General features: G+C 48.3%; 1 protein-coding gene across 2 annotated transcripts; it reads right to left on the reverse strand.

The window, feature by feature from the left end:
- Nucleotides 1-10,385: 10,385 nt before the first annotated feature.
- On the reverse strand, nucleotides 10,386-55,537 carry Ptgs1 (prostaglandin-endoperoxide synthase 1). 2 transcript variants are annotated; one of them, XM_029563687.1, is made up of 12 exons: nucleotides 54,953-55,537; nucleotides 32,377-32,481; nucleotides 31,641-31,733; nucleotides 25,203-25,319; nucleotides 24,720-24,860; nucleotides 24,374-24,517; nucleotides 21,976-22,157; nucleotides 21,797-21,880; nucleotides 19,736-19,982; nucleotides 17,374-17,660; nucleotides 12,940-13,087; nucleotides 10,386-11,621 (listed from the first exon to the last, which is right to left on the reverse strand). In XM_029563687.1, exons 5-12 carry the CDS (start codon nucleotides 24,736-24,738, stop codon nucleotides 11,266-11,268), a joined length of 1,467 nt encoding a protein of 488 aa, XP_029419547.1. In that variant the 5' UTR covers nucleotides 24,739-24,860; nucleotides 25,203-25,319; nucleotides 31,641-31,733; nucleotides 32,377-32,481; nucleotides 54,953-55,537; the 3' UTR covers nucleotides 10,386-11,265. The 2 variants fall into 2 exon arrangements, with proteins under 2 accessions (XP_029419547.1, XP_008831657.2); XM_008833435.3 differs by lacking the exons at nucleotides 32,377-32,481; nucleotides 54,953-55,537 and adding an exon at nucleotides 31,823-31,974.
- Nucleotides 55,538-71,790: the final 16,253 nt, after the last annotated feature.

Below are 71,790 nucleotides of genomic sequence, written 5' to 3' on the forward strand. Positions count from 1 at the left end.
GTATGGCCATTTCCTGATCCATTTCATGAGACCAGTATTATTCTGATTCAGAAACCAAAGACACTTCAGAGACCGATATCTACAGAAATTTACAAACCAATGTCCGTCCTGAACATACACACAGAGGCCATTTAAAAGAATCTTAGATTGGATCTGACAATATAGGAAAAGGTTAAGACCACATTTCCAAGGATAATTTATCTCAGTATGCAAAGTTGGTTCAAAGTCGGGTGAAAGGCCAGCTCTGTAGTTCTCCTTATTCACAGAGTACGAAAGAAATAAAACAGCCAGGCACATGCTTAGAGGTTGAAGCCTGAAGATTGCAAATTTAAGGCCAGTCTGGGCTATGAAGTAAGTTAAGGAGAGCAAGGGGGAGAGGAAGGGGGAGGAATGGGGAGCACTGGACCTTATTTGAATGTCTTATGTTTTTTAAAGTTATGTTGAAAAAATCAAAAGTTAGGCAATGGTAGCATATGACTATAATCTCAGCATTTGGGAGAGGGGGTTGGGAGGATCATGAGTTTGAGGCTAGTCTAGACTATAAAGCAAGATCTTGCCTCAGCAAGAGAGGGTGGGGGTGTTCAACAGGTAAAGGTACTTGCCACAGACTTTGAAAACCTCACTTTGACCCCAGAGCCCAAATAGTGGAAGAAGAGAACCAATTCCTTCAAGTTGTCCTCTGACCTCTACACACATACAACACACACACACACGCACGCGCACACACACACACACACACACACACACACACACACACAAACACACACAAAGCAAATATAATTTTCTCATGCTTATAATCCCAGCATGTAGGATGCTGAGACAGGAGGATTGCATGATGAGTTTGAGGCCAGCCTGAACAATAGAGTAAGTTTCAGATCAGTATGGGCTACAAAGATCCTGTCTCAAAAAAACAAAAACAAAACAAAATAAAAACCCACTAATGACATAAGAAAAGATACTCAATATTGTTAGTTGTCAGAGAAATGAAGGTTAAAGCTACAGGGAAATACTACTTGCCACCCTATGAGAGAATGTCTATACTAAAAAGGCTTTATACTAACCAAGTTTTGCCATGACGAGGAACAGCCAAAATTCTCAGGCACTTTTGAGGGGACCACAGCATAGTGCAACCACTTGGGGAAACTACTTAGCAGTTTCTATGTAATCCATCAGTTCTACTCCAAATATTTATTCACCAGAAACTAAGACATATATCTGAAAAGGCCTTGAATCAAATGTTCATAGTAGTTGTGTATATAATAGGCCAAACAAGAAACAATCTAAATGTCCATCAACAAGTATAGGGATAAACAAATTACTGTATATTTACACAATGGAACACTGCCCAGGTTTTAAAAAGGACAAACTGCTGATAAACACAGCATGGATAATTTCACAAGACATGACGTTGGGCAAGAGAGGCAAGAGACAAAAGACTGTACAGAGTGGCATGTCATTAGTACAAAGGTCAAGCACAGCCTAATTTGTCTATTTGCCTAGAACACTAATAGATTAGTAGTTACCTTTGTGGGTTAAGAATAATTTAAGCTGAGCACTTCAGATTTGTACAGTTTCATGTATATAAAATAGACCTCAATTGTTGTGATGGTTAGTTTAAGGCAACTTGACCCAATCTAGAATCACCTAGGAAGAAAATCTCAGCGAGGGACCGTCTACATAAGGCTAACCTATGGGCACATCTGTGGGGGATTATCTTGATTGCCTTAATTTGGGAAAACCCAATTTGAAAATAGGTAGCACTGCTCCCTTGTGTGGAACCCGGGTCTGTATAGGAGTAAAGAAAGTTAGCTGAGCACTCAGCATGTATGCATGTATTTCTGTCTGTATGCATGCATTCATGTTCTACCTGGCTTGACTGTGAATAAGACATGACCAGCTATCTCAAACTCCTGCCACTATGACTTCCCAGTAGAGATGAGCTGCAACCTGAAATTCTGAGCTAAAATAAACCCTTTCTCTCCTAAATGGCTTTTCATCAGGGTATGTTACCAGAGCAACAAAAATGACTTACATACTGTAAATCTTTGACAACTGTCTGTTGTCTGTTATAGCAAAGTCAGGCTGACAAATAGCTCTGAACCTTGCAGGATTTGTGCTGTTTGAAGCCCATTTGACAGTGAGACTCTTTGCCTCCTCCCTCACTGTTGGCAATTTGGTATCCAGATCTCATTTTGAATGGCAGCTACAAGTTCTGCTGTGTTTATAAAGTAGAATATGTTTTTAAAAATGTTCCATTGGTACACTTAATTGGAGAAGGTAGGTTAGTATTTTTCCAAGTCTTCAGGGCCCTTGCCTCTGAGCTTTCATCTGTCAGTGTGATACGGATGGTTACTTTCTGACCAATAAACAAAATGCTGCCCATCAATGATGATCATCCAGAAAGACCCACAGGCAGGTTATCCCAGAAGCCAACGGGCTCAGTGTCTGATCCATGGAGCTTTTCGAGGGCTAGTGAAAGTATTTGACAGTTGGAAGAAAGGATGTGTTTTCCAAAATACTAAAATAAAATGACATCAAAATTCTAAATGTCTACAAAATGTAATGTTAACACACTAAAAACCTCATATATGTAAATTATACATATAGGTGTAAATTATACACATTTGTATGTGTAAATAATGCTAAATTGGTCCATGGTACATTTTACTATGCTTGGTGTGATGAAAGATAGAGCATCCAAAAGAGATTTGTTTTAATAGTATGAAGTCAGGAAAATATTACCTTGATTATGTCATGAGACTTTCTGTTCAGTCAAATATCTCCCTGCATCCTCTTTTTCTTTCTTTTTAAAAGTAGTTTATTTATTATTCTGGTGGGGGTGGGAATGGTTATGACTTTCATTTCTGCAGTCACAAAGGAAGTCAGCCTTCATGGCCAGGAGAATCAAAAGTCCAAGCTCTTGATCAGAGAATCTTCAATGCACAGCACAAAACCAGGCATCTGGCACTTGCCAGAGCCTCTCTCTTCATGAGGCCTCTCAGTCTATGGCACAGAAGTCCCTCCATTTCCTAGCCTGCTGCCCTGCATGCCATCCCAACATTTGCCAAGGCAACCCACGGTGCCTTAGGCCACGTTATCTGGGACTGTGCCATCGAGCTGCTTCCTTCGACACAACATCCCAGATCCTGGAAAATTCCTAGGGCGTAAGTCACTTAAATCTGCGTTCCATTTTTTTGTTCCCACTTGACCTTCAGGGTGGACTGGAAGGAATATTCTTTCAGAGTGGAATAAAATGAGCTTAGAAGTCACTCAGACCTGCGTCATTCGTGTTTATCCGGGAAAGGTCTCAGAGTGTAGTCACTTAGACTGGAAACAGCACTGAGCCTGGAGTTCTGGTCCAGGTTCTGCCAGTCACAGGCTTTGTGACCTCACATACATCTTTTCTCTCTGAGCCTTGCTTATTTCATCTGTGAGTGGAAGAACCCCAATTCATACAGCTGCGTTCATGTGCATTAATGAAGTGCGTGTACAATACGATTAGCAGAATGCTTGGCAGGCAGGGACTGCTCAGCACACAGTCAAGCAGAACGATCAGTGGTCACCTGGGGCTAGAGGGACAGAAAACAGGGAGTGACTGTTTAATGGATACTGGTTTCCTTGCGGAATGATGAAAATGTTCTGGACCTAGTTATCACTGATTGCACAATATTGCTAATGTACTGAATGACAATTACACACTTGAAAGCGGTTATAATGGAGGTAGGCATATGGCTCAGGGGTACAGCATTGGCCTAGCATACATGAGGCCCTGGGTTTGATCCTCGGCACTTCAAAAACAAGATTCAAAAGGTCAATTTTATATTGCATATGTTTTATCATAATAAAAGATCAACAACTACCACATCCACATTTCCACCCTGTGAGGTAATAGGGAGAAGAAAAAAACTAGGCTCACTCATGAGTGCCTCCCTCCGGGACAAAAATGGAGCAGCAGGACAAGAACGTCGACACCTGAGTCCACCATAGTGGGGACAGCAGAGCTTGGGTCAGTGTCACTGATGGTGGCCAGAGGGGAGGGAGGCAGAGCAGGGGACATGGCAATAACTGGCACCACTTTTCAGACTCCAGGGAACCAGCTCTGCTCGGTGAATGTCACCATGGTGTCCCAGAGTGCAAGTCACAGATCGGGAAGGAGATAGCAAGCCTGGAAGGAGTGAGTCATGGGAAAGGAAAGAAACGTCACTCACCCACTGAGGAAAGGATGACCGCAAGGCAGCATGATATGGAGCCTAAACGTCATCTGAAGCTTTCGGACAGTCATCTAGAAGTGGGTATCTCCAATGCCTGTTACATCTCAGGTCTGTCCATTCCCCCATCTCTACTATGATTCTGCTTCTAGAATGATGTGGGTGAGGCTCAGGTGGGAAAAGTCCACGCTTTGGAGTTTAACTGCTGCACCTAATCCTCACCACTTCAAAGCTGTCTGACTTTAGACAAGTTCCCTGGTATTTGTTCTTTTTTTTAGCTTGTGTGTGGACAATATGTGTATATGTGTATGTGTGTGCATATATGTGCAGTTCATGTGTGTTTCGTGCTGTGTGTGTGTGTGTATGTGTGTGCGTGTGTATGTGTGTGTGTGTGTGTACGTGTGTGCGTGTGTGGTGGAGGTCAGGGTCAGTCCTCATCTTCCTCCTTGTGTGAGACAGGGTCTCTTGCTACTCACCACTGACACCAGGATAGGCAGCCCTCGACTTCTGAGGAGTCTCCTGTCTCCACCCTCAACTCACCTTAGGAGCGCTGGGATGTCTACCATGCCTGGCTTTATGTGGGTTCTGGGGGCCTGAACTCAGGTCCTCATGCTTGTGTGGCAAGCACCTCAAGTACCAAACCATCTCTTCAGTCCCAACTTGTATGATGTTTTTGAATTTCCACTTACTCCTTTATGAAAGAGAAAAACCCTGCTCATAGCGCCATTATGAAGCAGCGCTAATAAGGCAGGCAGAGATGTACCACTGCAGAGCAGACTCCCAAGAAACACCATCTCTGTCCCCTCCTCTAATAATGCCTGTGCCCTCAGGAATCCATTTTCTCTTTCCATCAGGCCAGACAGAGAAGTGAGCGTTGAATAGAAGATCCATTTCACGCAATAAATGAATGTAAAAGGCAATGTCTCCAAGAAACAGCTTTATTTATAACAGTCATAAGATGGAGACAGCTTCAGTGTCCATCAGCAGGTGACTAGGTTCATATACACTAAATATTGACACAGCCAAGCAGACACCCATGACAAAAGAAGCCAGACACAAAAGAGACCATATTGCGACTCTGTCCTCCTTCTAGCCTGCGGCCTGGGCCGGCCTCTGTTCTTCTGCCTCAGATCTCTGGATTATCCTATTAGTCCAGACCCACCCACTGTATCCTGATTCCCTGCACCCAGACTAGCTCAATTCTCCAGTTTAGTTTGTTAGACCCTCTGTCAGCTATCTCCACCCGCATCTTGCCCTTGCTGCCCCCTCCTGAACTGCTTGCCACAGACCTGCCTACTACCCAGACAAGTATACCATACATCATTCATCAAAGAAGCTTCTTTTTGCAACAGATAGAGACTATTACAGAGCTGGTCACACACAGAGAATATAGGTCTGAGAGATGACCAGCCCTAAGTGACACATCTACAGGGGAACCTCTACACCTAAGGCTCATGGAACGTAGTGGAACAGGGAGTAGAGAGAATATTAATATATTCCTCAACTCTCACCTGCGAAGCTTCCTCATACAACAGAGTGTGAGGCACACAGAAGGCCACAACTGGCTAATTTTTAGAGAATAAGAGACTTCAGAGTGTGTGTCCCTGGATAGGACTCCTATATTAAACCTCACCCATCCCCTGGCTCAGGACCATAGTGGACAAGGGATTGGTGCACGAACATAAGGAAACAGAGGCTTTCAGGTCTCTGGAAACTTGCTCGTATGAACTTACAACAATGGTGACAGCATGTACAAGACCCATGCTGACTCAATCAGACAAAAACCAGCATAGATCTGGGGAAACAGGCAGCAGACCCCAACCTCAGCTGAGGAACTATTGGCAACTGATTACTGCGGGGTGAGGGAGAGTTAATCTTCTTTAAGGGAGTGACTGTAGATAGGTTGACTAGAGGGTGGATGAACTTGCACCAGGGGATATCTGTGTACAAATGCTTGACCAGATAGGCCTTAATATATATGACAGAATGCCTGAAATCCAGGGGAGAAGGAGGTGTGGGAGGTGTGGACAGGGGAGGGGGCCTTAATTTGATTAAGATCTCTTATATGAAATGCACAAAAACTCAAAAAAAAATATACAGAAAAAGAACATATTGTGTGGCTATATTCAAATGAAGTTCATAAATAGATCAAACTAGTGATAGCAATCAGAATAGTAGTTAGTGGGATTCTTTACCAGAAAGGAACATAATAGAGAGTTCTAGAGTGCTGGGAATGTTCTATATCTTGATTTTATTGGTGGTTGGTTACTTGGGTTTTTCCAAATGTAAAAATTTGTCAAGGTATGTGTGTAAGCTCAGCACCCTTTATTGTATGTTATAATGCAAAGTCTTAGGGGGGGAACCTAACAGAAATCTGCTAGGACTGCCCCCCAAACCCCAAATACCCAGCCTGCAGTTATGCAAATGACTCACATATACTTTTATCTAAGAATAAAGAATGAGAACCAAGGAAATATTGACCAAGCCTGAGGGGGTAGAACCAACTTCAAAACAAGAGGACACAGTGAGCAGGTATAGAGGAAAGCAGCTCATCGTGGTCCCTTAACAGTGCTCAATTAAAGTAATTTTTAAGTTAGTTTTTCTTTAAAATAATTGTTTAGGGGTGGGGAGATGGTGCAATAGGTAGAAGCACTTGCTGCAAAAGGCTAATGCTCTGGGTTCCATTTCCAGATCCATGGTGGAAGGAGAACTCTGGCTCCCAAAAGTCGCCCTCTAACTTCCATGTGAACGATATGGTATATATACATACACACACACACACACACACACAATAATAATAATAAATTTTCAATATATATTTGTGTATGTTGTGTGATAGATATGTATGTATGTGATTGTGTGTAAGAGCACATACATATGCCAGGGTGGCATGTAGAGGTTAAAAGATAACTTCAGGGGTCAGTCCATACCTTCCACCTTGTTTTTGAGGCAGAGTCTCTTCTGTTTGCTGTTGATGCGTGGAGTGCTCCAAGATAGCCAGCCCTAAGCTTCCAGGGAGATTTTCTACTTCCTAGGAGTGCTGGGAATATAGATATGCACCACATGTCTGACTTTCACATAGACTCTGGGAATCTGAACTCAGGTCTGTATAGCAGGCACTTTAACCTGCTGAGCCATCTCTCCAGTCCCAAAGTTTGGATTTTCTTACTGTCATCCACACAGCTGTTTTAACCGACTCTTCTAGTAGGAGAAGCATGGTTGAGTAGAAAAGTGGTACATCCAGTGTTCTGACAATTTCCTCAAACATTATTAGAATATGGACTGTGAGAACTTCACAGTCTCTGCTATGCTGTACTTGCAGCTCCACTGAGCTGTTGCCAGGTCAATGGTGGTATCACTTGATTGAGTTCTGTAGTGTTCTAAGGATGGGACCCAGAGGCAAAAAGATCTAAGAAAAACAAAGATCCAGAAAGGCAGAGTTGGCTTGTGTCCAGCTCTTTGAACACTTTTCCCATTAGGAACCATGTTCCACATTATGAGTTCCTCCTTGCTACTTTCCCACTCTCTCTCGTAGCTAGACTACACACACCTGAGCCTGTCTCTAACAATCAAGTAGGAAACAAACAGAACAGGATGTAGAGGAAGTGAGAAGCAGGCGCTGTACAGAATTCATTTTCTGACAAAGGTGGGTACACAGATACAACCTAAGATGCCTTCGTCCTGTGGGGGTCTCCAAAGTGTCCTCTAGACCAGAAGCCACTGTTCCTAGGCCTGCAGCCTCCAGGCCTGTTTCTCTGGCCCTGCCAATGGTGCCATGAATTATGCAATCCTATAATAAATCCCTTCCTGCGCTCAAGGGCTGGAGAGAGTTGTGTTGTTTGTAGTGAGTCCCAAATGAACGGAAAAGTGTAAGAGGGTTCCCCAGAAAAACAAGACCAACAGAGAACAAGTGTATGTATAGTATATGCACAGGGGGGAAATATCTTTATTTGGAGATGTTGGCTCACACCACTGTTGGCACTGGCAAGCCTGAAATCAGGATGCAGGCCAGGAGGTTGGAAGTTCACCGAGAGTTTATGGTTGCAGGTCATGAAGAATTTCTTCTTTTTCACAAAAAAACCCTCAGGTTTTGTTCTTGCAGCCTTATAATTGATTAGAACAGGTCCACCTACATTATCTAGAGTAATCTTTATTAAAATAAACTTATTTTAGATACAAATTGTGTCTACAGAATGCTTTTACAGATACACCCAGATTAAAGATCTCTGCAGCCCAGCCAAACTAACACATACCAGCACATCCACCAAACCAAAACTCCAGGAATGACTGCTCAGTGCCAGCTTTGCTCTGATTTGAACTTCATGCTTCCAACATGCTTGGACTGGGAAAAAAAAATTATGTAAGCTGGCAAGATGGATCAGGCTATCAAATCTGACTACCTGAGTTCAACCCTGGAACCAACATTATGGGAAAGAGACAACTGATTCCCACAAGTTGTCCTCTGACCTTCACACATGTGCACACAAACACACAAACATACATACACAAAATAAATAAATATAATTATTTTAATTTACACGCAGTTCAATACTAAGCAAATCTAGGCAATTACACTCTCTCTTGGCCCACCCCATTCACCATCACCACAGCCCTTCACATGGTCCCAGCAGCCACTGTCTCTCAGTTATATTGTAGCTACTAAGTCCTTCTGTTCCCCTCTGCTGCCCATCCCATCAGAGACTATTTCCAGAACACTGATCTGATCATGTCTCTCCTGATCAAAAGTCTCTCTAGAGCCACTATAGTCCTGTAGCCATCAAGGTGGTTGTAAGCAACAGATACCAACTCTGATAGAAGCAAAAGAGAAATCCTGGAACAGCCCACAGCATGAAAGGAAAAGTTGAAGTTTTGACGTCAGGAATCCAAACTGCCTAGAGATCATCAAAGCAGGAGCTAATAGAGTCTTCTCAGAGCCCAGCTGCAGGGATGAGTCAGTCAGAATCTTAATCTCCATGGGACTCACTCAGGGGCCGATTTTAAAGGGCAGGAAGTCTGATTGCCTGAGATAGAGTACAGCCCCACCCTTGGCCAGGATACAGATAGAACTACTGAAATTGATATGATGTTGAGCATGCTGACACACATCATGAATCCTAGTATTTGGGATACAGAAGCAGGTGGATCTCTGTGAGTTCCAGGCCAGCCTGATGTGCATAGTGAGATCCTGTCTCAAAAAAAAAAACCCTGATATTAATCAGAAATAACAACAAAGGAAATATTGGAAAGGAGAAAATAGAGAGTAGGTAAACAAAAATAAGACACGACCACTCTTTGGCCATGTTCAGCACCCAAAGGGTCCTTCTGTATCAGACTAAGTCAAGAAGCAGCCAAGGATCACATTCTGTGTCCAGCAGAGCCAGGGAAGAATGGTGGGGGTGGCCCCTAACCAATCAGCTAGGAATAAGGTTTCCTGGACCTCAAGACACTTCCAAGACAGGCCCACCGCTGATGAAGTCCAGCCTGAACCCCAAGTCCCCTGTTGCTTCTTGGCCACAGTCCTTCTGGAGAAATGCTAAGTTCGGAGTCTGGAGCACAAAACTTTTTTCCCAGTCTCTCAACTTAGCCCTCTGTCCTTGCCTCCCTCTTCACTGACCACAGGATGTGTGTGGCAGAGGAAAGACCATCAGGCTGGGATCTGGAGAGAAAGGGAGCCAACTTCAGGATCACAGCTCCAGCCGCTGGCCTCAGGAGTGAAACAGGCAGAACAGAGCTGGCTGGTGAGAAGGGAAGTCACAGTCGCCCTGTGCTTCACTGTTGGGTTTGTCATCCGTTCTACCCCCGTATGAATGAGAGCTCTGGGAAGCAGAGGCCTCATCAGTACTGTCCATTCACTGCTGCCACAGTATGAAAATACATAAGAATTAAGTGGCACTGAGTCATAGAACTCTCCTTCCCAGGTGCTCTGTTGTCTATTCTTTAAAAGAGGATGTTATTTGAACCAGCTAGTAGAAACGGAATGGACTTGGAGTTGGGTATTTTAGGAGAGTCAACTGACAAAGCAGAGATGAAGCAGAGCCAGGCTCCCAGGGATCCCCCGCCAACACCCGGAAAGTCTTATATTGAGCCTCTGGTACACCTGGCCTTTGGGCAAGAGAAAGGCCTCTCTTCGTTGCTTCTGCGCTTGAAGATGGGACCAAAGGAGATACATAGACAAGCCACTTTGGAAAAAGAATTTTATTAGCTTCATGAGAAACAGCTGCCCTGAGTAAAGGGGTTGGCGCTCTGGTAGCTTCCAGCCAAGGTCATGGAAAAGCCCACCTGCTCTTTCCACATCCTTGGCCCAAGATCAAAGTGGGATTTCAAGAACACTACTCCACATCCTTGCCCCCTCAGTGCAAGCAGAGTCCAGCAATGCAATCTTGTTGGGCACTGGGTTCTTCTGCTCTGTCCTTCACTGAACAGGAAAATGAATTCAACATTCTAGACATTCTGGTCAGGACTGGTCTGACTCGTGTTCTGGATCATCAACCAGGAACATGACATTTTGTGTCACCAATCAGACAGACAACATTCTGGAGCCTACCTACCCGCATTCTAGAATGAAAATTAAGAATCACTTAACTTTTCAAGGAGCTTTGGTCAGGAGCTCTGTATTCTGTTTGTTTGTTTATTTGTTTATTTGTTTTGAGACAGGGTCTTACTATGTAGACCAGGCTGGCCTCAAACTCACAGAAATCCACCTGCCTGGGGCCTCCCAAGTGTTGAGACTAAATCACCATGCCAGGCCCTATGTTCTAAAGTTTTATGCCAAATCAACCAGAAATCTGATTTTTTAGACTGCCAACCAGGAGTCAAGTTCTGGGAAGTCAGATGAAAACCACTCCTAACATTCTGAAGGGTTAACAAGGAATTCAGCATTCTAGAATGGCAAATGTCACAATATTCCAGACAAACGTGAGACCCAAAGTTCTAAATGTCAGTGCCAACCCTCACACTGCCAAGCCAGAAAATCGATGTTAAAGGCTATCTTCTTCAGCCTGTGTCCTAGAAGGACAAGCACAAAGCTCTTCCCTCCAAAATGCTGCTTGCTGCATCCTCAGAGCTCTGTGGATGGTCGCTCTACATCAGGCCCATTGTCTGCACTCAAGTCTGGCACTTGGAAGGAAACATAGGGGCAGGTCTTGGTGTTGAGACAGATCAGTTTCTTCAGCGAGGCTGTGTTGACAAGATTGAATCCCATCTCACCACCGAAAGTGCTGGGCTTCCAGTACTCTGGAGAGCAGATGGGATTCCCTAGGAGACCCTTGAGGGAAAAGGGAGCCCCAATCTCTATCATACTCTCCCCAAAGATGGAGTTAGGCTGGCACTTTTCAAGAAGCAACCCAGGATAGAACTCCAATGCGTCGATGTCTCCATACAGCTCCTCCAACTCAGCAGCCATCTCCTTCTCTCCTGCAAAGGAAGACACCACAGTGAGAGCCATGGTTTCCTCAAGGTCATTCTAGGGAAGGAACCTTCTAGATGCAGGTTTTTCTAGGGATAATAGGAACTCCAAAAGAACAATGTGGACAACTGAACATTGAGAAAAGGATCAGGAAGGAAAGCACAATCTGGACTGAGTCCAAAGAGAGACTGTGGTACTGATAGAAAAAAAGTTCAAGGGTCTAGATCTGTCCCAGACAACTTATGAGCTCCAGCTACTCATCTTGGTCTTGGCCTAATTCCAAGACCATCACAATACTGAGAAGGCTGCCTATCTTGCTTCCCTCAAGACAGATTTCAAGACCTTATCTTCATTCCAGCCCCTTTATTACCATAGAGCCAAGGATGTGCATGTCCAAGTTCACACAGGTATTTAATGGCAGTTTACACTATCCCTCTGGACCATTTTCATAAGAGATTAAGGGATGACAAAGATTACTTTGTAGTGCCCCACCAGGCACTACACAGGGGTCTGCCATACCAGTGATGGAAAGGCTCCAACCTGGTTGCCTAATAGCTGAGAGTCTTGGAGGGAAAAGTGTGTGTGTGTGTGTGTGTGTGTGTGTGTGTGTGTGTGTGTGTGTGTAGAGACTCTTGAGCACCACACAGATGTACTGAATCATGATCTCCAGGAGAGGTATCTAAGAATTGAGAGATTTTTGTATGTGTGGAGTGTTGTTTTGTGTTGTTTTTTGTTTTATCTTGTCAAGGGGATTAAAGTCAGGGCCTCAAGCATACTAAGCATGTTCTTTACCACTGGGCTACATCCCAACTAGACTTGGTATCTTAATCATCTTTCTAAGGGAAAGATGCAGCCAGCCCAAAAATGAGTATTTATGAATGACTAGACCCAAAAGGGGATTCAAAGCCCAGGATATAACCCAAAACATTCAGCATTCAGCATGAAATTCAAGATTCTACCCAATAATTTGGTGCCAATCTCCCTCCACTACCTAAGACATCTCCAAGACAAGCAAGCCCTTCCTCCAGCCACATATGTGACTGATCTCCCAAATGGGCATCTACTACTCAGCTCTGTGCCTTTGTGTCCTTCCTTGCCCTACCTAAAGTGTTCCTCTGATTCTCTGCCTGGAAAACTGTCAGCCCTCCTGGAAGGCGTCACCTTCTCTCCTCAAGTGGATTGTTGTCACATTCACCCCTTCCCTTATGATGCTCACGGTCACTGTGATGGCCACCTGTATTGTCCCATTCTCTCCCCTTGGTCTCTCCCTCGATTTACTGTGCATCCCTCCAGGGCAGAGACTATGTCTAGGAAGCAGCTGCCCACCTGTGAGCTCCTGGAAAGAGGTGTAGGGCTTCATGCCAAACCTCTTGCGGTACTCATTGAAGGGCTGTAACCGCATCTCTCGGGCCTCTTTGATGATCTCTATGGCCACGTGCAGCACATGGTGATCAAAGTTCCTGCCACCACCAATCTGCCAAGAAATAAGCACAGCTGTCAAGCTGGGAGCCAGTTACAGACTGCCTTGGAGCCTGTATAAAGTCCTAAGAGAGCTTCAAGCCATGAGTCCTATCTGAACCAGAAGAAGAGAATGTAGTACAGCCCAGCAGTCATGATGATGGGGTCTGTCCCTAGGTCTGCCACACCATGGTCACCCAGAGGCCCAGCTTCCTCAACACTGAAGGGTGCAGTGATCTGAAAGGACATCTCTGGTGGCTTGAAATCCTTTGAGTCACACCAACCAGTAGTGTCATCCTGAGTGAAAAGAGGGTTCAAGCCAGGGGTGGTGGTACACACCTTTAATCCCAGCACTTGGGAGGCAGAAGCAGGCAGATCTCAGGGTTCCAGGCCAGCCTGGTCTACATAGCGAGTTCCAGGCCAGCTGGGGCTACAGAGAGACTCTGTCTCAAAAATATAAAAAGAAAAAAGAAAAGAGGGTTCAAAGCCCAGGTAACCTGGTAAGGGGAAGAAAAAAAAAGACTCCAGATTCCTGGGAATTCCTGGCCAGCCAGCTTAGCCTACTTGGCAAGCTACAAACCAAAGAGAAAGACCCTGTCTCAAAAGCAAAGTGGATAGTTCCTGAGAAACAACACCCATATGCAAAGCTACACACACACACACACACACACACACACACACACACTCCACAAAAATATTTCAATTCATAAAAATTAAGGAGCATTAGTATAAAAGAAGTGCTATTTCTCTTGAAATAATAAAGTTAATGCTTAAGACAGAAATCTGTTTTGACAGAACATGTATAATTGGGTAGGAAAAAAACAGCTGAATGAAATCAGACAGCTTGGAGCAAAGCAAACTTGGAACAACAAGCAGAGACTGGTTCCAACCCTGGCTCTACCCACTACAAGCTGTGGTGTTGTTTGGGTTGAAGTGTCTCCCCAAAAAGATGCACTGAAGTTTTAACCTGCAAATACGACCTCAGTTAGAAATATAGTAGCCTTACCTTAGTTTAGTTTCCCATGGTTTCAGTTACCCGCAGGCAATGACAGTCTGATAATATTTAATGGAAAATTCCAGAAATAAACAATTTGTAACTTTTAAATTACATGCTGTTCATTGTAGCATGATGAAATCTAATGAGGTCCTACTGAATCCTGCCCGGGATGTGAATCATCCCTTTGTCCAGAATGTCCACATTGTCAGTCACTTGGCATCTGTCTTGGTTATCAGATCAACTGTCATGATATCAGAGTGCTATGTTCAAGTTAGGTTACTACATAACCTTTATGTAGTAAACTAACCTTTATCATACACTTGTGTCACTCATCTCACCCCAACCACTCACACAGACATGGTATCAACCCACATGATCCCATCCAAGAAGTATGAGAACAGTACAAAAGCATTTTGAGAGAGAGAGAGAGAGAGAGAGAGAGAGAGAGACCACATTCATATACTTTCATTACAAAATATTGTTAAACATATTCAATTTTACTATCATTATGTCTCTTACTGTGCCTAATTTATAAGTTAAACTTTACCATGGGTGTGTATCTATAGAAAAAACTTTGGTACTTTCTACCATTTCAGACATCCATTGAGAAGTCTTAGAATGTGTTCCCTATGGATAAGAGAACTATACAGTCTTCATTGGTATAGTCAAAAGGAAGTCATAGTCAATTAGGGAAGATCCTAATCCAATAAATGATGTTCTTTTTGTTTGTTTTTGTTTTGAGACAGGATCTCACGTAACCCACTCTGGCCTGAAACTAGCTATGTAGCTGATGATGACCTTGAACTCCTGATTCTCCTGCCTCTACCTCACAAGTGCTGGATTACAGGAATGTGCCACCATGCCCAGTTTAGCTGGTGCCCTTTTAAATGAGACTAGAGACACAGGGAAGACACCATGTGACAAGACAATAGAGACAGAATGCAGTGGCATCTACAAGCCAAGGAATACCAAGACCTGTCAACCCCTAGCAGAACCTTAGAGAAAAGCATGGAACAAGAGGCTGTCCAGAGCCCTCAGAGAAAGTATGGTCGTTGGTACCTTCATTTCGGACTTCTAGCCTCCAGTACAGTAGAAAAAGAAGTCTCTATTATCTTAAGCCACCCACTTTGTAGTACTTGGTTAAGGCAACCCTAGTAAATAAACACAAGGCCATTGAGAAGATAATGGGACTATTTGTATTTCCTCCCATGCAAAAATGGAGAAGGCGTCTACCTGATACTTTTGTGATAAAACAAATGAAGGATGCAAAACGGTTGTCACTGGGCTTGTCACATGGCAACAAGCCCAGACAGTAGCCATAGAAGGTGATTACCAGAGAAAGCCCTTCTATGTCCCTTCTCGTGGTCTTTTTTAAAGATTTTTTTAAATATTTTATTTTTATTTTATGTGTTTGAGTATATTGCCTGCATGTGTGTAAGTGTACCCATGTCATGCAATGCCCGAGAAGGTCAGAAGAGGACATCAGATCCCCTTGGAACTGGAGTTACAAATGGTTGTTAGCCACCATGTGGGCACTGGAAATCGAACCCAGGTCTCTGCAAGAGCAGTCAGTGTTCTTAACTGCTGAACCATCTCTCCAGCCCTCGGATTGATTTTTACTATCCTAAGAGTCAACACACTTCTGTGGCCTTTCTAGCTTCTGCCAGATTCAACACCCAGGCCTTCCACACATCATCACAGACATTTGAAAAATACTCATACAGCTGCACAAAAAGGCTGCTACCTCTGCTCATGCCTGTGCCCCCACAGAGCAGAAGTGGCATGAATCTACCAGCAGATGCTGGTGGCAGCAAATGCTAATGGCTGTCAAGTTATCAGAAGGAAATCTAAATCTGTTAAGTGTCACAACATCCTAGCAGGGCTGCAGGACAAGGATTACAGAAGAGTGGGTTGAAGTGGCGATGAGGGGTCCAGAGAGCTGGAACTTGCAACTCTAGGGAATGAGAGAGTTCAGAGGGAGTTTGGTAAGAGCTCTAAGAAAATGTATTCAGGGCTACTACAACAAAATGCTACAAACTAGGTGCCTTAAACAACAGAAACTTACTCCTTCATAGTATGTAGGCTAGGGTATCAGTAAGCTTAGTTTCTTCTAAGATCTCTCTCAGCTTATACATGGTGATGTTCTCCCTGTGTCTTCATGTGGTCTTCTGGGTGAGTCCGTCTTAATCTCTTCTTCTTATAAGGACACCAATCAGATTGGCTGGTTCTAATTTCTTATTTAGTCTTAAATATCTCTTTAAAGATATTGTCTCCAAATGCAGTTATATTCTGAGGTACTGGGGGTTAGGGGTGTAGCATATAAATTTGAAGGAAGACACAATTCAGATGAAATCAAAAAACATACCATATAAGCATTCCATGTATATTACCATACCCTAGGGGCCCCATGCCCCTCAAATGCTATCCCCTCCAACACCCCAGGCCTTTACCCAGACTGTCCTCTCCATCTAGAACGCAATCATGACCTGTCACCAACAACTACCTCTCTTTATGAGAAATGCCTGTCCCTCTCTTCCATCTCCACTCAGTCACTTCCTTACCCCTAACACCCACCTCCGGGCCACCACTGTGGTTTTTGTACTGTGGTTCCCAACATGCTCTTAGAATTCTGAGAACATCAGAAAATCACTTGTCACAGTCCTACATACACAGTAAGTGCTAGATGATGCTAGCTGTCATGTGACTGTTACCCTTCCATGGTGTGAGTGCCAAGAACCACGTCAATCTTGCTCACCACCATATCTCAAGCTCCTGGAGTGATGCCTGTGTTACAGTTTGAATATGAAATGTACCCCATATGTTTGTGTTTTAAACACTTTCTGCACAGATGGTGGCATTGTTTGGAGAGGTGGGGCCCAGCTAGAGGAAACAGGTCACTAGAAGCCAGTCTTTGAAGGCGATAGCTCAGCCTCCAGTTCCAGTCTCACTTTATTTCTTGCCGTATGATGCAAACAGCCTCTGCCTCATACTCTGACACCACAAACAGAGCCATTCTGTCATGGCTTCCTTACTATGATACACTGAAATCCTTCTGAAACTGTAAGCCAAAATTGATCCTTCCTCTCATGGGTCCCCCCACCCAGGTTTTTTAATTACTATAACATGAGAGAAACTGATGGGACCTGCTATTATCACATAAACAAGAGAACTCACAAAGGGATATTTACAACCACCCTGTGGAAGTGACATTATGCCCATTCCACAAATGAAAAAACCAGGGTTTGAACCAAGTCTGCTGGATCCCGGAGCCCACCCCTGCTGACCTCCACTCCTCTGAAGCTTACCCGGCCAGCCCTCTGGCGAGAGAAAGCATCCACCAGGGCCTCAACACCATAGTCCACCAACATGGAGGTGTTGAACAAGAACTGCTCATAGCTGTACTCTCGTGAGCCCACTTTGAAGGAGTCAGGCATGAGCGGGTGCCAGTGGTAAAGATGGTTGAACTCAATGGCAATGCGATTGCGGTACTGGAACTGGACTCTGAACAGCAGCTCTGGGTCAAACTTGAGCTGCAAGAAGTAGCCACTCAAATGCTGCACATACTCCTCAATGATGATCTTGATGGTCTCCCCTGTGTGGGGAAGATTGGAAATGGCATCAGCACAGTGCAGTGACATGGCCATCAAGCGTGGGAAGCAGGCTAGCTCGTTTGCTTTTGTCTCCTTGGTGTTACTTGGCCACTTCCACTTTGTCTCCTTGTAACGGGATGTGAAAACAGAACTGACAGATTTGACTGAGGTCCGCAAACAAGAGGACCACTGCTCCAAAGGACAACCTCTCTCCTACAGACCATGAAAAGAGACTGGAGAAGCGACACAAGCCTGTAATTCTAGCACTTAGGAGGCTAAGGCAGGAGGACTGCATATTAGATGCCAGATGAGCCTACATGGAAAGACTTTGTCTCTATAACAAAAAGGCTGGAGAAACCCTGAAAGATAGAAAAACAGGAGGGTGACTTAGTGAGGGCTGCGATTTCTCTGAAACCTCAGTGGGGGGGGGGGGGCTTCAAAGAGACCATCTGAGAGTTTCTGCTATAGCCAAAAGAAGTGGAGGACAGCAGGTGAGCCCAGCACTAAGTATTTTTTTTTAAAGCATGTTTCTCGGGTGTTGTCATACATAAGAATGTCATGGGCAGAGTTTTCCTTTGGTCCCTCAGAAACCAGATATATACAAAGCAAACAATCAGGAAGCAAATTGAACACTACATAACGATTTGAAAAGTGGCCAACAGGATAGTTAAAGGAAACTGATTTCTGGATCAATAAGCCATAAGACAAATTGCCTGTTCAGTAAACTGACCTGCAACTGCATAATTTGGAACTAGCAGATCTGGGCACAAATCCTAGCTTCTCAGTTTGTAGGCCTCTGAGTTTGAGCTGAGTTAATCTCCCTGAGGCTCACTTTCCTGAACTGTAAACTGTGTTCTATTAATATCCGTGTAACAAAAATGCATCGGGCCACGTGAACAGTAGACAGCAGACACATCCACATGTTGGCACAGAGCTGGCAGTGTCAACACAGGCTGGCTAGAAGTAGGAGCTCCAAGTATAGGCATAATAGCTGGTCAATGCCCCCACGTACTCCTACATCACAAAAGATCAGGTGCCCACTCAGGAAAGAGCCCCTGACGATGGGATGGCAGCAGAATGAGCTTTGGTGGTATCTAGACACAATCCAAGCCTCCCTCTGCTGAGTCTCCCTGGAAAATTCACTTAACTTCTCTGAATCTTAACTTGCACAGCGTAATTATACTCAGTCCACAAAGCTGCAGAGTTCAATAAAGGGCTGGATGTCCTCTGCTCTAGGATTCCTCATTTTTGTCACAGCTTTGTCTCCAGCTAGTGTGCTGGGCAGCCTCTAGCCACAGACTGGGCCTCTCTGATCGAGGTCTGTGCAATGCTCAGATAAGAATCAGAACCAGGCTCAGCCTCTCCACCTCCTTCAGGCTATTCTCATCCCTGGTGCCTGGCTCTCCCAAGCTCCAGTGAATTAGACACTATAATTGAGACCAGCTGTACCCAGTGGTGCCCAGAGGTGATGAGTCACACAGAACACGGTCTGGACAGAGGTGTCAGGGTTCAAGCTCCCAGGCAGGAAACCATCTGACATTTTAGGTTGCAGACCCACCCCTGTAGGGGACTCAAAAATATCTTGTCCCTGAGTCACCTGAAAGCTACCAAACTCCATGAAGGCAGATGGCCAACGAGAGGGGAAATGGGAGGGTTCTTGAGGGTGGGGCAGGCTGGGACTTGACCCCAGTGTACTGGGGACCTTAGTGCCAAACCTGTGCAACACAAGAGGGAAATGGGAATTCAAGGCAGCCAATCAAATGTGCTGTGAGTCATAAGCTAGTAATGAACCATCTCCATCTCCCCTTTTCTGAAGGCCTACTATGTGCCTGGAGTCTTCCCACTAGGCGTCTCAAGGTTTGAAGCTCTGCCTGAGGTCAAGCCCCAGCAGAGTCCCTCTTTCAATGTGGCCACATTGAATAAATCCCCTTCTTCTGCTTTCCACTATTAATTTGTCTGAATTGGCTTATTGAGAACAGGAAGCCAAACCTGGCTTGGGGCACAGGCTGTGACCCCCTAAGTGTAGCAACACCGGGGTCCTAACCCAGCCTTCCTGGGTCTCGAGATGTGGGCTCACCTATGAGAATGAGGCGAGTGGTCTGGAAGAGCTGTTCATCGTCCCAGGTGGGGTGCTCTGCCTTCAGCAGGTCACACACCCGGTTGTGCTCTCGGACCCATACAGTGGACATGAGGACCAGCCCCGGAAGCAGCCCGAACACTTCCTGGCCCATGGCCATCTGCTTCTCACGAGGGACACCCGGTGGGTAGCGCATCAACACCGGCGCCTGCAGCACTGACGGTGGGTACACCTCTCCGTCCAGCACCTGTGGAATGGAGCCGCCGGGCAACTGAGGAGTGGGCACGGCACCCGCGTCTGACTCCCGCCACCTTCCTCCAGAGATCCCTCTGGCCCAGTCCACCACCTCTTGCTCCCCAAGCGCCTCCCTAATCCAACTCTTGCCCACAGACATCCTTTTGGGTACACAGCAACAAGCACACCCCTTTGGATGGGCTGACTATATGACAGTGGACATATTTACACTGAAGGACATTTGGGTACAAACACCTGAATGAACAGGACTCAGCATGTATGGCAGAGTGCATAGGGTTTGGTCTGGGGGAATGGGGGCATGAATGGGGAGGGGTCTGGATTTGAGTGGGAAATGTATGAAATTTTAAAAGTTCAATTAAACTATTTTTTAAAAAACACTCAAATCTAGTATCCACATACTAGTTTGTCTAGCTTGAAATTCTTCCTTCCCTGCTCTTAGCAGAAATCAAGTCTTACACTCCCCCTGCAAGAGGCCTCCACCCTCACCTGGAACCACTCTTACCTTCACTAACTAGGCCCTGGGGGCCCACAGTCATTGTTACCCTCTCCTCAAGACACCCCAACTGCTTCCTGCCTCAAAGCCTTTGCACACCCCCCTATTCCCAGCCCCCAACCCCAGACAGACACCCTCCTCCCCCATGGCACTAGCAAGCCTTTTTCCTTCTGACCAGCCCTAACTGTTCCTTTTTCATGCAACTCTGCTGCTTCCTGAGGAAGAAGACTAAAGCCTCAAGTCACTTTAATGGCTCCAACAGCTCCTGCTTGGTTATCACAAAAAAGCCACTAGGTATGTGGTGGTTTCTTCAGCCATTCATTAAATACACTCAAACTATATGCAGAGTCCTGTTCTTAGCCCTTTCATAATTCAGCCACAAACTTGCCATTTCGTTTGTTCAGATTTGTGCAAACCAGTATATGATAGCCACTAGCCACATGTAGCCACCAAGCGCTAGAAATTTAACTAGTGTGAAGACCTCCATTTAATTTCATTTAGATTTTACTTACATTTAAATTTTAAAGCTGATGTTTCAGCTATTGGGAAAATATTCAGAACTCGAGTGTATGAATCTGCTCATCCAATTATAAATTTTATGAAATTTAAATATAGCCTAGCAACCTCCAATGAAAACCTTTAAACCTTTGCATTTATTTATTGGGGGGGGATACACTCATGCCACAGTACGTGTGTGGAGGTCAGAAGACAACTTGCAGGAGTATGTTTTCTCCTTCCACCAGTGGGTCCCAGGCTTGACATAAGTGCCTTTACTGGCTAAGCCTTCTCACTAGCCTAAATAAAGTATATTATTAAAACCCATCCCATCTGTTTCTTTTTTCCTTTGTTAACATGACCACTAGAAAATGGGAATTGCATACGTGGCTCACATTATATTTCTGTTGTACAGAGCAGGTTTAATCAAGAAGTCCTCATGGAGTCCACATCCTGGCATTTAGGTCTGTGGGCCCTGACGGACAGTGGTTCCTTGAGGGCAGGGCCCACAGCTCTGATGGATACTGCTCAATCCACCTGTACAAGTTGCATCATGGTGCCCAACCCACAATGTGGAAACAAATAAACCAATGACAGCAGCTTGGGAGTGGGAATGTCCCTCCTGTGGCGCTCCAGAGCCACCTCCCAGGAGGACATGGAGGCCTTGCCGGCTCCTCATTCGTCTCTTGTGCTGCCACCTTCTGTCCTCCTGGGTACATCCCCACTCCTGTGGCTGTTCCATTCCCCTACCCAGCCACCTTTGACAGAAAGAACAAGGAAGGACCCTTCCACTGCCCCACCCCCAGGTCCAGCACTACCTGGTACTTGAGTTTCCCATCCTTAAAGAGCCTTAGGTGGTATTGACGTTCCAGATTATCGCCATAAATGTGACCAAGATCTACCTGAGGACAGAGAGAAGCCCACTCAGATCACCTGGACTCTGTTCCACTGGTGACTGTCTGCATGTGGCCCATGAGGTCCTCTTCTAGGTACTTACCCCATGGCCCAAGGCCTTGGTAAAGCCAGGACCCATCTTTCCAGAAGTTTTAAAGAACTGGTGTGTGAAGTGTTGTGCAAAGAAGGCAAACAAGAGGTTGGTCCCCTGGGGGGCAGGGATGAACTTCCTCCTAAGCAGTAATCGTTGGGCCAGGAGCTGGACATCTGGCAGCTGCTTCTTCCCTGGCGGGGGGTGGGGGGGTAGAAAAGAGCAGTAGAGGCCTAGATCCTGTCTGTCTCTCTGCTCTGGGGACAGACAAACTAGCCCAAGCAAGAAGCCCAGAGCATCCTCCTCAGGGCCACCCTTCTACCCCACAGAGAGCCCCTGTAACCTACTCTACCAAAAGACCTTGAAGGATTTGCCATGAAAATCACATAATATTTGGAATTTGCTTTAAAATACTCCACTAAAATCAGGCGTGGTAGTACACACCTATTATCCCAGCACTGAAAAGGACACGGGCTACATAGAGGGACCACATCTCAAAATGATAATAGGTCAGTGAGATGGCTCAGTGGGTAAAAGTGCTTACCACAAAAGTCTGACAGCCTGAAATCAAACCCCAGAACCCAGATAAACATGGAAGGATAGAACAGACTCCATAAAGCTGTCCTTGGACCTCTACACACAGGCTGGGTGTAGCATGTGCATACCCATATACATATTCTCTCTCTCTCCCTCTCTCTCTCTCTCTCTCTCTCTCTCTCTCTCTGACACACACACACACACACACACACAATCAATTTTTAATAACAACAAGAATCCTCCATTAGAAAATAAAACAGGATAGACAAAGAAGTAAATAAGGTTGGCAAATTGTGTGCATGTTGAAACTGGAACATGGGAACATGGTTCTCTATTCCTTCCTCTCAATTTTTATGTACATTTGCAACTTTTCCATAATAAAAAGAAAAAAATGTTAGTATTATAGACCCAGGGACTGAAGAGATGGCTTAGCAGTTGAGCACTGACTGCTCTTCCAGCACCCACATGGCAGTTAACAACCATCCATAACTCTAGTTCCAGAGAATCTGACACCCTCTTCTGGCCTCTGTGGGCATGTGTGCACTTGGGTGCATTTATATACATGCAGACAAAACACTAATACACACAAAAATAAATAAATGAATTTTTTAAGTGGTGGAACATCTCCCTTAATTATGTCTTAATTTGGTGTCCAGTACCCTCCCAGAGAGGGGAAATAGGACTTTCTGTGTTCTGATAAAGGTTTCCTTTCATCACATCTCATGTGAGGCCCAATGTTGAACACTCAAGGTCAATGGAAACTACTTGGATTGACATGGCCAAGTGGATTCCTCTGGAAGAAAGTAACATCAAGCACCCCAAAAGAAAGTAGAGGGAGCAGTCTGTACCCTACAATGTGGAATCATTGCTCAGTGACATTGGGGAAGGGTTGATTCCTGCAGTATTGGAGAGAATCAGCTATGATGGCAGTGATGGCCATGCTTTGGGAATAATAGCTAACCATGTGAGCTCAGACCATCACTATAGCACTGGAGATCCAAGCAGGGACATCACAAGCTTCAGAACCTGCAGGGGCACAACCACTAGACTGCACAGGAACAATGTCCAACAGCAATACCATGAGGCAGGAACTAAAGTGGCAACCGGTAAGCCTCTCTTGTTCTTTTTGAAGATGAGTGGATTTATGAACCCCACAGGTTTCTGGGCACTTACAGGTAGAGTAAGAAGTAGGCTTTAGCAGGAATGCCTATATCCAGGAGGCCAAAGGGGTTTTGGGCAACTGGAGAAAAAAATGTGACCTTTATACCCTACCAGAATGGAACATGGGAAACTGTAGTAGTCAAGAACCAGACACCAAGTTAGCACCCAATACACAGCACGCTATTCCTTCCAATAGTTTCAAGTCACTTCTGCCCAGCAGAATCCCCCTCATCAGCAGACAGGGATCAAATAGAGAGGCACCCTGGAAATTCCATGGGAACACTAGTCAGCCTCTGCCTCTCTGCCCCTCCCTCCTGGCCTCCCTTGCTTCCCTTCTTCCTTCCCTCCCTCCCTTTCCTCCTTCACTCCCTTCCTTCCATTCCCTCTCTTCCTTCTCGTCTTGGTTTTGTTTTAGAGACACTGTCTCCTTATACAGCCCAAGTGGGCCTCAAACTTGAGATCCTCCTGCCTCAGCCTCAGTACTGGGAATACAGGCATTTACCACCACACTCAGCTCTGTCTCTGACTTTCCCTGTGACCTTAGACAAGATCTTTCACTGTCCTTTCTTTGGACCTAGACATGTCAGCTGTCCTGCCTTGGTCCACCCATCTGTGAAATGGATCTGTAATTGCTCTTCTGCCTGCTTTTTGCCTGAAGAGAACAAAGCATCTCAGGTGATCCCCAGGCCAGCTCTTCACCCAAGCTCCTTACCTTTGGTCCCCATGGGCGTGGGACAGTCTTTGGGAACCGAGGGCAGAACACGAGTATAATAGCTCACATTGGAGAAGGACTCCCAACTGACGTAGTCGTGTGCTAAGTTGTAGGTCGGGGGGCTGGGGATAAGGTTGGATCGCACTGCAGAGCAAAGTAATAGTGACACAGCTGTTCCCACCCCGGTTACACTGCCGTCCCCTGCCTCCTCCTGAGTTGGGGTTTGTTTCATCTGGGATGGAGTCTCCCCACCCACCGCCTTTATCAGATGCCAAGAATCCCAAGAACTGGCAGCATTTCTTGCCGCCCCCATTTCAGGATTAGAGGGGGCCTGCCCCACACCCACCTGTGAGTACCAGGCGCATGAGTGTTTCTCTGATGAAGGTGGCATTCACAAACTCCCAGAACCAGCTCCCGTGTGTTAGCAGGAAGTGGACAAAGGAGGGGCTGGGCCGCAGGGAATTCCGGAGCCAGGTCCAGAGATCAGCTGCAGAGATGGCAGGAGCCACTCAGTCTGGCCCTCCTAGCAAGACCAGCGCTCCCAAGGTGGGAAGATTGGGACCAGGCAGAGGTCCACAGGAGGCACCCTTGGGAGTGATGACATGTCAAAAAGCCAGGACCCAAAATAAGGACAGGGGATGGGGAGCATGGGAAGAAGAGTGGGGGTGGACCTGGAGAAAAAGCTCAGATGAGCCAGGTCAAGGTGTGGTCAGAGCCAGACAAGGCGGGAAAAGGGGCCATGGCCAGAGAGGAGGGCAGGAGGTAGGGTCTGGAGGAGGATCCAAGGGATCAGGAGGGCCCCAGAGAAGACACAGGAGGCAAGGCTCACGGATGGTACAGTTGGGGCCGGAGTAGCCCGTGCGGGTACAATCACACTGGTAGCGGTCAAGGCCAAAGCGGACACAGATGCCCTGGTTCTGACACGGATAGTAACAACAGGGATTGACTGTGGGTGAGAAACAGGTATCAGAGACAGCCCCCCTCAAGCCGCCTTCTGACCCTACCCAGTTCCTGAGGATGGAGAGAGGGGCCAGAGGCTGGGGACCTCTCTCAAGCCAACCCTAGCCCTGCATCCATAGGCATAAATCTCACCCCTGCCATTTCCTGGCCCTGCCCTGGACCTCAAGCCTGGCCTACACTGAGCCCCAAGGGAAAGTCCCTGTTGCTCCCTGCTGCCACCAAAAGCAGGGACAGGGGGAAAAGTGCAGGCCCAAGCTGTTGACACCGAAGCTAGGAACCAGCCAATAAGACACTGAGCTATGGGCTATGGGCTTCCTAAAGTCAAAGCCCAGCTTCAAAGGCAGGTTTGTGGGCTTCAGAAGTAGGGGAAGCAGTCCAGGGGAGGAGGTGATCCCAGTTCAACTCCATAGCTCCATGTTCTAAGCACTTGGACACTAGGCAAATAGGATCTGCCAACACTCTCCATTTCTGCAGGAGGGAAGGACTATACGATCTCATCAGTCCTTTGCAGATTGGAAAACTGAGGCAGAAAAGGGGAGAACAGATAGGTCACCAGGCAATGATAACATCAGACCAAGTGTCCATCCCTCTACTTCCCCTATACCCCTCCTCCCCAGGCTCAACAATCTATGCTAGGAAAAAGGTTTTCCAGAACCCTGGAGATAATGTGCAAGTGGCAAGAAGGAAGGGGAGCACCAAGGGTCTCAGCTGCCCTGAAAGGCCAGACTTGCCCCAAATGAGTGTGGGGTCTCTAAGATCCTTAAGAAAGTAATGTGCTAAGCAAACAAGAGAAGCCTGGCTCAAAAAATATCCTAAGATGGTATGTAATTTCTGTCCTCTCTCCCCATGTGGAGCCCCCAACAAGGAAGTCCCTCTGTGTCTGACCCCCACCCCTCCGACCGCTACCCTCTTGCTCAATATCCATGGCCTTCAGCATCTGGTTAGACATTCAGTTCATCCAAGTCCAGTCCCTCCTTCACACACTACTCAACAAGGGAAACTGAGGCTCATGGAGAGGTGGGGACTTGGCCAAGAACACAGAGCAAAGCTAGGCAGATCCAGGACTCCTAGCTCTTGGCTGGAAGCACTTGGGTCTTCCACAGAAAATGCCAGAATCTATTACAAATGCTTCTTTTCCCAGCATGGAGCCAACATCACAGGCAGCTTTTACATTGTATGTAATATGATTTAGGGGTCAAGAGGGTGACCAAACATCAGAGCAGCCTGGCATAAACCAGTCAGTCATCACAAAGGCCAACACTGGAGGGCCTGACCCTGAGCAAGTCCTGCCTCTCCAGTCATTCTTCACCTCACTGTGGAGGTGAAGCAGCATTTTCTTACCCATCTCCAGAGGCCCCAGAACCACCACATAAACAAAGGTCATAAGGATCATGCAAATAGTTTTGCTTAAGCCCTGATGAGGCCCCACAACCTCACAATGACATCTGTGTGGTTTCTGGCAGGGATATAGAGGAGCCCAAGGGGAAGAAGGCTGGACAAAAAGGCCTTATCAAACTGCCACAGGCAGACCTGGAAGACAAGCCACAGGGAGAGGACCTAACAGGACCCTAGCCACCCCTCCCCCTCCACCATCCTCCTCCAGCCAGCCACAATCCTAGAAAGACCAAAGTGGTTCAGGATCCACCCTCCAGCCTCCAGAGATCAGGCTATTCTGTTCATCCATCTCTCAAGACCAATTCACCTACCACAACCCCAGCCCCCAATTCTGGTCCAAGACCCTATCACAGCAGTGGTTCAAGCCTACCACTCAGTGGGCACAAAGGGAAGACCCAGGCCTCCTCTGGGCTCCAGTTCCCCATCTCTACCTCAGCAGGAGTCTCATGAGGTACTAGATGCTTAAAGAGGCTGTGGCACCCCTTCCCTCACCCACAAAGTTCAAAGTACAGCTAGACTATGCTGTTCCTTCATACATTGCCCAACACTCCTGACCCCCCCCCACAAGGAATCCAGTTCTGTACCCCCCCAAGGCTCCCCACAAGTCCTCACTCTTAAATCCTCCTACTCTCCCTCCTGCTGTCCAGTCTCCCCCCTGAGAAAGGGCCACACCTTCCCTCACATGGACTGGGCTCACAGCCTGGGCTCAGCCCAGGTCCTAGGGAGACCCAGGCACTCAGGGAGCTATGTGGTGGCCAGAACTTAACAAATATCTGTGGAACAAATAAAATGATGTGAGGAGGCTGGTCACTCACATCCTCCCAGATGCCCTCTGAGGCTAGCTGCAAAGTCTCCTTGTAGGAGTCCTGCCCCAAATGACCAGAGCTGCTGCCTGCCCATGCCCCATCCCTGCCAAAAGAGGGCCCTCCCTCCCAACCAGACCACAGCCAGCTTTCCCTCCCGCCTCCCTCACTCTCTTTCCATAAACACCAGCTGCCCCAAGACAGGAAAAATCTCTTAGGCAAGGACAACAGCCAAAGAAGCCCCAGGGTGTCAGGGTGGGCAGAGAGGAGACTGGGTGCCTCTTGACCATGCTGACTGTGGTGGTCAGACTGAAGGAGCTGCGGCTGTTGCTGACCTTGTCTGTGACCTCACATCCCTAGGGCTCACTTGTCTTCTCAGCACTCCTTAGGAGGGTGGCTGAGCCTCCCATTGCAAGGTGAGGACTCAAGCTTAGAAAAGGCAGGAGGGTTTGCCCAAGCTGCAGAAGGGAAACTTGAACCCCCTTCATCTTTCCCTACCTGCCTCCTCCTGGAGGGATCCTGACTTGGATCTAGGGCAGGGATGGTAAAGGGGTCATTCTGATCCAAACGCTAAGAATGACCCCCAGTGTCACAATTTTGCTGCTCTTTCTTCAAGATGAACTTGGAAAACCCCAAGGGAATGAAATTCCCACCATGATATGAGATCACCATCTCTTACCACAACCAGGCCTCCAGAAGCTATTCCTATAGGAAGGTCTCCCTTCAGTCTAACTTCAATTCTGCGTGATTTCATGCCAACCCCATTCTGTGCTCAGCAAAGGACACCCCTCTACTGATACCATGCAGAATGAGGGATCCTCAAGAAAAGTACAGGCACCAGTCTCATTTACTTTGAGTGACCCACACTCAGCACAGGTCAGCCACCATGGAGAAGCACAGGAAAGATGAATTCGGAAGTGGTATTCTCTCTCCCCTGGCTGTGCCCTTGAGCAAGCCCCTTCCACTCTAAGGACCTTGCTTTCCTGTCTATCCCAGGTAGAGCAGCAGCTCAAAGGATGCCTTGCATCCAACTCCCTGCTCCCTACTTCTCTACTCTGGAGGAAGCCAAGCTAGCCCTCTCAGTTCTTCCCATCATTGAGATTCCCCAGCCCTCAGCAGAGAACTCTGCAACTGCTCTCACTGGGTGCTTGGGGCCCATGAGGCAGGGCAATGAACACCCACAGTGCTTTCAAGACACATAGACCCGAAGGCCAAAGCCAGCCTACATTCCCACGGATAACCACTACCTAGCATCTCCTCGATCTAGAACTTGTCCGTGGATTTGAATAGGATGTCCCCCAGGCCAAAAGCTAGGGCTCTGGGCTCAAAGCTGAGCATGACAGGGAACAGGTACAGCCAGAGAACACCAAGTCCTCCAGGATGTGGAGGCAGCTGCGGCAGGCAGAAGAGAAGAGGCTGCACCCAAATCCCCTAAGAATAATATTTAGAGAAGCTCTGGGGGCCTGGCAATCAGAGGAAAGCAAGTTTGAGCAGCCAGGCCGGGGCCTGGCTCTGACACCACACCTGTAGGTGGATCCATGCCAGGCCCAAGCGGCAGCCTACAGCAAAAAAGCCCCCTCATGGCCCACAGACCCAACTGGGGCTGGAGATACAAGGCAGTCAGGGAAGGAAAAGGGAGGTCTTGGCATGTGCTCAGGTCTCACCCCACATGCAGGGGTTAGCTGGCCTCAGGCTTTTAGCCTAGCATACAGGCCAGCTTGCCAGGTCATGCCCTCTCTCTTGTCAGGGGCACCCAGCCAAACACAGGATGGAAGGAAAGCACTTGAGTACTACAGATACATGGCATAGCCTTGTATTCCAAACTGGACTCCATCTCCTCCCCCTCAGGAGGCAGAGGCCATGTTCCCTCCTGCTACGTGCTCTCAAAGCAGGCTGTAGCCTTTTCATCACCTTTGAGTCCCCTCTGGAGGTAAAACATAGGCTTTAGATTCTAGGCAGTTGCCTAGGCCTCAGTTAACTCATAGCTCAAAGCCCTGCATCCACCTGTCCTCTGTCCTTTCCTTGGCCTGTTTGCATGAGCCTCCCAACTCCCAGCTTCCAGTCTCACCCCCAGGTCATCTACTCATCCTCAATCTCATGCTCCCCAGGACCCTGGCCTTGCATTCACAAGCCTTGCTCCTCCACTCCTGTCTGGCTCTCCTGCTCCTTGTGTTCCCAGTGACTGGCCTCTGGCTGCTCAGACCCTTACACCTCAGTTCAACCACTGCTTCCTGGAAGAAAGATCCTCCTGCAGAAAGTCAGTTTCTCCTTCCCACCGCCTTCATAGTCCAGCTGAAAGAAATGCTACCTCCTGCAAAAAACCTCCCGAATGCTCACGCTGAGAGGGAGCTGCTGAGCCCTTGACACCCTTGGGATTCACTTGCCCTTAGCTATGGCCCTCCCCACCCTGTGTGACAATCTGTTGGCATCTGTCTCCACCATCAGACTGAGCTCCTCTAGGCTCTGTGTCCCTCTAGCCATAGAATGGCATAAAAAAAGACTGGGAATGCAAAACAGAAAAACTCCTCCACAACACATGTAATCAGCACAAAGCTCAGGCCATGGCTCGCAGTGTAGCACCACGTCATGCCCTCTCCCTGGCTATGGAGAGGACATCATGCCAAACCCAAGGACTGGGAAGGATGAGCTTGAGCTCTGTGGATTTCCCCTGCAGAGCTTTGCCCTCCAAGCTGGACCCCACCCTTTCCCCCACAGGAGCCACAAGCCAGGAAGACAGGTGGGCAGACCTTATGTACCCAGGGGCCTGGGTAGGGTCAGACAAGGCCTCAGAAGAGTGCTGGGCTTATCTTGGGACTGGCAGCATAGGCCAGTGATCAGCATGGTCAGTGGTGGCTCTGCCACCAGCTTACTGTAGGGTCCCCAACAAGTGGACTCATCTCCTCAGAGCCTCCACGTCCCCTTATATAAAATGGGTCTAACACATCTCCCTGGCAGGGCTGTTGTGAGCGCCAACATTGCTGACCTTGGTAAACTATAACATAAGGACCACAGAAGTTTTCCTCCATTTCTTCCCCAAACCAGGCTTTTGCTGAACCCCATCATTCTACAGTACCCCCTTCTTACCTAGGCTTCCCCAAATTCTTCTCACTCACACTCTCTCCTCAAGAAAAGCTACTCTGATTCTCTCTCTTCATCCCAAGCCCCTGGAGGTCTCCCCTCTCCCCTCTGCCAACCTTTCTTGGCTCCATTTTACAGATAGGAAATAGGGATTCAGAGAGGAATGGGTTGCACAGCTGCCCAGGCTGGAGAACAGGGGAGCTGGGGGAGGAGTGAATTCTTTCCTGGAATCTGGTACCTGGTACCCGCGTGAGTGAGGGAAGGAGGGCTGAACTGTAGGGGGCCTGATTTTCCCCAGTAGCTGGGTGGGGAAATACTTTGCAGAATGCCTGTAGTTGGACAGTCCTGAAGGCGTCAAATCCTGAGCTCACCATGCACTATGCACTGGGGAAGGCAGGAGTAGGGGGTATCATTCCACCTACTAAGCCTTGGTTTCCTCATCTGCGCAATGGAGACCTCAGAGATGAAATTTAAACCCTGAGAAAAGCAGTACCTCCGCCCCTTATAAATGTGATGCCACCTCTCACTTCCCATATGGGCTGGTGTCCCCCATCTCTACCAACGGGATGGGGGGCAGAAGGAGACCTCCTCTACTAGGGCTGGGAGTCAGAATTGGTCCACCAGAAGTTAGAGGCACAGAAAGGGAACTCGTTGGCCTGCCGGTCTTCTAGGCGCCTGCGGCTTCCTCCCCCAAGAAGCCCCCACAGGAAATGGCGGGGTTCCTGGGGGAGGAGGCTGCTTGGAAGGCTCAGGGCAGACAGGTGAGAGACCTGAAGAACCGTCCCTGCGGCCCCTGCAGACTCGGGATCTCAATCTGCTGTCTGCCAGAGAGGCCCTAGCAGGCCCGCAGGCACGACCACGCCCTCGAGGGTCTCCAGGGAGCCCCCATCCCATCCACAGACTCAACACCCCACTCCCAGTCATCGCGTGTAGAAAGGGGAAGCCCTGCCCTCTGGAGGAGAGAGCTCGGCGATGGACCAGGCCAACAGCGCCGGATCCCGGGTCCTCGTGGGCACCCAGGAGTCGCCTACCCGGTGCGGGCACCCCAGGGTCCGCGGGTAGGGCGGGGAGCGGAGACAGCAGCAGCAGCAGGAGCAGCGGGAACCGGAGCGAGAGACTCCTTCCTGCAGAGGAAAGAGACGAGGGGCTGAGCCTGGCGTGCAAGGCCCTGACTGAATTCCCCGGCGCGTGGGGACAGTGGGGTCGGACTCACGGTTCATGACGCTGGGCGGCGATGGGCATGCAGTGCCGACGGCCGGCTTCTCCTGTACAACTCCAGCACTGCCCGGAGCGCTGGCCCGCCCCGTCTCACCCATCCCAAGGCTCCACCCCCTTCCCTCCCTCCAGCTGTCACCTAGACGCCGCCAGCTGACTTCCTCTGCTCCAGCCCTGGCCAAAACATCTTTTAATTACTGCATGGTGGCCTCTTAAGGCTATTTGAGGCACTTAACCTTTAAACGTGTCAGTAATGCGTCCATTTCATAGGTAGAAAACTGAGGCTCACAGAGAATGAGCACAGCTGAGGACACCCGGGGCTTGGGGACAAAACTGTGCTTCAGACCAGACCAAGGTCTGAAACAGCCTGAAAACACAGAGAGCAAAAGAGTTAGGGTTAGGGTTAGGGTCAGGGTCAGGGTCAGGGGAGAGAACCAGAACAGCCCAGTCTGGCCTGTACGTGGGGTCCTTCCTCCGTGGAAAATGCACTACCCCTCAGGCAGACCAACAAGGAGGACTTTGTTCCCATGCCTGGACTCTGCATCCTCTCACCTTGCCTCTGTCAGAGATGAAAGGCCTGGGTTGAGAGCCTGACTCCACGGCCTGCCAGCTGGGTCACCTTGGACAAGGTCCTGGTCCATCCTCTCTGGTCCTCATCTATAAAGTGGGCATAGTAACCAAATCACTCCAAGATTCAAAGAGGCCATACACATAGAGTGGATGCTCCATTGTCCAAGCTCTCCTAACTCAGATTCTGGGGCTGGCCAGGTTCCATGCTCCAGCTGGGTGGCCACTTGCCAGCCTTATGGGATCTAAGCATCTGGCTCTTTTTTTTTATTTTATTTATTTATTTATTTATTTATTTATTTATTTATTTTTTTTGTCTTTTTGAGACAGGGTCTCCCTGTGGCCCCGTCTCTCTGTAGCCCCAGCTCTCCTGGAACTCACTATGTAGACCAGGTTGGCCTTGAACTCACAGAGATCCGCCTGCCTCTGCCTCCCAAGTTCTGGGCCTACAGGTGTGCGCCACCACACCCGGCTTTATTTATTTTATTTTTTTCTCTAATGTGTATGAGTGTATTGCCTGTGTGCATACAAGTGCACCTGTGCAATGCCTGTGACGATCAGAAGAGGGTGTCGGATTCCCTGGAACTGGAGTTATGGATGGTTGTTAGCTGCCATGTGGGTGCTGGGATTCGAACCCTGGTCCTCTGCAAGAGCAGCCGCTGTTCTTAACCAACAAACCATCTCTCCAGCCCCCTAGTTCTTCTTTTTCAGAGCTGGGGAAACAATCTAGGAGTACCAGACAATAGGACCAACGTCACACAGTCTCAGAGTCTCCTGGTCCCCTCACCAGCAAGTTCTCTCCCCCTCTTTCCCCAGCACATTCAGCTACCATGTATCATCTCTCTCTCTCTCTCTCTCTCTCTCTCTCTCTCTCTCTCACACACACACACACACACACACACACACACACACACACCCTCAGGTGGAAAGGCTTGACACAAGGGCCTATACATTTATACATCCTTGTATCTGTTCTAGGCATCTCTGGGCCCAGGGAAGGCAGGTGGGAGAGGCAAGAACTTTCAAGATGCCCCTCCTGCTTCCACACCAGAGCTGTTCCCATGCTCCACTGGGACAAAAGCCAGCTGCCCTAGGGAGACAGAACAAGCCAGGGCAGACCAGGGGAGGGACCAGGACCCTGGGATCCTGACTTCAGACTTCTCTGCATCCCCAGATCCAGGACCCCCTGGTACCCACCCAGCAGGTTAAGAAGTCACAAGTCAAATGGTTGTCAGTAAAAAAGGATGGAGTCAGAGAGGAAAGTTAGGGGTTCAATTGTTCAGAGGAAAGGGGACTTTCTGACAATAAAGAAACCAGAGAAGAGCTGGCATGAGGTTCCACCCTCCACTTCTAGGCCCGCCCTCGCCTTAGGCCTAGGTCCAGGGAGCTACCACACCTGTACCTCACTCCCAGATCTCCTATCTGTACCCAAAACAACAAACACTAGCTTGACTTTGGTGTTGGAGGGAGGATCTTTAGCCTGGGAATCAGGAGAACTGAGTTCAAATCTCACTTTTCCTTTACTGTGACCATAGACAAGTCTCTAGGACATATCTGGGTGTCTGCTTCCTATTTGAACATCAGGATGATAGGATCAGGTGGTTCTCAGATTAGATGAGGGCAAGTGGGATGCCACCAGACAACAAATGAGCCCTCATGTGGCCAGGCTCTATGACCAACAATGCAGTTTGAAGATGGATGCAATGAGAGTATGGAGTTGATGAAGCATGCATGCAGCAGAAGAGAGGCCAGGGAGCCAGAGCAGGCCTCCGGGGACCAGGCTGGACCATGAGGGTGGAGCAAGAAAAGAGACTGACAAAAGACATGATGGCTGAAGTGCCAGCGCTCAACGAGCAGTTGGCACTGGAGCTCAGGGTAGAGAGGTGTTGAGGACACCCGGGTTCTGGGGTGCTGCTGGAGATAATGCCAGGAAACAGGGATTCATCTGGACCAAGTAGAGTTTAGATTTGGTCCACCTCAAAGGAATGGTCCAACACACAGCTGGATATACAGGGGAGAAGTCCAAGCTAGCCCTCGTCCTGGTTCTGTGAAAGGAGCCACAGTCCAGGTTTACCTTTCCCTGCTCTTCTGCTTCAAAGTCAATAACCTGAATGTGTAGAGGGCAACCAGCCCTCAAGGTGGAGAACATCTCCCCATCTGCTCCAGGTCCCCCGACATGCCTCCCCTTTGCTCTCTCCTATAGGCAGCTCTTGTACTGTCCCTGGTCACAGCAGTGACAGACTGTGGTATAATTGTCAGTGTCTCGGTCACTCTGAACTCCTTCCTGTGTCCAAGCATAGGCTGACTGAAGACATCCCAAGAGGCTATTTGCTTGGACAAAGAAAGGAATGAGTGTCTGTGTGAGTGAAGGCCTGCCTCATTGAGCTGACTGCCAATGTGTGCGTCTGCTTCAGCAACCCCCCAAAGTGTCATTGTCTGCCTCTGTTTCCCCATCGAGCCTATTGGTTTAATACTCCTGACAGTCATACCGGTTCAGTTGCACCCCAGGGCCTGAACACTTCACAGTCAAGACAGCAAGGCCCCTCTTCCCTATACCCCACTAGTGACAAGGTTTCCTCTCTCTGAGGCCCTCACCCCCTGCTCCCCACCAGTCATATGCCCTCCTGCCTACCTAGGGCCCACATCTGCATGCCCATGGGGAGGTCTCACCCAGCTGGGCCCCACCCAGTATTTGGAAATCCAGAGCTGACTCTCACCTGAATCACTCATGGGCCCAGCCCCACCCCACCCCACCTCTGTAAGCAGATTTATAACCAGACAGGAAAGCACTCTGGAATCAGCCCAAAATCTCTTCAAATCTCAGTCTTAAACCCCTGTCTTCAACTCTCACTATAGCCTTAAGCAGCCAAGAGCCTTTTGTGGGCCTCAATTTCTCCATACATAAAGTAGGCTTGATAATTCCACAATCATGCAAGAGTGATTATGAGGACAGCATGAAATGGTCCACGTGTGCATTCAGCCTCCATCGGAGCTCAACATTTGTTCTCTACTGCCCCTCCTTTCTCTTCCCTTACCTGAGCAGGAAGGTTCCATGGAAAGTTCTCTTCCTCCTCCTCTGTTCCTGCTTAGTGTCAGGTTTCCATTAAGTAATGGAGGGACTAAAAATATGAATAATATTTCTTGTGTATCTGCTATGTGCTGAACAATGTGCTGTGTGTTTTACATATACTACACAGACATATATGTATATATGGATGTATACATATATGTTCTTTCTCAACAGCCCTGTGAAGTCAGTATTATGGCCTCTATTTACATAAAATGAAGACTGAGGCCCAGAATTGAAATGGTTTGCTCAAGAAGAAACAGAAAACCCTGTTATGGCAGTGGTGAGTAGGTGGGTGGTAAGGTCTAATAAACACAACTCAGTCCAGCTGAGAACCTAAGGGTTAAGAGTCACCAAATCCCTTTATATGTTTTTCTTGTTGAAATTCTCAAACAGCTCCAAGAGGAAGGTACCATGGTATCCCTTACTCAAAAGAAGAAGCTGAGGCCCAAAGAGTCCTCCAGATCGTGTGTGTGGTGAGGAAGGGAGGGAGGAATTGCAGCCACAGCTGGCACACTTTGAAAGCCACAGGCAGGATGCTGAGGCCTTTGGTGCATCATCCCCTTTGTAACACATGACAGTCCCGTGAGGAAGATTTTCTTCTGGTCCCTGTTTCTATAAACAGGAAAACTAACTGGCCTGCTAAAAGCCACAGGCTATAGGTGGTAGAGCTGAGATTGGAGCCTTGGTCTATCTGATTTCACAACATCTGAAGTTTAACTCTCTGCTGCATCCTATCACTGCCTCTCTGGGCTCCCTTACCCTGACCCTTTAAACAAATACACAAATCTTAGCAGGGATGAGCCAAGAAGAAAGATAAACAAGCAGAAGACTGCTAAGAAGAGCGTTCCCATGCTCATCCGGGTGTTTCCATTGCAAGGTCCCCTATCATAGGAACCTCACCACTAGGCAGCTGGTACCACCTGATTAGCACAGGATGGCCTACTGGTTACCCCACCAGCATCTTCCCCACCTGCCCCCACCATCTGAGTAATCCACGGAGCATGAGATGTCAGCTCCTTGGATCAGGGGCTCAGTTGCCTGATGCAGAGGAGCCATTGGGAAAGAACAATTTTCTGGCTGAGGGACTACAATTGCTCAGGAGGTTGCTGGGACTGTAAAACTTCACCCCACGGAACCCCTACCTCCACCAGTTAAGGAAGAAGAGATGTTATCAGTCCTCCTTTGCTGTGCCAATCAGCCTAACTCTGTTTAGAACTTTCCATAGCTCCAACTGCCCCCAGACCTTAGCCTAGACTTCAAGCCCCATCATTGACTAAAGTGCAGATTATCACTAAGAGAACTATAGAATGGAGACCCAGAAGATCTGATTTCTTGTGATTCCTTGAAATTCCTGTGTAACTGTCAGGAAGTTACCTTTCCTCTTGGGTTCCAGTCTCCCTACTTGTTAAAGAAGCCTGCTGCACTAGACCTGCTGAAGGTGAGGAGCAGGGGAGTCAGATGGACTTGGGTTCAGAGCTCAACTTCAGGGTTCTAGCTGTGTGACGTTGAGCCAGTCATTTGTCATTTCTGAGCCTTGGTTTCCTCATTAGGAAATGAGGACCTTGTGAGATTCCCAGGATCACTTGGCCCAATTCCAAGCCCCCAGGAGGCACTTGGGAAATGATCAGTACTGGTGCAATAATTATAAATAATAATTATACAGTTCATTCAGTCTGTCACTGTGGTGCTAGATGTGAGAGAAAGAAATATTCTAGATACCTCAAAAGAATTTCAGAAAGAGTTGGTGGCCAGGACATGCTGGCTTGGTATGTCAAGAGTACATTTGGTTGCATATGACAAAAACCCCACACATGGTGTGGTTAAATCAAGAGAGAGGATGGGGAATTTTTTTCCTCAAATGGCAGGAAGTACAGAGGTGGCAGTCCAGGCATGCTCAGTCAAGTCATAAGGGGTGGGCTCCAATCCTTCTGCTGCTCACCCTCTACAAGGGCTATATCTTTGTATGTCCCCTTCAGACCCATGCTCCAAGCATGGTAAGGCTGAGAAGGGAGCAGGCAACCCCTGCAGAGTCCCAGGTACCTCTCTCTGTCAAACTGCATCACATGGCTTCCCCTGACTGCAAAGGAGCTTGGGAAATTTATTTTTTGTAATGGGTGAACAAGGGACAAGGATTTGGAAATGGAGAGGGGGCCAGCCAGAGTCAGGGTCTATCAAGTCAAGGAGGACTGTTCCTGGTGGAGTCTGTGGCTCCAAGGGGAATGCAAACACAAATAGATGTTGTGGTTCTGAGGCAGGCATCCTTTTCCAGCCTATGGATGGGGTCCATGAATAGCCGGACCATGGTGAGACACAGCCAGGAGTTCCCTGAGAAGGCCCAATCCAGCTGCCTGCAGGTGACAGAATCCAGTCTTCCCTCTGTGCCCTGTGTGGTCTTTTGTAAAATAAACTGGTCACATGAGAAACAGTCGTGCCCTGAGGCAAGGGCACATCATCCTTTGCCAGCTTGCACCCTATGAACTGGAAACTTCAGCAGCAGGAATTCATGCTTTGAACAACTCTTTAGTTCTTGGGCCAGAGCTATACAAGTCCACTGTCTGGAGCCTTTCAAATAGAAGTGGACTGACTCATCCCACGCACAGAATGTGTCCTGCTCTAATGCTCTGTTAATCACTCTCCACCACTTAGCCATATACAGCCTGGAAAACGTTCTTGCTTAACATCAGCTTCTCATCTGATCTCCGCAGCAACCTCTGACGTTGGGGTTTTCTCCTATGGATAGGAACCCCTGAATAAGCCAGGATTGCTTCTAGTGCAAGTGAAAGACACCCAGTTTCACTTTTGCAAAGAAGAGGGAATAGAGTCTCAAGCCGAAAATCTGGCAGATAGGGCTACATCCAAATACATATTCTCTCTCTCTCTCTCTCTCTCTCTCTCTCTCTCTTGCTCACTCATGCTCATTCTCATTCTTGCTCTCACTCTGCTCTCTCTATTCCTCTTGCTGGCTTCACTCACAGGCAGGTACTCCCAAAGTGACACTCATGGGGACTACAATATCTCTGGGATCACACATCCTCCGAGATTCCTAGGTCTCTTCTGATTGCTCTGCCTCGGCTCTTGTAGTATCTTTGAACCAACTACTATGACCAGCAAGATGGAGTGTCCCGATTCTAGCCAGTCAATCTTAGACTGTGCACCCCCATGACAGAATGGATACAGAGTGTCCCCTCCCCACCAAAAAGCTCAATGCAGCTATCAAAAGAGGAGGGTGGGGGGTACTGGGGAGATACTTGGTCAGTAAAGTGCTTACCTGGCAAGTGTGAGGAGCTGAATTCAGATCCCCTTAGCACCCACACAAAAAAGCCTGGTATGAGAGTGAACTCCTATAATCCTAGCACTGGGAAGGCAGAAGGATCCCCAGGGCTCTCTAGACAGCCGACTAGTTGAATCTGTGAACTCCAGGTTCAGGGAAAGGCACTGTCTCAAAATATAAGGTGGAGAGCGATAGAGGAAGAGACCCAATACCAACCTCGGGCCTCCACATGCACACACCTGCACACATACACATGAACACTCGCTCATGCACACACACACACACACACAATACAACTTTTTCAATTAATTAATTTAATTCAATTAAAAGAGGAAGGAAGGCAGGGCAATCTGGAACACCTGAGGACCCCCACGCTGTTCTCTGTCAGGAAGGAAGGCAACAGGGTGTAGAGAGGTGAGGTGGCTCTTGCCTGCAGCCCTGGCACTGATAACTGAGGGAAGCTGAGTCCTTTCTTAAGTCAGGTAACAGTCCTTTTCCGGTATATATAGACAATTTGGCATCCTTGGATCCATTCTGACATTGACCTGGATGGAGAGGAAGGCCCTGTGGGGGAAAGCCCAGCCTGCACAGTCCCTAGGGCTGTTTCCTCCCAGTCCTCAAGAAGGAGAAAGAAGGGTTTTCGGGGATGCTGGCCAGGCTGCACCTTGAGGTACCTCCTGCCTCTGCTGAAGCTGGAGCATTTGCAGGGCAACCAAGGGCTGCAGGGGTAGCTGGGCACTGCCCCAGACACCATATTACCAGGGAAATCAGGATTCTTTCTTTTGGCTCCTTAGTCTTGTTGATAAAAGAATTTAGCAGCATACTCAGAAGGAAGTTCAAGGACATTTTTATGATGGTTTAAGAGAAAAATACAGGGCAGGCAGATAGTAGGAGGAGGGAGATGGAGAAGAGGAAGGGAGAAAAAAAGCCTTACCTTTTGCCATAGAGATCAGAAAGCAGCCTCATGGGAAGGGGAAGGGGGTGCAAGGCAGGGCTTCAGAGAACCAATGAGAAAGCCCAAGAAGAAGAAAACTGAATCATTAAGGAAGAAAACTAAAATTAACTGAGAAAAAAACCCAGAGCACCTAGACTAAGAAAACAGTCTAGCCTGTCAGCCTCTGCTGGCTTAAGAAAACAAATCCTAGTTACCTAGGAAACCAGCCTGCCTGCTGGCTTGAGAAAACAAGTGTATAATCTTTGTTTCTGCTTTTGTAGAAACACTTCCTGGCTTGGAATTCCAACTCATGGACCCCCCCCCACACTTTTTATGGCCCATATATTGGAGACCCCTGTGCACAGCCCTAGGCAACATAGACCCTGTGCATGGTCCACTGTCACATAGGCTAGAAGGCTCCATGACCTCAACATTCATCAATGTCAGGATCTGAGGATGCCAGTTGTCTAAGTATACTGGAAAACAACTGTTGCCTATGGCTCAGGCTTTGGAGATTACTCCCCTGGACCTGCTGCTGTCAGGACTGCGAATAAAGCTGTGATTTCACGCTTTGTCTCCAGGTGTCTGATATGAAAGCCTGGGTTCTTATTATAGTTCTTCCTATTGAGTGTCTGGGAAAACATGCTCAGGTTTTGGCCAATATCAGAAAGAGAAGGAAAAGAAAAAGTTACACTTTTCTGAGTTAAGACTCAGGTAAATGGGCAGGCGGCAAGGAAGAAGTTCTGCTGTACCACATGACAGATGCTCTGTTGCATGGAAGGAGGGACTTCTAGGAAGGAAAAGTGCATAATGTCATGAAGGACATAATTAATCACACACCCCATCTCCTTAGCATGTCTCCAGGTGACTCAGATCTCCTGGGAAGAAGTAGGGGAGAAGCCCAACTGGATTAACCCTTAACAGGAAGAGACATTAGCATGTAGTATTTTGGGTCTCCACCCAGGGCCTGGAGTAGAATTTAGATTCTATTTTTTTAACCAGGAGGAAGTAGCTTTACCTTACTCAGTGTCACCAAAGCCCAGAAACCTCCATCTTTTCATGTGGTAATTTAAATTCTAAGAAATGGCAAAGCTCATGTTTATCGTTCCCTCATCACCTGGGAAACAGAGGTGAGGGTCAAAGCCTCTGTGGCCTCCAAAGCTACCGTAACATCCATCTTTCTAAAGAGGTAACCCTAAAACCATTTAGAAATCAGACCTGGAACCAAAGCCCACAAAAGTCTGGCCAAGGACAGGAATCGAGGCCCTTCCTCTAAACTTGTCTGCCTCATTTCTATCTCTGGTCCTTGTCAACACATCCTCCAACCCTGTTTTTTCAGAGGAAAGTAGAGGTTGAGCCTCAGAGAGTCAAAGCCATTTGTCAAAGTCACACCACACAATCATAGAATGTTGAGGCAGGGATTCAACTCAAGTCTGGAATGACTCCCAGGCCTGTACTCTTTCCTTGAATAGTTTCTTCACATGGTGCTAACGACATTTTGTAGCACGGTGGTGCATACCTTTAATTCCAGCATTCAGGAGGCAGAGACAGGTGGATCTCTTATGAGATCAAGGCCAGCCTGATCTACATAGCAAGTTCCAGGCCAGCTGGGGCTAGTGAGAACCTGTCTCAAAAAAAAAAAAACTAGAGCCAGAGAGATGGCTCAGCAGTAAGAACACTGGCTGTTCTTGCAAAGGACCTGGGTTCAATTCCCAGAACCAGCTAACACCATCTATAACTCCAGTTCTAGGAGATCTGAAGACTTCTGGCCTCCGTGGGCATTGCACAACACTGGTGCACTTACACACATGTAGGCAATACACTCATACACATAAAATAAAAATAATAAATAAAATATTTTTTAAAAAAATGGACATTTGTTGAAGGGCCGTCCCACACAGAATAGAAAGCTTATAGTAAGCTGTTACTTATAGTAAGTTCAGCTGTGGCAACAGCCCAAAATTATACCCCTGCATGCCAAATGATGGGGAAAAGAAATATAGCCATGCATTTAATGTTACTTTTGTATAGCCTAACATTGCTTTATGACTGATTTTATACATTATAATATAATACTTACCTTTTAGAGGTTTTATAAATGCTTAGTAAAGGGGCTGGAGAGATAGCACAGCGGTTAAGAACACTGACTGTAGCTGGGCGTGGTGGCACACGCCTTTAATCCCAGCACTTGGGAGGCAAAGGCAGGCGGATCTCCGTGAGTTCAAGGCCAGCCTGGTCTACATAGTGAGTTCCAGGACAGCTGGGGCTACAGGGAGACCCTGTCTCAAAAAAAAAAAAAAAATAGAACCAAAAAAAAAAAAGAACACTGTTCTTGCAGAAGTCCCGGGTTCAAATCCCAGCACCCACATGGCAGCTAACAACTGTCCGTAATTCCAGTTCCAGGGGATCCAACAGCCTCTCTGTCCTCCACAGGCATTGCACAATAGGGTGCACTTACCTATATGCAGGCAATACACACATACATAAAATAAAAATAATAAATAAGATAGTTTAAAAAAATAAATAAATGATAAATGCTTACTAAAATCTGTGTTGAAACAAGAATCAAAACTGAAAAGGAGAAAGCAATAAATACCACAGTTATCTAGTGGGACATCCATATACAATTGCCTTGTTTGCTAAAGCGCTGGTAATAAGACTATTAAAAAAATATTTTAACTCCTGTCCTAAATATCTTCCTGTGCAAACGTGCCCACAGAAGAAACTTCCTTTGATGATCTTAGGGCACCAAACACCTGTGTCAATAATCACGTAGGCTGTGTACCCATCAGTGCGGTAACAATAGGAGGGGAATTATCAATTCTGTGAGGGAATTCAACTCAGTTCTTTAGAGAGGTAACTCTGCTCAAGCCAGCTGGGGAGAATAAACTTCCCAGTTCCCAATTTCTCCACGTGAGTCTTTTGGTGTCTTTGTACATGGCCGATCCCATACCTCAGTTTTCCCATAATACAACCTCCACCCCAGGTCCCCTTGCCCCTGAATGACAGCTACCACCACCATGAATAAATGTGGCTCCTTCCCATGGGCCCAAGGCCCGTCACAGAGAAAGCACTTAGCATGTGTGGAGTGAACGAATGAACTACTTCAGAGGGAAACAGACACAGATTCCAGACCGACCATTCCCTAATTCAATGCCTTTAAACAAATTACTTGACCTCTCTCAGTTTCTACATCTGTAAACTGGAAGCAAAGCCAGTACCACTGTCATAGAACTGTTAAGAATATTGAGAGTTCATTCTTGCAAAGTGCTTAGAATGCTGTCTGGTGCCTAATAAGAACTGCATCAGTATTTATTAAATAAATTAGCAGGATGGAATGAATGGCTATCGTGTGTGTGTGTGTGTGTGTGTGTGTGTGTGTGTGCGCGCGCGCGCATTCTAGAAGGAAGCACAACCATCTAGTCAAGACCACGGGACCACAAGAAAAAACTGAGTGGTAAGTAAGCATTGATCAACCATATGCTCATAGCCACAACTTTGTGACAAAGGAAGCATTGGGTGTGTGGGCACCCCAGAACCGCCAAACCTGGAACTCTTCCCTCAGGCCGCCCTCTGAACAGGAACTGTGCATCTTCTCCAAGCAACCAGCACACTGAGGTGACCGCACAGCTCTGTGATTCTGTCCTATAAACACCAAGAGGGTACCCTAACCAACTGCCAGACAAGCCCTTGAGGCCTGTTCTCCCAAGCATCTGTCAGACAATGGGGTGCACCTCAGGAATAGAAGACAAACGATGGGTGGGGGAAGGGCTTGGGGAGCTCTTTGGAACAACTGTCCAGTCTACATCCTGGGGGGGGGGGTCCCAATTCCCAATGCTGAAGGTAATGAATCAGCACCCAGCCCACCACTGCCTAGCAGAGGGTCCAAGCTCCCTGGTGAGGTCCTGACAATGGCATTTTTGGGTTCACCACCTCTTATCCTCTCACCTCTCCTGGGGCCTTTTAATCCACTTGTCTCCAGTCCAGTCTCCTCTGACTCTCACCCTCCCTCTCCCAATCCAGCCCTTTCCTCTGGCCCTTCACCCCCCTCTCATTTCTTTTTTAAAATTTTTATTTATTTATTTATTTATTTATTTATTTATTTATTTATTATGTGTGTGTGTTTCCTGCATGTATGTTAAATGAAACCACATCACGCAATGCCCAAGGAGGCCAGAAGAGGGCTACGGATCCCCTGGAACTGGAATTGTGGTTGTTTGCCTCCTCGTGGGTGCTGGGTACCAAATCCAGATCTTCTGCAAAAGCAGCTAGTGCACTTAACTACTGAGCTATCTCTCCAGCTCCCTTCACCTCCTTTGCCCATCCAAGTCCTTTGGATCTTCTTTCACTCCTTTGCCACAGACAGCCACACCAACCTCAGCTGTGTGACATTGGCATTGTTGCTTAAACTACTTAGGCCACAGTTTGAAGTGTTTGGGAAGGATTTACTAAAATGGTGGGTATGAAAATACTAAGCACACAGTAGGTGCTCAGTTAGTACTAAATTTCCTTTTCCCCAAGTGTTGAGAAACTGAGAGGAGGCCCTCAGACCTTTGCTTTTCCCTTTCATTCTCCTTTAAAACGTTTCCTGCCAGTAATTCCACCAATCCAAGTTCCTTTCCATCGGAGTAAAGATTCTAGGAGATTTTTTTTTTTTGAGACAGTGTCTCCCAGTAGCTCCAGCTGGCCTGAAACTCACTCTGTAGACCAAGCTGGCCTCTGTCTCACAGAGATCTGCCTGCTTCTGCCTCCTGAGTGCTGGAATTAAAGGCATATGCTACCACACTGGGTGATCCTAGACCTTAATTCTCAGACACAGTATGCCTTAGCCTAACAGGTGCTTAAGAATAACCTATGGGGGCTGGAGAGCTGGCTCAGCGGTTAAGAGCACTAACTGCTCTTGCAGAGGGCCCAGGTTCAATTCCCAGCACACACATGGTGGCTACGAACTGGCCTTAACTCCAGTTCCAGGGGAATCCGAAGCTTTCTTCTAACGTCCGAGGCATTGCACGACACGGGTGCACTCACATACATGCAGGCAATACACTCATACACATAAAATAAAAATAATATATTAAAAAATTATTTTTAAAGAATAACCTATGGATATGTACTTAAGTTTTACACACACACACACACACACACACACACACACACACACTGCATTCATGAGATTCATTCCCCTCCCCCCTTCCCATTCTAAGACCTGAATTACAGCTGCAAGTTCCATTACCAGTGGGAGTGTTGAGTGGTAAAGGAAATGGAGAAACACTGAGATGGATCATGCATTGGCCAAACTATCTCAGACTCACACTCAACTTCCATCTCAGCCGTGGACATCTCTATTTACCAGGTCTCTCGTTGTTGGTGCCTCACTCCACATTCCTGAGCCTTTCCTGAGTCCACTGAATCTTCCTCTTTAGCCTGCCTACCTGAAGTTAACTTTCTTATCCAGACCAGCCTAACTCAACTCAACTCAATTCAATCCATCTCGCGTCTCCTTAATCTATCTTAAATCAGTCCAGCCCACCTAACCTAAACCCAAGCTCAGCCAATTCAAATTTAAGTCTACTCAACCCAACTTGACCCAGCTTAACGCTACAAGATTAGATTCAAGTCAAACTCAGTTCATCTCCACTCTACTGGGTGTCAAGTTGATAAGGAGTGGATTTTTGATGGTTAATTTTGATTGTAAACCTGATTGAACTGAGATGCTCTGGGGAGCATGGTAAAGCAGGCCTCTGGGTGTGTCTGTGAGTTTCCAGAGAGCATCAACTGAGGGAAAGATCTACTGTGGATGTGGAATGTGGGTGACGCCATCCCACCTCCCCGCCATCCCAGCTGCTGTAAAGTGAACTACTCTGCTTCACCACACCCTCCCCACATGATGAACTGGAACCTCTGAAACTGTGAGCCAAATAAATCTGAAGTTGTTTTACTCAGGTATTGTGTCACAGCCGTGAAAAGCTAACACATCAACCAAACCCAACTCCAATCATTCAACTAAATTAAACGTATCCCAACCTATCCCAACATGACACAATCCAGTTCCGCTCTACTCAAACCAAAATAACTACATTCTACTCAACTCACATAATTTGACTCAACTAAACCGAACTAACCTACACTAAAGATGCACATGCACACATTCCTATGTGCACAGATAGAGGTACACATGTATGCACACATTGAAACACAAATGCACATGCATGTGTTCACGTGCCTTCAAATCTCCACCTTCAGTCCACATTGCTTTCCTCCCACTCCGTCCCTCCTACCAGCTCCCCTGTCATCTCCTACATAGGGAAACACAGTTAAAGACTGGGAATTTTCCCTTTAGAATTCCCATGGACACACTCTCTTCCCAACCCTGACCCCACTGTCACACAAGTAGGATCCATCCTGGACCTCACCATTTACCTCCGCTCTTAAGTAAAGCCCAAGGCCATGCAGCCTTCTGCCAGTGGGCACTCACTTCTCTGCCAACACTGCCCTCTGTGAATCAGTGCTTCTCCTTGCTCACCCTCAACACTTCCACTGGCCATGTGCTCGCAGCCGGGCTTAGCATGGGAAGAGAGGAATCAGAATCTCGTGTGGGCACGTGGGTGTGAGTATTCACGAGTGTGTGCACACGTGTGCAGGTGCAGGTATTCATGCATGTGTATTTGTGTGTTCAGTGTCTGGGTGTGTGTATTCATGAGTGTGTTCACACATGTGTGTGCATGTGGGTGTATTCATGAGTGTGCACACATGTTTGTATGCGATCACAGTGGGTGTGCGTGAGTATGTTCATGAGTGTGAATATGTATGTATGTACATGGGTACATGTTCAATGATGCATACAAGCATGAGTGTGTGCATGTATGTTAAAGTGTGTGCCTGAGTATGTATGTGTTCATGCAAGTGAGCATGTGCATTTATGTTTTAATGTGTGTGTGTGTACATGTATACATGTATCTGTGTATATAAGAATGTGTGCATGCATGTGCGCTATCTGTGTGCATGCCTGTGTGCATGAATGTGTGCATGCATGTGTGCTATCTGTGTGCATGCCTGTGTGCATGAATGTGTGCATGCATGTGCACTATCTGTGTATATAGGAATGTGTGCATACCATGTACACTCTGGTATGGGCACACATATGTCTATATGCACACAGGCGTTTTTCTGTGTGTACCAGTGTATGCATGGTGTGTGAATGCATATGTACATGTGCGTGCACCTATGCATGTGACAGTACAGGCATATGTGTATAGGTGTATGTGTGCATTTGGGTGCATATGTGTGTGCATGCCTTCACCCACATGCACATATATATGTGCATGGATGTATGTGTGTACATGTGTTTGCATGTGGATACATATATTTGTATGTATGTGTGCATGTGTATATGTGTGCTCTTATGGGTTTATATGTTTGTGTGCATGTGTATATGCAAGTGTGCATGTGTTTTTGTGTATATGTTTTATTTGTGTGTATGCATGTATACATGTATGCATGTGTTTGCATGTGTGGTATATGTACACATGTATGAATGTGCGCATGTGAAAAATGTGTTGATGTATATTTGTGCACTTGTATGTGCATGTGTATGAATGTGTGCTTATGTTGTATAAGTATGCACATATGTGTCCATACATATGCAAGCCTACACAATTTTTGCACATGCATGTGCTCATTTGTGTATTTGTATGCAAGTGCATGGATATGTATTTATGTGCTTCTGTATTGTATGTGTATTGGGGCATGTGTTTGCATCTAGGCATGCATTTGTGTATCTTTTTGTGTGTGTGTGTGTGTGTGCAAACTTGTGAACATGTGTATGTGCTTGGTCTTGTGCATAAGCATGTGTTTGTGTGTACATACATGTGAACTCACACCTGTGTGCACATTTTTGTTCATTTGTGTGTGAATGCATTTGCAACACTTGCACATTCACTTACCTGTGTGCCATGTATTTAATGCACTCACTCGTGTTCTGTACATTTGTGTGTGTGCTTGTGGTCATATGTATATGTGTGTCCATGTGTCCTTACTTCTGTGTGTGTAGGTGTGTTAGTTTGTGTGTGCACCCACAATTTGTGTGTTTACATGTGTGCACATGTGTAATCTGAACAAATAATCAGAAGTGATTCTCAGAATCTTCCATTCTAGGGCATGCTCCATCTGTGTGTTAAAGTGTGTGCCTGAGTATGTGTGCTCAGCCTGGGCACTCTGCAAAGCAAATGCACCTTCCTCCACTGTCCCCACACTTGTCTTTGTCTCTCTACTTTGTTCTCTCTGTATCTCTCTCCCGCCTTTCCTCCCTCCCCTCTCTCTCTCTAGCTCTTCCCTCTCTGCCTGTGTCTGTCTCTGTTTCTGGCAGGACCTGCTTCAAGAAGCTTCACTAGGGAGTATCTTCTGAACAAAGATACCTCCATCCCTCCTTCCCTCCCTAAACCCTTCCCCTGCCAGGGGAGCAGCAGGTTGCCAGGGCTACTTAGAACCTGAGGTGAAAACCCTGGAGCTAAAGCTCTCTCTATCCAGGAAACCAGCAGCACACACTAGCTCTGGAGGAGGCTGATGCAGATCTGCTCATTTTACAATGGGCCCAGAGACCAGGAAGGACTTGCCCAGTGCCCTTCAGAATCAGTGGAATGAGAAGGGGGCTCTGGCACTGGAAATGCCAGGCTCTCAACCCAGAGGAGGGAGATTTGGGCACCAGGGCTAGGAGGTGGGGAGAAAATAGCACAGTGCTCTCCCCTAAAGTCATCTCTACAAGCAGAGACAGAGTGGATCTCGCCCTGGCCTTCAGAGTGCTGTCTCTCTGCAATCTAATGGATTCTCTGGAGGGTGGGAGAGAGGGTGCAGAAAATGGTCTGCTTGCTCCTTCAGTGACTGAAGGTAGTCTAGTACTCACCCCATCTCTGGGTGGAAACCCTAAATATAATTCTGAGAGTACAGGAGGGAAGTCCCCCTGGGCCCGGGGCAGGGAAGGAAACCAAGCTGAAGACTATCTTCCAGGCTGTCTGGAGTTGACTCCCCTGCATCCAGAGTACAGCCATTGCTCCCTTGGCTACAGATCCCTGCCCAGCCAAGCACAGCCCCCAAGACTGCCCCAAACAGGGTGAACCTCTGGGCAGAGAGCCAGGCCTGCATTCCTCCTGCCCTACCCATCACCAGCCTCCTGGGCAGCCCAGGCTCCAATAGGAATGTGTGTCCTGGGGAAGGGAAAGAGCAGGGCCAGGGCAGGGAAAGAACTCCTGAGGCTCCCCCATAGGCCTTTGGGCCTGGACCCCTTGGGGCCCCAAAGCTCTGTCCTTCTGAGCTCACACCTCCCCTCACAGGCCACCACACTGCTCAGAGTTCCTGGGCAGGCGCCGGCCAGCTTGGGCCTTCCTCAGAACTCTAGGATATCTGAAAATAGAAAAGGAGAAGAGAGAGTTATGGTCTGTATGGTGGACAGAGGAGAAGCCGGGAGGGGTTGGGGAGGAGTAAGGCTCAAGCCCGTGGACGGAGACCACTAGAATCCATCTGACATGACTTCCAGTCCCCTCCCAACCTGGTCTGAGTTCCTTGAGGTCTGTCAATTTCCAGCCACCCCACCTATACCTCTATTCAACAGTTTGGGAGACTGAGGCCCAGAGGGAAAAGACGCCATGAGCAAAGCGCTAGGACCAGCCACCCCTGGACCCAGAACAGGGCCTTCTCAATAGACTCTCTGGATGGTGTTTGTTCCAGGCTTTGAATCAGTCCCACCTGCTCCAGAGATTAAATTCAAGTGGCCCACTCCAAACCCAGAGTGCCTTTTTTCTTAGAGCCATTGCTCAACCTGGGCCTGAGAACACTGAATTATGGTTCCTTCCCAGGCACCTCCCTCTGCTCCTCTGATGACCTCTGCCCAGGGTGGATCTTCCTTCCCCTTTCCCTTGCCCTCTGTCCCGACCCCAGCAAAGGCCAGCAGAGATGGGGGAGGGCAGGAAAGGGGATCCCAGCCCCCTACTCTCAACTGTGTCTGGCCCTCAAGACATTCCAGGTCCCTGTCCCTATGGAAGATGGATAGGGCTACCCAGAGCTCACTGGCTCCCTCCTCAGACACAGCCTCCATCCTTGGAAGGTCCTGCGGCACATGAAACTGCAATCTGTTTTTCTAGCCACCAGGACCCACGGCATATCACTTCCTCTGCCCCACAGCCCTTTGAAGTCAGGCAGGCTGCCATCACATTACGTAACTGTAGCAAGAGGCCATGAGGATGACTCTCTCCAACGAACATGAGTCCTGCCTGACCCTTCCTGTGTGACCTTAGGCAAGCCACCTGTGCTCCTCTCTGAGATGGAGGTAATTGGGTACACACAGATTTAAAGGAGAAAAGAGATGGTATAGGCAACCTTAACCCTGAACCTGGCATTCAGCTAATGGCTGAGTTGACATGGTTATCTCTCTAATGGTGAGTATGAGGCCAGAGTTCTTCACTGGACTCCTGTATTTTGTATTCAGATTCTTTCTCTGGGTCTAATCTAGTTTTTAAATTCCATTCTGTAGTGGGAAATTCAAATACTAACTTAATAACCTGCTCCCTAGTGCCCACTTTGTGCTGAGCTTTGAAGATAAATAATAATAGGACAGATGCTCTCTTACCCCAAGGTGCAGACACTGATGGGGAGACAGGCATGAACCCGCCACTGACAAAACAGACTGTTTACCTAGTCTTGTATCGAACTGAAAGTCTCACAAGCATAATTTAGGGTGGGCTTGCCACACCTGCATTATGTTAGGGTTGGGGCTGGCCATGGGAGAAAGACCCGGCGCATGACTTACAGTGTGGGGCTTTGGATCAGGCCATACCCACCTGGACAGAGACTGTATGTCTGTTCCTTTGGCCAATCGTCATGTGAATCCTCCCTGAAACAAACCATAAGCAATTCCCAGGGTGTCTGTGAGTCTTTCTAGCAAATTCTCAAAACTGAAGATGGTTTGAGTCTCTCAAACTTACAGCTGCCGTGTCAGAAGTGAGGGTGTCTTTGCTTGTGCACCTGCACCTCAAGTTGTACCCAGCCCCAATCCAACACAACTTCTTTTTGATATTTTCATTTATTTTATGTGTATGAGTATTTTGCCTGTATGTGTGTACATGCAACACATGTGTGCAAGGACCATAGAGGTCAGAGTGAGCACTGGATCCCCTAGAACTGGAGTCACAGACAGTTGTTAGCCGCTATGTGGGTGCTGAGAACCAAACCCTGGTCCTCTGCTGGAGCAGCCAGTCCTCTTAACTCCTGAACCATCTCTCCAGGGCCTCAACACAACTTCATACATGGCATTTTTTCCCATCCTCACAATAACCTCCTGAAGGAGGCACTGTTGTCCTTAACTCTGCTTTCCAGGTGGGGAAACTGCATTAAACAAGCTGACTGAAGTCACACATATCCAGGGACACAAAGGTGAACTCTGAAAGTAAGCAGCAGGCACTGGAGTCCAGGCCTGGACCACTGTAGGGCACCACCCAATTGAAACTGACAAGAAGGGACCAGGTACAGGCAGAGCTGGGACACGCAAGGGATTGCTTCCAGACAGGTTCCCTGTAGAGAGGAGGGACCTACTGATGTTTTTTAAGCAGGGAATTGTGAGAATAGCTTGTGGGTTTTAGCTAGGTCCCGCTGGACAGTGGGAGTGTGGCCTACAGACAGAGAGAGGGGGAAAATGTCCTGGAAATGGACAGCGGGGGATGCTTTCCAGATCTACGTAAAGGATGGACATGTCAGGGCTTTCAGACAGACTGAATTTGAGATATAGAGAGCAGAAGGAACTAAGAGCAAACTCCGGGCTTCTGCATTAGACAGTCAGAGTGCCCAAGTCCCCGTGGTTAAGAAATACGGAAGGAAAGCAGACCTGACAAGATCCACACAGGCACCACAGAGTCCCTAAGGGCAGGACTGTGCCCACACACTACATAGCATTCCAGGTCTAAATCTGTTGCCAAGCTAGTACTGCAGAGTGACCACCAGGTGGCAGCATAGGCCACCTTTGTCAAGGCTAATCTGGAAGGCAGGATTGAGAGGGGTGAAAAAAGTTTCACCCAGCTGAGGGTGCTGGAGGTTGGTGCACTGGACCACACTAGAACTACATGGGACCTCAGCCAGTGTCTTGCCTCAAGGGCAAGTTCCTGCAAGCACAGAGTCCAAAGAGCCCAGTGGAGAAGGCAGGGGTCCTGGCCTCCTGATGCCTCCAGACCAGGGCAAGTGCCCCCTGAAAGGCTCCTGTTTGGGAATTTACATTTTTTTTTGCTGGCTTTTCATGCACAAAAACTGTGGCCTTGAAGCAGATTTTGAGAGGCAGCATCTTTGCTTTAGGAAGTCCTGAGTCACCCCCCAGCTGTAGCCACTATGTAAGCTGAGACCCGGTTTATACTGGTCTGCAGTGATTGGAGTCCTGGGAACCCTCTCATGCTCACACAACCTAAAACCCCCTCACCTGGCATCAAGGCCCTTCACCCCTATCTTTCCAGTGTCTCTCCCACTCTTTGCCTCTGTCCCCTCAGACCTTCTGGTCACCTGTGCCCATCTTCAGTGTTTCTATAGGAACGCCCTTCCCCTCTCCTTTTGAGTTAAATTCTTCTAATGTCAACCCTGGGGGTCTGCTTCCAGAAAGCCTGCTCCAGTGCTCCTTAGGGCATCACTCCTCTCCCAAAACAGCCCTGGCACTGCCTCTCCGCCCTCCAGCGGACACCAAGAACCTCAAACAAGTGAATCCTAAGCTCCTCCAGGGTAGGGATTATGGCTGACTGCCTCAGAGTAGTGTGTCAAGCCTCACCTAGCTGGCATCTGGCAGACCAGGCAGGCCTTAAGGAGCACACACTGAGATCAGTGCAAAAATGAAAATGTGCATGCAGCCACTTGCTCAAATAACACTGTGAATTCCAACGTGGTAGCAGAGGACTATCAAGTCAAGCCCAGGTCACACATAGGAAGCCACCCTGACTGGATATTTACTGAGCATCTTCTATGTGCCAGACACAGTTCCAGGCCCTTCAATCAGCAGTGAACAAGACACCTGAAGGGCTGAATTTCAGCCAATCTGCCTCTAGTGGCAAGACTTGTCAGTCGGGAAGCCAGCTGCCTTCTGCTGGCACAGCCACAATCCAGCAGGGCTGTGGTTCTCCCAGAAGGGGACTTCTTCAGGTCACACAAAGGTGTGCTGACACATGCAGCTGTGCTTCCAGGCTGCTTGACAGAGAGGGAAAAGAAAATGAGACAGGGAGCTGGCGATGAGGGTTTAACACCAAGGCCAGCGCACACTGAGGCACATCGATTTGAATGGATGGACACACTGCAACCAGACATCTCAGGAAGACAGTACAGAGGCATGCATAGTATGGCCCTAAGACACTAAGAAATCACTGAGGCCAGGCAAGATGGTTCAGGGTCTAAAGGTGATTGCTGCCAAGCATAACTGCCTGAGTTCAATCCCAGAAACCACATGGTAGGAGAGAACCAACTCTGACATGTCATCTGATGTCCACAAATACACAATGGCACAGGCATGTACAGGCACACACACACACACACGATATATATTTAATTTTTAAAATATGTGTGTGTGTGTGTGTGTGTGTGTGTGTGTGTGTGTTGCCTGCATATATGTAAGTCTTACAATGCCCATGGAGGTCAGATGGTATCAGATTCTCCTGGAACTGGAGTTACAGATGGTTGTTAGTCGCAATGTAGATGCTGGGACTCAAACCCAGGTCCTCTGCAAGAGCAGCCAGTGCTCTTTGCTGCTGAGCTAACTCTCCAGCCCCTAAAATATTTTTTAAAGAAACCATCCGAGTGGTGGTTTTTTGTTGTTGTTGTTTTGGGTTTTTTTGAACTTTTTTTTTTTTTTTTTTTTAATTTTTTTGAGACAGAGTCTCCCTATAGCCCCAGCTGTCCTGGAACTCACTATATAGACCAGGCTGGCCTTGAACTCACAGAGATCTGCCTGCCTCTGCCTCCCTGCCTCTGCCTCCCCAGTGCTGGGACTACAGGTGTGCACCACCACGCCCAACTCCAAGTGGTGTTTTTAAACTATGTTTTAAAGCATGTTCTTCAAAGCTTAGTGCTCCCCTGGGGGCAGCACTGAGACCACAAGTCCAGGCACTGGGCGTTCAAGCCCCCTTCCCTTCTTTCACCCTTGTCAATCCCATATTGGCTTTTGTTTGAAGAATTCTCCCAGCTCAGGAAGAGCAAGACACTTGCCCAGAGTCACACCACAGGAGAGAGGAGAGCCAAGCAGGGTATTCAGGCACTGAGGCTTCAGGGTCCAGGGCCAGCCAGGAGCTTCCAGGTCTGGTGTGGGAGAAGAGGAGGCAGAAACTGGAGTTTTAGAAAAAGTGAAGTCATGATGAATTGGAGTCAGGAGGGCAGGGGTGGGAAATCTCAGCTACAGAGATTCAAGGTCAAGTTCCATTCTCAGAGGTCAAAGGGAGAGGGTTGGGAAATGCTGGTTCATTGTCCTGGTCATTTAACTAGTACTTACTGAACACCTATGCTGTGTGACACAGTCCCCCACTCGCTGAGGCCCTCCAGGGCTTGAGGGCCGAGGTAAACACTGTTGTTATAAGAAAATAACAGCTGGTCATAAGGGATCTGACCCAAAGGAAACAGGCTGGGTGGAGGGGCTGCCTGTAGGTGGCCTGGTTCCTAGGAGGTGGTCAGGGAGGGCCTCCCCGAGGAGGTGACATTTGAGCCCCCAGTCTGACTGAACCCGGGCCAGCTGCCGCGTGGCTTGCCGGAGAGCCTGCAGATCCACCCTGCAAGGAGAGGCTGCCGGAGGGGCAGGAAGTCTGGGCCCCTGTAACTGTATCCCCAGGAAGGAGGAAGCCAGGCCGGCGCTTTCAGCAGTTCTATTCATCAAGGCGGAGCTCTAACCCCAGGCAGCACCCGAGGCTCCTCTGCAGTCCACCTTCAGCCGCCTGGGGAGGAGGCAGTGAGGGAGGGAAGGAGGAGGGAGGTCGGGAGGGGGCCCTGGATCCCCTTCCAGACAATAAATGCTTCCAGGTTCCCGGGAGCATTCCGCGGGTCACAACTGCATCTGATCTCAATTACCCCCGGTGTAGGGTTCCCGGGTGGGGGGCAGGGGTGGAGGGGAGGCCGTTCCTCCATAATCAGAATCTCCTGGCCCAGTCATCGAAGATCCCTCAGGATGGGTCCCCAACATCTCAGGACGCAGGGAGAAGACTGTCCCCAGGAAGAGGTCCAGGCCCCGCGGTGGGTGGAGGCCAGGGCCCTACTTCACAACCGTTTTGCTGTGTGACCTTGAACCACTCACCTGACTTCTCTGGGCTTAGTGGGAACAGCAAAAGATTCCACTTCTTTGAGCCTCAGTTTCCTCCTACTCACCTCCAGACGGGACAGAATGGGACATCAGGATTCAATCCACTACAATCCACAACCACAAAAGTGGCTGTTCCGGACACACCGAGAAAAGGGTCCCTGACACCGTCAAAACTGTGATTGTGTCAGACTGTGATTGGCGACCTTGAGCCAGTCTGTCCCCTTCCGGGCCACAGTTTCCCCATCCATCATAGCGCTAGCAGGCAAAATCCTACCTAAAAGAGGGTCTTTCAGGCCCCGATGTGGGCACCCCGGGTCGCACTAGCTCACTAGAGCTGTACTGGCGGGTTCCCATCAGCTGGTAAAACTTCCCATGAAACGCGGTCCCCGCCCCCGACCTGCGCCTTCCGGAGGATGCCAGGGCCACCGCGCGGAGCAGGCAGCCTGACCCAGTGGATCTGCGCAGCGCGCGGGGATTCGAACCCGGTTCTGGAGCTGCAGGGCGTGGCCACTGAGCATGCCCGGAGCGGATGACCGAATCGGCGGGGCAGGGGGCTCTTCTTTTAAGTCTGTGCCGGCCGGGAACTCCCCGCCGGGACAATGAGCGCTTCCTGCCAGCCGGCCTGGCAGTGGGCCGCTCCCTCCTCCGCCCTGTGGCCGCCGGGAAACGCGCCGAGCCGGGTCCCTGCGCGAGTACTCGGGGTCGCGCCCCGGAGAGCGCTGGGAGGGGCCTCGGCCCACGGCCAGGACCACAGTGTAGGAAAGCAAGGTGACCCAGAGATGGCCAGCCTGCAACTGGGGTGCGCCCACCACCTAAACTAAACACCAGGAGCACCCAAGTGAGCGCGCAGGCACCATGCACGCGCGTGCCGAAAGGTGGCCCCACTCCCCTGGCGACAGGCATGGATCTGCTCTGTGCAGCGACCCCCACAGTGCTGCACTGCATATCCAGTTATTAGCAAATACAGCTTGGACCTCTGCAACCTACCAGGCTGGGGACTCAGTAGAGGAAAATTCAACAGAGGCTCCCGCTCTGGTGCGGGAGAAAGTCACAAGCATCATAAATCACGTGAATTATGACTAGCTGGGGAGATGGCTGAGTGGGTAACAGGCCGTGCAAGTATGAGGACCTGAGTTCGAATTCCCAGCACCTACATAAAGCGCCATCAAGGCTTGACTGCAAGTATAAGCAAACTGCAGTGTTGTGGTGGTGGAGACAGGCAGAACCTGGGAGCTGGATGGCTGACCAGCCTAGCAGAAACAGCATCTTCCCCTGGCCTCTGCAGGCCTGTACACACCCAAATGCATACTTACATGCATGTACCACTACACCACAAACATACACAACACACACACAATGTTTTAAAATGTGTTATGTCATACGTTAAAGGTACATTACATTTTATAGAGCACAGCGAAGAGGGGACTGGCACCCGGAAACTGTCTGTTTTAAATAGGGTGGTCCGTTAGCTTGAGCGAAGATGCACAGAATGTGAATCACTAATAAACAAATGCATTTCAAACAGTAAAAATAACACGCTACCAAGCCTAGGCACTGTGCCACTGTGTATATGCATGCACACGTGCGCACGCACACACATAAAACTTGTGTGTCCACTATGTGCAAGTCCATATCCCTATCTCTACTGTCTGTCACCCAGGGCATATCTGCCCCTTAGATGTCTGTCATTACCCTGGGTAGGCTCATCTGTGTCACAGACCTCAAGTCTCTGTCTCCTAATCTCAGAAACTGCATGCTTTATCATACATCCCAAGACATCATGCTACATTGGTTTGCACGCCTTGTGTTGCCATTTTCATGTAAAAATAAGCACATGTGTGTCTCACATGCCCTGTACAAATGTAATCTGTGCACACCATGCAAACTCACCTCCATGACTTGCACATAGACACATTTCACATGTATTTCTCACTTGTTCTCTTCAAGCTGTTTGATACATCCTATATGTGCATACCACGTGCCAATGGCATTTTCTGGGTTCTTGCTATGTGCCAGATCTAGAGCTGGTAGAGTACATCTGTATGATGCATCTGTGTAGTAGGTGTGCCCCATCAGCCTGGCAGTGCAAACTCATTCTGCAGTCAGACTGCCTGGGTTTGAATCCTGTGTCACTGTTACCTGGCTGACAGTTTCTGTTTCCCCACCTGTGAAATGGGAGCTGGGAGCAAGTGTAGTGCTTACTTTTCTAGGATTGTGGTTAAACCAGCAAGATAAGCACCAGGTACAGCACCAGGCTTCATGTGGGCTCAACAAATGTTAGCCAGGATTTTTAGCCATCCTACAGAGGAAGAGGCAGGCTCAGAGAGGTTAAGCGACTTACCTTTAGTGATTGTCAACCTGACAGGATCAAGAATTACCTTGGAGACATATCTCTGAGCATGTCTGGGAGGAAGATTATAGATTGGGCTAACTGGGTGAGAAGACCCACCCTCATGCGAGCAGCACCCATCATGGGCTGGAATATGAACTAGGAAAAAAGACACTCAGCAAACTGAGCATCCATCTCTCCCTGCTTCTTGACTGCAGACACAACTCAACCAGCTGCCTCAGACTCCTGCTGCCATGCCTGCCCTCCCAGGATGGACTGTACTCTCAAACTGTGAACCAAAATAAACCCTTTCGCCTTAAAAAAAAAAATCAATGCATTCATTTATTTGTATGAATGAGTATGTATGTGTGCCGTGGTGTGCACATGAAGAATGGAGGACAACATGTGAGAGTCAATTCTCTCCTTCCACAATGTGGGCTCCAGGGACCGAACTCAGGTCATTGGGCCTGCGACAAGCACCTTCACCCACTAAGCCATCTCACTAGTCCTAAACTTTCCTCCTTTAAATTGCTTTTATCAGGTATTTTATCACAACAAGAAAAGTAACTAACACGCCAGTGGTCACACAGTCTGCCAGTGGAGGAGGCAGGCCCTGATCACAAACCTGTATGACCACAGTCCACTATCTCCAGCCATACCACCCTGAATGAATCCATCTCATCAGGAGCACTCTACAGTCTTGCCCTCAGCATGCCAAGATCCACAGCAGGAGAATGCACACACACACACACACACACACACACACACACACACAGTCTATGCTCGAGTCTTTAAAATGTGCACCACACAGCTCTCTGGTACCTTTTATAGTGACATAAACTCATTCAACAACTTTATAACCAATTCCCACCTACCGCCTACCTCCAAGCACCCAGCTGGTGCTGGGGGACAGTAGGTAGGCAAGGAAGACTTCATCCATGAACAGTCCACATCACTATGAATACCCAAGTTACCTGTGCACACATGGCCCTGGTCTGTGCATATATCTTACATGCAGGTAACATGATCATACTGCACATGTGTATGACCCTTCAGTGTGCCTAATTGATGAATTAACTGCACACAGTCCACAGACACGCCACCCGTATCATTTATATGCATCTCCATACCACTTATACCTGCATCCCACATATTCCACATGTAATGGGAACACCTCAAATGTGTGTATGATATGTGTGTCTCCTGCACAATGTCATCCATATCCTGCTAATGTACACAATCCTTACATCATATAACCTGAGACAGGTATCACACATAGCCAGCATGGTTGACCTGTATATCCGTTTCCCTATCTCCCCCATAGGAACAGCTATTAGGGCCCAAGCCAGCTCTTCTGGGTGGATCTGGCATGGAAATGAAGGGTCAGCAAGGCAGGGCCTGGACCCCCATTGCAGGAAAAGGAAGGTAGCCCCAGCTTCACGGCTGGTGACCAGGAAATTACAGTCGACACAAAGCCCAGGCAGGCCAGGTAATCAGGCCTCTCCCAGATTCGGCCTGACAGTTTAAATCTAACTCCACTGCCAGGACCAGCTCCCCCACTCCAGTCTCAACCCAGCCCTGGCCTGCTGTAGTAATTAGACCCACGTTTTCATTACGCTGAGATTAGACAGGTCCCCTCTGGCTGGCCAGAGGACGCCCGCAGCTGCACGGGAACCACCCCCGTGTGCACGCATTTACCTGATTATAGAGTTTATTTTATAGCAATTGCTTCAGAGCCCCCGAGGCCTCTTTCGACCCACCCCTGCTCCCCAGACCCCAGAGGCTCTACCAAACCCTGACAAGTGGTTTTTGCCTGATGTGCTGAAGCCACCTCCCCAAGGTCTGCAATCCTGGAGGCTCTGTGAAGCTTGGTCCCCTTTATAAAACTCACTTAAGGAATTTGAGGAGGGAAGGACAAGGATTTCAAGACTCTTCTCCTGGGGTGCACATGGGGGCCCTTAAAGGGAAATCTTCCTTCCAAAGCTGTGTTTCATTTATTCATTCAACAAACACATTGAATACTCAGTTCCTGAGTTGAAGCTGAGCCATGGCTGGGTGAGGAAATCCAGTTGTTCTACACCAGCTGTGTGCCAAGAAGACTACACATGTGGCCACTTCCCTCAGAGAGGTCAGTCTAGTGCGAGACCTGCAGCTTTCACAGCTCTTGTTGCGCGGGGGTTGAGCCATTTGACCTATAGGACTACGCAAAAAAAAAATTTTTTTTTGAGACAGAGTCTCCCTGTAGCCCCAGCTGTCCTGGAACTCACTATGTAGACCAGGCTGGCCTTGAAACTCACAGAAATCCACCTGCCTCTGCCTCCCGCGTGCTGGGATTAAAGGTGTGAGCCACCACGCCCGCTTAGGACCACGCAAAATTTTTTTAAAAAATCTAAGTGCAGGCTGGAGACATGGCTTAGCAGTTAACAGTACTGGCTGCTCTTGCAAAGAGGACCCAGGACAGCTAACAACCATTCATAACTCCAGTTCCAGGGGATCCAGCACCCTCTTTTGATCTCCAACAGCACTGCAAGACACAGGTGAATTTACATACATGCAAGCAATATACACATAAAAAATAGTAATAAGTAGCCAGGTGCGGTGGCACACACCTTTAGTCCCATCACTTGGGAGGCAGAGGCAGGCAGATCTCTGTGAGTTCGAGGCCAGCCTGGTCTACAGAGCGAGTTCCCAGCCAGCTGGGGCTACAGGGAGACCCTGTCTCAAAAAGACCAAAAAAAAAAAAAAAGTAATAAATAAAGTACTTTAAAAAATTAGATGAGAAGTCCCACTTCGGGCAAAAGAGGCAGTCAGTGAAGCAGTCTGCAGAAAGAGGACCTGGTGCATGCAAGGAACTCAAATAAAGGGGGGGGGGGGAAGGTCATTGAAGCCAGAGCTTAGGGTGCAGGAGGTCTAGGTGAAACACCTGAGACAGGAGATGGGCAGGACTCCAGTCAGAAAGGGCCCTGGATGCCAGGCTAAGTTACCTGCACTTTATCCAGAGGACTTGGAAGCCATAGGAGTGTCCTGAGCAAGGGAGGAACTGGATACAGGCCCTAGTGTCTACAGCAGTCATCGTATGCCAGGCCTGGGTCTGAGTGCCCTATATATAGTAACTCAGCTCTTCCTCACATCAGCCCCACAGGCTAGCTCTCAGGCCCATGATTCTGTGTCCTCCAAGGTGTTGAAATTCAGAAGCTTCAGTGACCAAAAAGTTGTCCTGGGCCTGATGCTAAAACCGAGCTAAGGAGGGGTTACTGGAATTTTTGTTGCACCACTTGGTGTGTATTTTGTTGGAAATATGAGTGAGTTGGCTCATGAGAGGTACCCTGTCCCCACCCTGTGCATGCAGACAGACTCTATTTGATTGACTGACTGATGGATGGATGGACTGATTGCTTGAAGATTGATTGACTGATGATTGATTGATTGGTTGATTGATTGATTGACTGGATTGATAAACATGACCTCATGTAAAGCAGGCTGGCCTTGAATTCACTATGTATCCAAGAATGACTTTGGATGTCTGATCTTCCTGCTGTAGATCTACCTCCCAAGTGCTGGGTTACAGATGTGGGCCACCACGGTTCTACTGGTGCTAATGGTGGAACCCAGGACCTCATGTGTGCTATGCAAACATTCTGCCAACTGAGCTACATCCCTGTCCTCTATTCGACCTTGTGAGCAGAAGGGCTCAAACCTACCTGACGTCCTAGATTGTAGGGGAAAGACTCTGGATGTACAATCCCTAGAGTACATCTAAGGTTATCATAGAGCTAGATTCAGTGCCCACTCTGGGAGATGTCAGCATCAGAGTCTGACCATAGCACATACAGTCTCTTTTGGCTTTTGTTGTATAGAAGTGAGGTCTTGTCTGACCCAGGGGTTCAGTCCCCTTGGGGATGGGAGACAGAGCCAGCATTGCCCAGCACTATCTCTGCACGCAGCCCTAAGTTGGCCCTGACAGACCTTCAGCTGCACCCAGCTTGTGGGTACTGCTAGCCTTTCTTCATAACTGGGGCACACAGGGATCAGAAAGGGGGGAGTCTACTTGGCCACAGTCCTGCAGCAAGAGGTGGGTGCAGGGTGGTATCACAAGGACTTTTCTGTGGATCAGCAAGATAGAGGCACTAACTAGGCCAAATGGGGCAGAGGAAATGGACCCCAGCTAAAACAGATCACAGTTAGGAGCCTCCACACCTCGTCCTCTAGCAATGCCCTCTTTACTCCCCCCCATTCATGGGAGGTGTTTCCAAGCTACCTGATGCACACATTTTCCCTGCCCAGAGATATGGATCCTTCCTTTGGAAGGTTGAATGGCACACAGAATGGCACAAGGGGACTGAACACCCAGTTCCGGAGCAAGCTAGACCAGAGTCTGAGTCCTGACTGGAACAGTCCTAGCTGAGTGGGCCAGAACAAACCCTCCCTTCCTCTGGCCCTCAGTTTGCCCATCTGTAACATGAAGCTAATGAGTTCCTGTGAAGAGCAGATGATGCCTCTACTTGGGGGGGGGGGCGCTGTTGCTGCTGTGATCACTCTGAGCCACCTGGAGCACTGGAGTCACATAGTAAGGTCCTCGGGTCATTCCTGTCCCTGAACTAGGAGACGCCCAGCAAGCAAGCAAAGCCCTCCCGCCTGGCCTCCAGACCATGCAATTGTGTCCCTGCACCATCACCTGCCCGACACTTCCCCTTGATACCTCTGTCTGCATGGGTATTGTCCACTTCTGCCCCTGTTCTAAGGTCTCTTTCCTCCACACCCTTGATCATTCATGTCATCCCTGACACCTGGCACTCGCTCTCCACCCCCCCACATACATATGCCTAAATTCTACAACTCATCTATTATTGATTCATTTATTTATCCCTAGCAAATGCTTTGTTGAATGTCTACTTTATACCCAGCTCTGGACCAGGTTACCCTCACAGCTAATCCTAATAACAGCTTTGCAAGGAAGGGGTGCTGTCTGCATTTTACAGAGGAGGAAACCAGCTCAGAGAGGTTAAGTTGCTTGCCTAAGATGGCCCAACTAACAAGTGGCAGAGTTGGGATTTAGCATGGCCCACTCATCCAGAGTCAGTCCTCTCCTCTCCAACCTGTGTGTGCCACAGCTCAGGGTCAGAAATCACGTAGTATGGGGGCAGCCTCTGAGCCAGGATGGGAGAGGTGAGTGTGCAAAGGAAAGGAGTCTGGCCAGGTGGGGCAGGACCAGGTTCTGGCCAGATTGAGGAAGAAGTTCATTGGTCCAGGAAGTCCTGGAAGTGAGAGAGATAGGATGATCCTAGGCAGCTTACTGAGTCAGGGTGGCCTTGGGCCCTCCCAGCTCTGTCTCCCAGGCTGGAAAGAGCAGGTCTGCCATGACTCTGTCCATTTCAGGACTCCATCAGGACCTGAATGACATGATGACACATTCCTTACGGGTGCCTGATGACTTGTGCGTCTTGTCTTTCTCTGGGTTCCAGACCATCTACCATCTGTGTCACATATGCAGTGGATGAGAGATGGCTCATTCCCTGCTTTCCTTGACTGGAAAGCTGGATGGTCAGGGCAGGCCACTTGCAGGAAGGCTTTGGAGAGGTCAGAAAACAAACCCTTCTAGGGGTCAGAGCTCTAGCAGGAGGGGGTAGCCCTGGGGTCTCAGATCACCTTACTCCAATCAGAGGCCAGCTCCAGCAACACACACCACTGAGAGCAAAGGAACAGGTGTCTCCTGGCAAAGGGACTGCTGTCAGATACAGAGCTAGGATAGAGAGAGAGAGAGAGAGAGAGAGAGAGAGAGAGAGAGAGAGAGACCAGGAGGCAGAGCTGGGAGGAGCCAGGGGGAAAATGTGCACAGATGTATACAAAAAGAAGAGGCAAGAAACTGAGGAAAGGCAGAAGGCAGACTGCATGAGCAATGAGGGGGAAGTCATAAAAAGGAGCGGTCCACAGGGGCAGAAGAACAGGGAAGAACCTCCAGACTACATAAGAAGGGTATATATCAGGCTAGAAAGACAGCTCAGCATTTAAGAACACTGGCTGTTCTTGCAGAAGACCTGGGATTGAATCCCAGCACCTACATGGCAGCTAACAACTGTTTGAAACTTCAGTTCCAGGGAATCCGACTCCCTCTTCTGTTCTCTGAGGGAACTATACGACACAGGTGCACTTACATACATGCAGGCAATACACTCATACACACAAAATAAAAATAATAAAGTATATTTTAAAATAGCAACAACAACAAAACGAAGGTTATGGCTTCAATGCTGTGTGACTCTTTACTAACCCTTTCCCTCTCTGGGTCTCAGTAGCCCCACTGACTTAAATACAGATTCCTAGATGTCTACAAGCTGGGCCTGGGGAGTGAAAGAACGTATAAGAAGGGCCTAAGCCTGGCTGTGCAGCAGAGGGGTGACCCATTCATGTCAATGACTGGCCATCACTCTGCCCACTTCAGGACTCCACCGTGTGCAAGATGAAGACAGCACATCCTTGCTGGGTCATGGTGACTTGTGCATCTGCAAGGCTGTCTCTAGGTCCCAAACAATCCACCCTCTAGGACTCGTCTGTGTTCACAGTAGAAGCTGTTCTAAAGACTTGCCTGAAGGAAGTGAGGTGGGGGACATGCAGACCCTGGATCTGTTCCTGCCTTCTGGGTGGTATGAGGTACACAGCTGGGTCCCCTCCCACCTCCTCTCCCCCGTAAACCTGGTATGTAGTACAGCCAGGACTAGGACTCATGGTAGCCACTAGGGGCACCTGAGGTAGTTGTGGGTAGGGCTGGGGTCTGCCTTATGGAAGCTGCAGCCCTAGAGAAGACCACACCCATGCCCTGGGTCACTACCTGCTCACCATGGGCTGATCAAGCAGAGACTGGCTGTGGGACCCAGAGGCCAAGGCTAAGGTGAGGACAGACAGGTGCTGTGAAAACACACAGAAAATTCCTTTTCACCAAGGAACCCAGTGAGCTAGTAAGAGTCCAGCAGGGAGGGAGCTCTTCAGCCCTAGAAGAGAACAAGCAGAACGCATCAAGCATCCATAAAAGATAGGCTAGAAGCCTTCAGAGGACCAACCTTGAGAATGTCCCTCCCCTCCCTTCCACCACAAAAGAGCTGGAGAAATCCACACACTGAGAACAACCGTTTAGGCTCCAGACTCTCCCATCTGCCTTAGGCTGGCTTTTGACTTGCGCTGATTGCTCTGGGAACCACAGCTCAAGGCACTCAGAAAGAGTAATGAGGTCTACCAGGATAATAACCACAGCAGAGGCAGCGCCTCTCAGTGGGGCAGAGCCACCGCGCAGCATAGGAATGCACTGTGCGGCCAGTTGTTAAAACACTGAAACACAGGGCCTGGCCAGTTGTTAAAGAGCCCCGCCACCACGAGGCATCTTCAATGCACCCCCTGTGAGCCAGATGCCGGCCAGGAACTCCACTGTCCATTCTTTGCCCAGACAGTCTCTCCACTTTGAGCAAGCCTGTGCCTCAGTTCATCCAGAGGAACACCAGGCAGATGTGGGGCTCTGGACCAGCCGTAGGGGCTGCCCATCAACCCCCCCACCCCCACCCCCCTTCTCGAGGGCCCTTCTCCCAAAGCCTGAGCAATCAAGGCTGCTGCCTCCCTGGGCTGGAGCTAGTACCCGCCTCCTCCCAGCCCCTCTCCTCGGCTGCAAACCCAGCTCATTTGCATGTGGATCGCGCCTGCCACCATGGGTGCTGGGGTCAATTGAAACTCAAGAAAAGAGAAGAAATTTATGCAAAACTGTTGATTGCATTTGTATGTAATGAAATCATCCAATATTCATCTGACTATAGAATCTAATCTGAGAAGAGAACTGAAGGACATGAGTGTCACTGCAAAACCGTAATGAGCCACTGTAGTGATTAAAAAAGCTCTTGAGCCTTCTGAAAATCCAGGCAGAAATAGCGTCTAATCAACTCTGAATATAGGAGGCGAGATTGGGCTGGCGCGCTGCGCACGGCCCGCCCGGGCGCTGGGGGTGCGTGGTAAACCCTGGCGGCCGTGGTCTGTGGGTGCCAATCGCTCGGCCACAATCAGCCGCCGAGGCCTCGGTGCACAAAGCCGCCTCTCGCCACGCAGAAAGAACCCAATCACAGCTGTTATGAAGAGCAGCTTGAAGCTTCCTTCCTGCCTCACAGACTGTTGAAGTCCCCACTCCGAAATCTTGGCTCCAAGGCGGAGGGTTTGAAAATCTGGGTCTGCTACACCTGGATGCAGCCAACCCCAAGCAGTCCTGTCTCTCAGCAGGACGGGTTTGTCACTGAGATGCCACCCACCTCTAAGAGGCATTCCCTGACTACCCCATCTCACCCTGCTCAGTTCCTTACCCCGGCTTTGTCTTCCCTGTGATGCTCAACATCATGTTACACTACACCTGTTGAACGTTTGTCTCTTCCATGGACTGTGAGGTCAGGGACCTAGGGGTGACTGGTTCATCTCTGAATCCTGCAGAACGAGCCTCCAAGGATGCTCAAAAAGCGTGGACTAAGATACTTCAGCATTTGGTGAATGAATAAACCCATCCTATCCAGGAGCCAAATGCATTCAAAGTATTTGGTTTTTTAGCAGATACCTGGGGAATGCATAGTGTATGTGAGCCTTCGTTCCTGGCCTGAGCGTGTGGCAATGAATAGAAGTCCCTCCCTCTCAGCGCCCACAGTCTGGGCAGGAGGCAGACATTAAAGCCATTACGTGCAATCAGATGGGACAGTGTGGTGGGGACAGTCCAGAGGCAGTGGGAATGGCTTTGAGAGGGTGCTAATGTAATGGGTCCGGATCTGAATCTAGAAAGCAGATGCTGTTATTTCCAGGTTCTTGTGCCTCTTTGCAATGAATTCTAGAGACGCACAGATACTTATTGAAGGGGAGATACAGAGGGGTCTGGTGGTGTGCCACACCTCCCCTGGGTTCTGTCTCCAAGAGGACAAGAGGGGAGAGGAGGGTTGAGGTGAGGTCCTCAGTGACCTTTTAGGGGTCACTAACACACTACCCACCTCTCCCAAGTTGTACAGCACAGGGCTTTTCAGAGCGTACGTCCTTGGCTGAACAACGCTCAGGTAGACTAAGGGCTGCCAGTCTTCCTGCTGCTATTCTTTGTGTATTAACCTCTGGAACTTCCTCCTCCGTTATTTTATATTTTCCTGCCTCACTAAGCCAGCCAGGGGAGATCACCAAGGATACCAGGCAGCCATGGTCACTTATGTCTGAAGTGTCCCAGGCAGTAGGAACAGAGTGTTAACACTCTGAAGTGCCAAGCATGTGGACAGTCTATATGGCTGAAGCCAAAGTTAAAGGGAAGCTAGAGTGAGGAGGGGCTGAGCAACCTTCCAGTTAAGACTTTGGGTTAGGAATTCTGACTTTTCCTGAGGGCGCTAGAGAATCTCTGACCAAGAGGGGCACGGTTTGCACTTTGAAGAGTTCACTAACTAGAGAAAGAAGTTAGGGATGGAGGGATGGCGGTGGGGCAGGAGACTAAGTACTCAGCCCTCCAGGCGGAAAGATGCTGAAGGCTTTTGAGCAGGGCTACAGAAGACTATGATCAGAGAGTGAGAGATGGAGCAGAGGAAGGGAGAGCAAGTTAAACCAGCCTGCAGCCCCTGGTCCAGCATTCCAGGCATCTCTGCGGGGAAGCTGCCCTTCTCCACATTCTAATTTATGGTTTCCAATCGGCTCTAGGTCTGGACACCAAGTTGCCTATTATTAACATGGTTCTAACTTGTAATCACTCAGTTCTGAGAATCCAAGAGATGGATGGCATGATGAGGCTTGCTTTTTTTCAGCAGGGACTTTGGGACATCAAAGGGTCTTTGTGAATCATTTGCATTCTTCAACCCTTAAATTCATCACTACAAATAGGGGGTCTAGATGACCTTTAAGGTCCTTTCCTGTTTCTCAAACCCTGCAATTTTAATATCCCATGAAGACATAAAACACCTTTGAACCTAGTGCTCTAAAAGTCCCAATTAAATGTGGGTTCAAGTCCCAGCTCTGTCACTTACTTGTTATTGATAGGCAAGTCACCTCCCGCCCCACATATCCATGCCTCACTGTCCCCTTCTGTATACTAGGGAAGTGTTTTAGAAGTGGCAAGTGCCTCAACTGCCTAATACCTAGACCTACCCTCACCCAACAGGTCAACTTGAGTCCCAGGTCCGGTATTCACTGTGACATTTTTTCGTGAGGCAGTTAGCCGTTCTGTCTCATCTAGCCAGCTTTCAGCAGCATGCTCTCTATAATGGTGGGACCCTGGTGGAGGTAAGGAGAGAGACTGATTTTTTTTCTTCCTCTCTCCACAGTAGCTCCATTTTATCAGCAGCTGGTAGAATTTGGTGGTTCAAAGCTGTAAGCCTTTAAAAGATTTTTTTTAAACTTAAAAAAAATCATATTTATTATTTTTATGTGTATGCATGTATTGCCTGCATGTAGGTAAGTGAACCCGTGTCATGCAATGCCCTCGGAGGACAGAAGAGGCTGTCGGATCCCCTGCGACTGGAGTTACAGACAGTTGTTAGCTGCCATGTGGGTGCTGGGATTTGAACCCGGGTCTTCTGCAAGAACAACCAGTGTTCTTAACCGCTGAGCCATCTCTCCAGCCCCAAAAGATTATTTATTTTATATCTGTATGTGTGTGGGCATGGGCATGCCACAGACATATGTGAAGGTAAGAGGACAACTTGCAGGAGTCAGTCCTCGCCTTCCGACATGTAGACCCTATGGATGGAACTTAGATCTCCAGGCTTACTGGCATCTTGCCAGCCCCAAAGCTGCAGGTTTTGCTGGCAGTGTTGTCATCTCCTTGGAGAGACAGTCTGAGAGCATCATTAGGGGTAACACAGTGGGTGCTTAGAGCCCTGAAAGCTTGGTGCAGAGTAAAGGGAGACCATGTGGAATCAAACCCTGGATGGGGTCCTAGAAGCATTCCTCCAGGGGGAGGCATTTGGGGTAGGTCTAAAGGAGGGCCATGATCTCTCCCTCCCTTGCTCCCTCCCTCTCTGGAAAAAAACATGACAGCCAGAAAGAGCTGGTGAGACGTCTAAGCAGGTAAAGGCACTTGCCACCAAGCCTGGGGACCTGAGTTCAATCCCCAGGATCCACATGGTAGAAGGAGAGAACTGATTCCCACAAGTTGTCCTCTGATCTCCACACAGGAAGGTGCACATACAAACAAAAAATAAATAAATAAATAAATAAATAAATGTAAAAAAAGATGGAAGGAAAAAAATCGTGGAACAGCCAGGCTTGGTGGCACACGCCTTTAATCCTAGCACTTGGGAGGCAGAGGCAGGCAGATCTCTGAGTTCAAGGCCAGCCTGGTTTACATAGTGAGTTCTAGGTCAGGTGGGGCTACAGGAGACCCTGTCTCAAAAAGACAAAAACAAAAACAAACAACAACAACAAAAAAAAAATACCAACCATGGAACAATGCTGGGCATGATGTTACACACCTGCAGTCTTGGTATTTAGGAGGCTAAGACAGGATTGAGTTAGTTCAGGCTAGCATGGAACCCTATCTCAAAAAACCCAAACTAAAACAAACAAAACCAGAAAACACAATAGCAAATACTTCTGTTTCACAGCCCTGCATTAACACACTGTTATGCCATCATACATAATAGACACACAAACATTTGCATACATGATGACTTCAGGGCGCACCCCCTAAGTCTTCCTCCTGCTTCTTAGTGGCAATCGCCATCATAATCTAGTAAGTGTGCCTCACAACCCACTTTCCTTTTAAATTTTATGCCAGTCAACAGTCATTTAAAAGGAATTGCCGTTTGTGATGTTCTGGTTTATGTGAGTGACATCACACTGTCTACGTAACCCTGCTTGCTTTCTCCACTCCATTCTGGCTAAAGCCTGAAGCCCTGGCTTATCAAGCTGTTCCAAGCATGCACCCCATTTATGCATTCCCTCAAAGGGTGGGTCTCCCGTGAGTAGAGGGAGGGCCATGGGAAAACTGGGAGGTCCGTACCCTAGGCCAGGAGTGTGCTCTGGGTGCACTGGACATGAGGGAGTGTAGGGACAGGCCCTCAATAATCCCACTTCTCGCTCTCCCTGGGGAGACCTCTGCTGCTCTTTCTAGTCACTGTCTCTTTATGACCTGCTGAAGTCAAGTACCCATTGTTCTATGTGCTGGAGCAGCCTCCCAGGCTTCTCCCCAGGGATGTGTAAAGGTCTTTCCTTCCCTGCCTTCCTTTGGCCAGCGTCCTTATCTAGTCCCTGCAGCCCTCCAGCCAGGGCTGAAACTGCTTCCTCCACCCACACCCCTCAAGGGCAGGGCTGCTGCACAAGGCCACAGCCACCCAACCTCCCCTGCTGCTCCACTTGGGTCCCTGTGGCCTCACTCAGGCGCCTACATTTCTTTCTAGAAAACTGTCTTCCTGGCTCTGGCTCTGGGTTTCTGTGGCCTTCTGTCTTTGGGTAGCTCAGTGCACCTGTGTGGGTGTCTCTCACAGTAACTCCCGATGCTACAGCCTCACTGTCACCTACCTGGCCTGTTTCCCCATCTCTTACTGCCTCTGTCTCTCTCTGGGGATTCTTGTGCTCAGATATAGATATGCAACGTGTGTGTATATGCATGTGCCTGCACAGCCCATGTTTGTCTCTCGTTCTGCTTCTCTGTCCCCCTCCTCTGTCCCTGTGTGCTGCTCTGTCTCTTCTGTCTCCCTCTCCTCTCTGATTCACCTCCCTGCCCCCATCCCTCCCCCCTTGCCCGGCTCTAAACTCTCCTGATTGACTATTGTCCTGTTTCTAACCCTGGCCTCACCACCATCTCACACTCACCCACGGGGTCTCTGACTCCCACATGGGTCAAACTGCCGCTCTCCACGCCTTCTCTCCCTAGTGACAGCTTCAGCCTCCTTTGGATGACAGCCTTGGGGACATCAGCGACAGGAGTAGGCGTGAGGTCCTGTCATTCCCAGACTCTGGGATTCAGGCATCTGCAAAGTTAAAAATAGAGAGGAACCAACAGAAGTTAAAAATAAATAAATAAATAAATGAATGAATGAATAGGGCCGGAAAGACAGCTCAATGGATAAAGGCACCTGTCACCAAGCCTGAGGACATAAATGCAATCCCTGGGACCCACATGGTGGAAGGAGAGAACTGATTCATCTAAGTTGTTCTCTGACTTGCTCATATGTGCCCATGCATACATGCACACATACAACATAAATCACAACATAATTTAAAATAATAGAAACCAGCAAGTGAGCAAGTCTCCATTTTTATTAAATATTTGATTTCATATTCATTCATGTGCATGTGTTTGAATCCAATCTCCATTCCTTCCCTCCTTTTCTTCCCCTATCCCTCCTGCCGTTTTTACTTTCCAACTTCATATGCTCTCTCTCTCTTTTTAAATTTCATGTTCATAGAGTCATTTAGTGAGGCAGAGAATGTGCTTGGGTGTGGGACCAACTATTGCAGAAGCATGGGTACCCTCTCAGGGCCTGCATCCCTAAAGGAAACTCCCTCTGCCAGTAGCCACCAGCTGCCGCTAGCTCCTCAGATAGGGATGTGATTTCATGAGCATCTCCCTCAACCATGCCTCGAGTTTGACTGTAATTCTTCATTTTTTAAAATGCGGTTTTTTTTTTTTTTTTAAGAATCACCAACTTATTATTCATTGTATAATAGAATATTTAATGTCAAAAACAAAAGCAGAGGGCTGGAGAGATGGCTCAGCGGACAGAACACTGACTGTTCTTGCAGAAGACCCTGGTTCAAATCCCAGCACCCACATGGCAACTGACAACTATCTGTAACTACAGTTCCAGGGGATTCAACAGCCTCTTCTGTCCTCCTCGGGCATTGCATGACACAGGTGCACTTACCTACATGCAGGCAATACACACATACACATAAAATAAAAATAATAAAATATTCTTTTAAAAAGAGCTTGAAATTTTAAATTAAATTTAGACAAAGTCCATAAATGCAATTTAATTTTTATTTATTTTTATTTCATGTGTGTTTTGCCTCCATGTAAGTACACCTGTGAGTGCAATGTCTGCAGAGGCCAGAAGAGGGCACTGGATCCCCTGGAACTGGAGTTATGGCCAGTTTGTTAGTTGCCATGTGGATACCAGGAATAGAACCTGGGTCCTCTTCAAGAGCAGCTAGTGCTTTTAACCACTGAGCTGTCTCTCCAGCCCCCATAAATGAAATTTAATAGAATCATTTGCTATGTTTCCTCATTTTACTTACTTTGTCCCCAACAGGTGGTGTCAGGGAACAGCATTGGTTCCCTGGCCCTGTCTGGAGACCGTCATCATTGTCTAGTTCCCTACCTGGTACTCACAGAGAAGTCAAATGACCTTTACTAACAGTAGAAAGCACAAACTGAAGCAGAACCTGGACGCTCTTGCTGGCCACTCAGCAAGTCCTAAAGTCCTTTCCAGCACCACTGGTCTCTCAGGGCAATTTCTTGCAAGGAATTGCACAAGGATCCTCCAAGTTTAGGCACAACTGCTTCAGTGGTGGGCCAAGTGCT

The sequence above is a fragment of the Nannospalax galili genome, unplaced genomic scaffold (assembly GCF_000622305.1).
Source record: "Nannospalax galili isolate Female #2095 unplaced genomic scaffold, S.galili_v1.0 scaffold34, whole genome shotgun sequence".
NCBI lineage: Eukaryota > Metazoa > Chordata > Mammalia > Rodentia > Spalacidae > Nannospalax > Nannospalax galili.

Coding starts and splice junctions, on each gene's coding strand:
- Ptgs1 (XM_008833435.3), bottom strand. CDS start 31,925: ATGGGTGAGACGGGGCGGGCCAGCGCTCCGGGCAGTGCTGGAGTTGTA. Junction 21,881..21,975: donor CCAAGGCCTTGGGCCATGGG/GTAAGTACCTAG, acceptor CTCTGTCCTCAG/GTAGATCTTGGTCACATTTA. Junction 19,983..21,796: donor ATGGGAAACTCAAGTACCAG/GTAGTGCTGGAC, acceptor TCCATTCCACAG/GTGCTGGACGGAGAGGTGTA.